We start from the raw sequence: 56353 nt of genomic DNA, 5'->3' as shown, positions 1-56353 counted from the left end.
CGTAAATTCTAACCAAATAAAAAGAAGAACAATCTCAAAAAATAATACAGTAGTTCATATTAATAAAAGAAAAAAATGCGATCTACTCCTTAATCTTAAAAACAATGGCATCTTTGCCTACACCTGCTATGTCCAGCGGCGATGATTCCGGTAGGGGCCGCGGCGGCCGCCGTACAGATCATCTTCTCCAGAAGAGTCGATAAAGTGAAGTTTATTTGTTTTACTTTCTTTTTTTTTATTATTATTTTTTCTTTTTAAATTTTTTTTATTATTGCTACGAATAAATCATGAAATTCATAATGTCTGGGATATTTTCAATTAAATAGAGACCAAAATCAAGTGTAAGACATGTAACAAAATTTACTCGGCCAAAATGAAGGGAGGGACGGGACACCTTAGTAGACTTGTCCGTAAACGTAGTGAACCATATAGTGATCCAACTTAACCCAAAATTTCTTAAATTTATCCACATTGCTTCACTTAGAGAGAGATAGGGATGAATTTGGGAGAATGTTAGCACATGCCAAACAACCTTTTCTTTTCGCCGAAAATGATCTTTTTAACAACTACATAAAGCGAGCACTACAATTTCAACACAAAAAAATCTCTAGAAAAGCTGTTCGTTTGGCTACTGTGAAATCTTTTCAAGAGTATAGATTGAGGTTACATGATGAATTAAGTAATCTTACTTGTAGAGTTTCTTTGACTGCGGATGCATGGATAGTGGTTGCGGATATCACTATTTGTGTGTGTCTTGTCATTGATTGGATAATGATTGGTTAAGACGTATTTACAATTACAATCTTTGAGTATGTACACACGGTTCATCGGAGCTTAAGTTCAAATAACTTATGGTGGATTAGTCTCTCAATAAGAATTTTTTGCATTCGATGGGACTCGAAGAGATATCCACTAGCTTATCACTTGAGCCAAATCTCAACCAATTAGTATTATGTGCACCATGGTGCACCTAGTTCAAAAATTGAACATAAACTTGCGAATCTCAACCTCTTGTTGGTAATTTAAGTACAAATTTCCTCCCTGAACTTTCCTATACACACATTTTCAACTCAATGAACTCATGCTACAACTCTACAAGTTGGGAAAAATAAAAAACGGAAAAAGCAGGAAGATTCAAGCTGACTCCTTCGAGGGAGCCCCCATTCATCTTCATGATAAACAAAATTTGTTTATCTAATGACATTTTCGTAAATATATCAATAATCCATTCCAATTAGCATGACATTTAACAACTTTTATTAATATGCAAGCCCCAGAAATGTTAACATTTTACGAGAATGCCATGCAAACTGAGATTTGTTTGTTGATTTATTTACGAAAATGCCATCTATAAATAAACTAAAGAAACAACCGCTGACATCATATTGTCCACGTGGTAGCTATATAAGAAAAATTTTCCCGCCTAAATAAAAATCTGACGTCATTATATTTTCTTTGGTTTCAAATTTTAAATTTAATTTCTCCTCTCAATTTATGTATACTCTTTAATTTATTTATTTTTCTTCTATCACCAACTATCCATTTCTTTCTCTTTCCCATTTCTTTCTCTTTCCCATATGCTTCATCGAACAAAATACTTTGATGTTTTTATTTTATTTTTTATTTTCCTTTAGATATTAAAAGTTTAAAATCACTTTTTATTTGCTTAATTAAAATCGTATATTAAAAATCTAACTTTTATGTATGTGCTTAAATTTTCGTATCCGGTTTGTTCTTCTTCAAAATTACTTTCATAATCGAAAAGTTATGTCTCAATAACTATTCTCATACGTAAAAATACATAAAATATATACTCTATATTTTAACAGCCCTTCTTGTGTGTGGCCAGCCACACCGTGTGACCACTTATAAAATAACAAAGTAACCCATATAAAAATGACCAAGTAACCCCTGTAGTACTAATTGAGTAACCCCTATAACACTAACTGAGTAACCCTATAGCACTGACGAAGTAACCCCTTTAACACTGATCAAGTAACCCCTATTACACTAATAAAGTAACCCCTGCCACACGGTGTGGCCAGCCACATATAAGACTTTGTAATATTTTAAAGAAATTCGTGCATCGCACGGGATTAATCTAGTTAGATAAACAAATCTATCGTCAAGATCAACTTGTATTTTCTCACTCCAAACCAAATACAATAAAATACTTCGTAAAATAAAAAAAAAACCCCGCAAAAACCCTGCCTTCTTCATTCTCCATTTCTCCACCTTCTTCTTCTTCCTCTTTCTCTCTCCTCCGCCCATCAATGGCGGCCAGATCCTCCACCACTCTCCGCCTCCTCTCCCGCCTTCTCCACCCTCAGCCCTCTCCTCCCTCTCTCTCTCCTCTCCACCATCACCACCACCTCCGCCGCCCTCAATTCTCCGTCGCCGCCTTCTCCACCGCCGTCCCCCGGCGCAACCCCAAGAAGGTCGACATCGGAGCTCGCGCTCGCCAACTCCAAAACCGCCGTCTTTGGACTTACGCTCTCACCTTCTCCGGCGTCGCCGGTTTCGTCATCTTAGTCCTTAACAATTTCCAGGATCAGCTTGTTTTCTATGTTACTCCTACTGAAGCGTTGGAGAAGTTTAATTTGAATCCTTCGAAGAATAAGTTTCGGTTAGGTGGTTTGGTTCTTGAAGGTAGTGTTCATCAACCGCCTTCTTCTCCTGAAATGGAGTTCGTCATCACCGATCTTATGACCGATATTGTTGTTAGGTATTCTAATTTTTTTTTGTTGATTTTGATTATTAATTATGTTGTTTTTGAATATGATTATTTGGATTTTGATTTGAGATCATGAAATTTGAATCTATAATTATTGAATTGGATCTCAATTTCTGCATATATTGGTCATTAATTTTATTAGGGTTAGAATTATTGGTTAGTGTAGATTTTTCAGTTTTGTTTCCATTTTTTGGATCAATTTTGAAGATATTGTTATTGAAAATTTAGTTTGGTCTTAATTATTGAGTTTGCTGAAATCAAGCTATGCATTAGGTATTGTTTGAATTGAACTCCTAAATTGGACAAAGAATGATACTGGATTAATAGTGGAGGTAGAATTCGTCAATTTAGGAAGTTTGGGAATTCGATCCTGATTCAGTAATTTGTGAATAAGATGATTATTAATCTTATGGTTCATATGGAATTGAAGAATTAGGATTAGATTTTAGGTAAGTATAGATTGGATTTCCATGTTTCCAGTTTGCTTAACTCATTTTTGGATGAATTTTGAAGATATTGACATTGAATTTTTAGTTTGGACTTAATTATTGAATCTGCTGAAATCAAGTTATACATTAACTATTGTTTGACATTGAACTCTTAAAATCGGACAAAGTATGATACTGGATTAATGGTAGAGGTAGGATTTGTCGATTTGGGAAGCTTGTGACTTGGCTTAGGGATTAGCCAACTTCTTATTGAATTGTGTTTCCAAAATAGAATTTCTGGATATGCCATTGTGCTAGGGATCCAGAGATCCAGCCACTCGAAAGGTTGCTTTCTTCACAGAAAGTAATTACGGCATGTTTTCTGTCGTGCCTTAAATGTGGATGTCTTTAGCATTTGGCCATAGTGTTGAAACATCTTTGTATCTTTAGCAGAGACCTGTACTTGGGACTTTAGCAACATAATGGAACATACTGTTGTGAAATTCTAAGACTAATATCAATATATCTAATCAAAAAAGCTTCTTTTAGAACCTTTTCCTTCATGAGGCTTCATCATTCTGTTGGCATATTAGGATATTCTTTCTAGTTCCACCAATACTTGGTTTTCATTATCAAGTATATGATTGCTTCTTATTATAACCATAAGTTTCCATTGTACTTAGCCAATGATGTCTGATTTGCTTAATATGTTTAATGGGTGTGCAACATTTTATGTTGATGTACAATGTTATCCTAAATTAATGTTTAGGTATCAAGGATCCTTGCCCGATTTGTTCAGAGAAGGTCACTCAGTGGTAGTAGAAGGATTTGTGAAGCCTTTTACTGATGAGATTAAGGAATCAGGTATGAGTGGAAAGACCAAGGAGATTTCAGCAAAGGCGAGGAGTGGGGAGTGTTATTTTTCTGCCACGGAGGTGTTGGCTAAGCATGATGAGAAATACATGCCTGGGGAAGTTGCTGCTGCTATTGAAAAGAACAAGAAAAAGCTCGATGAAGAGGCAGAGGCACAGAAGACTGCAGCTGCTTAAAATTTGTCTGTGAGTATGAACTTATGAAGCTAACTGGGCTTTGAATTTTCTTCCACCTAAAATTATACGATTTGGGGATTGTAACGAGTTAATTTAGAAAAGCCTGAAAGAGGAATAGGCTCTATACTTTGGTATAGTCTGGATAAGAGGTATGAATGACATACAAGAATTTTGAGGAACTAGGAAATTAGAATTTTGATTGATTCAACTATCATGCCTATATTGTATTTTCCCAATTAACATATTGATTTTTCCCTGGAATTAGGGATTGTTATATTCATGGAATGCTGGTGAATAAATGTACTTCATTCTTATTTTGCACTTCTTTTAGCTCCTTTCTTGAATGAAAATCGTGATTGTGGGTTTCTGTATCATTGTGAATCTAATGTGTATTCTTTCCCCTGTAATTCGTGGTGTTGTCTAATAGTAACTTGACTGAAGCGTGTTTATTGAGTTTTATTGACTGTGAATCTGATTTGTATACGATGTCATGACTTGTGTACTCGTAATGTAGTAATCATATATGCTGTTAATTTTCTTCATAATTTTGACACCATGTTTCTTCTAGGGAGGTTCCTTATATATGTTGTTCTATAATGTTAGTGTATACAATATATGATATCTCATCATAAGTTTATAACTTCCATAGTTTGCGTTCTTCCTTTTACTTTTAATGTAGCGATGTATCATTACTTCACTTTGAATGAATCTTTTCTGCTGGGATATGAAGTCGATCATAGCTTCCAACTCTGGGATGTTTACCTTAACCCTATTGTTTTAGTGTTGTCACCTTTATATGGATTTTGAATATCTTGCTTGAAGTATTAGTGATATTATAAGGCATGGCCTTTACCTTATTCATCTAGCTGCAAACTTTTACAGTTACGGATGATCGGCGGGTTATTATTTCTTGGTCTATGTACACTCTTGGTCAGTGTTTATTACTCTAGTTAGTTGACTGCCATCATATGGATTAATGTGAAGCTGCTTTATTTTCTTCAAAAGAACATTTTTATCAGCTGCACTTTCTCTCTTGTTTGGAAATTAGCATGAGATGTAGGCATTCTCAATAGCTGAAAGTCTTGAGGTACACATGCTGAGTCTTTAACTTGTGTCCAAGAATTCAGCCATCACTACTGAATATTCACTATTCTGATTAATGCATGGTTTATAAGTTTAACTGTTAACTGCTCAATATTGTACTTTTGAACTTCCTTTTTCTTTTCGGCTTCTTTGTAATGCTATTACAGTAAATCGTCATTAGTTGCTGTGTTGTGTTTGATTATACTGTAAGCAGGAGTTATCAAACTTGAGAGCAAAATAGATGCAGGTTGCCATTGACACTTTATTGTGGCTTTGATGTTGGGATGTATCGTCATGCCTATGATCTCTCACTGCTGTTGCTGATGGCTGTGACTTGTAAAAGGCATTTGGCTGCATGGTAGTGGCTTTATTGCATTTGCATTATGCACAGGCTTTGCAGAGGTTTTTCTTAACTTGATTTGGTGCTGAGAAATTTACATATACTGATGCAGTGTATTAACCATGTCGAAATTTGGAATTTGCTGTAATTTATTCAGTGATACTTCTGAATCTGTAGTTTCTGGAAACAATCTAATATCAAAAACTCATAACATGCTACATTAACTCTATTGAGTCACAGTGACAACTTGAATTTTCTTTTATTTTATTTTGGCATATTGTTATGTATCGCCTGTGCAGGGCTTGAATCCCTAACAGCTTTCCCTATGTAAGCATAAAAATTATATACAGCTGCACCCAATATATTAATTTGCACCAGAACACAAGCATCAGTATAGGCACACATGCATAGGGAGTTGTCATATGGGACTTGTTGGTTTTATTAGTTGCTGCATTGTGTTTGACTAGTTTGTAAGCAGGAGTTATCAAATTTGTGAGCAAAACAGATGCCGGTTGTCTTTTGTAGAAGGCTAACACTTCACTGTGGCTTTGATGCTGGGATGTATTGGTATGCCTATGGTCCCTTACTGCTGCTGCTGATGGTTGTGAATCTTGTGATTTGTGAGAGTTGTTTGGCTGCATGGTAGTGTCTTAAGTGCATAAGCATTCTGCAGTATTTGCAGGGGTTTGTAACGTCGAAATTTGGAGTTCTGCTGTAATTGATTCATTGATACTTCTAAAACAGTTTCTGAATCTTTCAATGTAAACAATCCAATATCAAATGCTTGCTGATTTTGGCTTGGTGTTTGTAACTTCGGTATTGAAAGTGTTTAATTTGAGGCTTGTGTACAATTCTTCTTGGATGATTATTTTGAAGGTAAAATGTGCTTTCTGATGCAGCTGCTAGTCTGCCGAAGTCTAGGTGGTGAAAGAGTTTTATCGTATGGAATTGTTTCTGCTGTTTCTGAACAGGAGATCATGAGTCATGCCTTATTATCAGTTGTTACATGAGCGTGTAGTTAAAGTCAAGTATTGTTGTACTGGCACCGTTCTCAAAATTCTCATGCTGATCTATGTACTGTAGAATGTATTGAGTCTTTGATGTCTCTATTCAATATGTTTATGTTTCAACTTTCAAAGCATTGATAGATTTAAGTTGTTTCAAGACGTTTCGAAGTTTTCTGCTACAAGACATGTACATTTGTGCCTGCGCATTTGAATTCATTGTCACTTATGATGACTTTGCTGCAAGAATTTTATGTTAACACACCAGATTATACTTTGATGGTCAATACTAAAAAATATTCAAATGATGGGCTGGTCGGTGGAATTTTACCCTAAATGAGGTTGGCAAGGGCAAGAGTTTAGTGTGTAGTGGGGTTAGAATGTGAATATCCATATCTAGTCTAAACCAAGACAAACCCCTAGCATCACAAATCTCATTTCCTTTTGATATTTCGTTTTACCTTGATGTCATTACAAATGAATTCAATGTTTCCCCTTCATCTCCCTCATAAACTATTTTTCCCATAAGAAAAGAATTCAATAACACATTTAATTCATGGTTTTATATGTTAATTGTATGCGTGTTGCACGGGCAAAGGCTCCTTGAAATAACATCGGCACAAAAGCACAAGAGGTTGTTTCATATGAGACTTGATGTGTAAGAGCATCAAGGAAATTGTAACACATGATATACACATTGTCTAGAAAAGATTAAAAATCAATTACAAATTCTTTTGATATGGTTTGTCTCACCTTTAAAATGGGTATAGTGATCCAAGTGTTTTATGTCATGTCAAATCTGAATAATTTACATAGATGATTTTAGATAATATTAGCATTTACATAAATGATCCTAGAAGATATCAAGATTTACATAGATGATCCTAGAAGATATCAAGTTATCCTAATTAGCAAATGACTTATTTTCAAATGACTTAATTAACAAAACTATAGGGCCCGTTCTCTTCAGATTATTTTCAGTTAAGTGTAGTCTTTAATTTCCTTCTCTTATAAAATATTCAGTTCAGCTCAGTCAGTCAATCAGAACAGACCTTAAGTGTAATACAAGTATGAAATATCAATTTTACCTTGATCAATTATCCGTAAAAATTGTTCGCGCTTTCATTAATCCATTCATAAAGAATTATACAGTAATAGACTTATAGACCAAATCTTAATCAAGTTGCATCCTACATTAACGTGTTGACAAATCACGACTTTAACGTGCTATCACCGAACTTCCTCAGTTGATTTTTATTTTAATCAAGTACAATTACTTAACTCAACATTGAAGAAACCTCGACCCTCTTTTATACCAGTACAAACACTGCCTAAAATCCATTTTCTAGCAAAATCAAACTCTGCCCCTGAATCTAGCAACACAGAAAAAGACGGTAAATTTCTCTCTCTTCTTTCTGAAAAATTCTGGGAATTTCTGGGTTTTGTTAATTGAGTTGACATTGTTGATTTTTTTGTTGCAAAGATGGCTGAAGAGTCGTCAAACGCATCGAAATATGTGAAGTTGACCAAAGCTCAAGTCTCTGCTGATGAAGATATCACCCCTGGTGAACTCAATCAAGCAATACCCAATTCACAGGTAGTGGAATTTCGATTTAATTTCACTTGTATTTTTGATTTTGTTCATTTTATTGGAATTTAGAAGCAACCCTTTTGGAATTACCACTTGATCTGCGAAACCCATTTCTTGAATTTTGATTATTTGATTACCCTAATTTCTGTTATTCTTTCAGTTTGAGTGTAACAGATTGTATAATTTGATGATTTTTGTTTTGTGAGTGTAATTTTACATGTTCTGCATTGTGTGTAGATGTGGGGTTTGACTGAATTCTGATCTTTTGCAAGTAATGTATGTGATAGTTATGAAGTTATAGTTTTTACAATGAGAACTAGAAGATCTTTGTGTCAAACGAGGTTTGATTTGCTAGATATCTAGCAGTACATTGGTATATTGGATTTTGGTGCATTTTGGAGAAATTTTCCATCTGACTTATTTGTTGTTCTAGGGTTAAAGTTGATGGTCTTGTTTACTTTCGAGTTTATTTTATGATTTAAACAATTGGGCGAAGTCGATATTACAGGAGCGGTTGGTCTGTCAGCCACATACAGGCACAGTTATTCAATTTCGAGTTTAAGCTTTATAGTTGCTTCTCTATGAGGATATGCTGTTGTTGGGCTTGGAAATTGGAGTTGAATTGAATTGAAGTTGTTTAAGCAGTTCTTAAAATTGTTTGAGGAATTTCTACTAATATTAGCTAGCCATTTCATCCCCTAGGCTTCCTACGTTTTGTACCTGGTCTTCACTCTTCAGTCCTTAGCAGGTCTTTGGATATAAGATGCTGGAAATTTTCAAGGGATAAGTTTCTACTATTAAATTTCATTTCTACGTATAAAATCTACGCACTGAGTTCATCATGTACACACTTTGATTGTACTATGCTGATATGAAATCCATGCCTTCATTGTGGTATTAGTTCCACAGTATCTCTCGAGCTTATTTAGAAAAGCTTTTCAGACCTGGCTTTGTAACCTTTGCTTCTTTTGAAATGGCCTGCCTTCTAGCTTACATAACTTTGCAATGCCAAGAATTATGATGTAGTCAAAATGAGGCTGAAATATTGACCAGCTTTCTTTTCATTATATAATTAGGATCCTTATGACAACTTTGCTTTAAGAATAAATCGCCAGAGATAGTCAAACTTGAGTAAGTAGATAATGCAAAAGTCCAAATGCTGCTAGTAATAAAAACACAAAGTTTTGCTATTTTGCTACGACGTGAAAAGTTCTCAAACTGCTTTTTGCTTTTTTTTTTTATGATGCATCAAAGATCAAGAAGAAACTTGTTATAGAAGCTATGAAGCTATTTTCAATTTATGAGGCATCGGTAAATCAATTTCTTGTGATCTAGGAATAGTTTATTCTAATTTTACAAGATCCTGTTGATGCTTCTTGACTCTACAGGCAGTCAGTTCTTGGATATGTAGAGCTGAACTCCACTTTTCTCTAACTCTTCTGCCTTTGGTTGACTTTCCAGTTGCATGTTCACAAGTGTAGCGAATGTGGACAGCCTTTACCTGAAAGCTACGAGCCTCCTGGTGATGAACCTTGGTCAAGTGGGATCTTTGGGTGTACACAAGATACTGAGAGTTGTAAGTTCTCAAATTTGCTTCTGCTTCTTGTTTTGAAGTTATTGTATGCTTATGTCAATAATTGGCATCCCAAAGTTACTGTGATGATAGTAAATTAGTAATGGTAATTGCATGTGAAGTGAGAATAATGAGCCTATCAATTTTCATTCACAAAGCTGAAGAATAATAAGAGGTTAGCACTCTGTAGAGATAATGAAGATATGATGTAAGCAGTGTCCTTTAGGCAACATGATCTTGGTCCATCTCATCATCTGTCATAACCAGTGGGCGGGCAGTAATGGAAATTGTGGATCTAAAAATTGTCAGTAAAGTTCCTTTGTAGACATTAGGGAGGAGAGACATGCAGTATGAGGTGGACTTCTTTGTAGCCCTGGCCTAATGATGTTGTCGTATGTTCGAACTTCTAATAGTATGATGGCAGACTTGCACTAAATTAATGAAGCTTTCAGTTGAATGTTTGGATATATGCAAGTTCAAAATGAGAAGCTGTAATGGAGATCAGTGTAATGAAAATCTCTCCTGCACCCAATGGCTAGGTTGGATTTCATTAAATATTATACTGGTTGAGTTATCTACACGCCTGAACTATAGGTCCCCAGCAATGCTTGTGCTGTTAGTCTGTTACGTTATCTATGCTGTAGCATACTATTTACTAACTGGTTTAAATGTGCACACAGTTGTTCTCAGTGTACTTCATATTCTTTTGCATCCCCTATTTAGGTATTTGAACTCCTCTTTTCTGCCAATTAGGTTGGACTGGGCTTTTCTGCCCATGTGTCTTGTTTGGACGTAATGTGGAAAGACTGAGAGATGATACCCCATGGACTACACCATGTGTTTGTCATGCTGTTTTTGTGGAAGGTGGTATGGCACTGGCTGCTGCCACTGCTTGGACTTATGGTATCGACCCAAGAACTACATGTCTGATTTGGGAGGGGTTATTTTTCACTTGGTGGATGTGTGGCATATACACTGGTCTTGCTAGACAATCCTTGCAGAGACAATATCATCTCAAGGTAATTTCCTACGCCTTATTTCATTCAATTTGACGCGATATTGATTATCAGCTAATTTATCCCTATTTCACTTTCCGCTTTAAGTAGTACCTATTTTTGTTTGACGTCTTGTAACTTGGACCAACAAATTTGTTATCAATTTACTTCAGGCTCGTGCTTTTCTTTCAAATCATTGGTGGGGTTGAAACTGATAAGTTTTTTTTCTTTTATTATCTAAGTTTTTTTGTATTACACTGTCAGTTTTAGGATCTGCAACTAACCCAGCCCACAAATCTTTATATAGTGGGTCTAGGCAGATCAATCCTGCTCCATAACTTATTTTAGAAAACATAACAAAAATTCTTTAAGGTTTTGTAAGATTCAGGAAATTTCAGAAATGATCAGATAATACTCCATATTATTCAAGTGAAGAATTGGGGTCTGACACTCAGCTTCTTGTTGGTCACACTAGATCTTGTGTGTAATTTCTTTTTATCTGACATAATCTATTCTGTAATACTGAAGTGCTCACTTCAGTATAGGTCTTCATTTGTGTTTTATTTCATTGTTCTTTTATTTTTGGATGGAAAGGGTCATTGTTGTTTGATATCCTCATTTGTTAATTGTTACTGTCATGAAATGCAGAACTCCCCATGTGACCCATGCCTTGTGCATTGCTGCATGCACTGGTGTGCCTTGTGCCAGGAGCATCGGGAGATGAAATCTCGCCTCACTGATGATGTCGCCATGCCCATGACTATTGTCAACCCACCGCCTGTTCAAGAGATGAGCTCTGACAGGGAAACCTCAGCCAATACTAGTTCTGAAAAGAATGATGATAAAGACGGTGTTAAAATAGAGATGCAGGCTCTATAGTTTTCCTTACAGCTCTGTACGACTGTACCCAGTACTGTAAAAAGACGGATATTATGCAGCGAAACTTCATTAAAACTTGGTTAAACCAAGGGCTTTAGGTTATCTGTTGTGGGTGAAGCCATTATATATGGAGTTCTATGCTGTTTGAAAGCCCATTTTTTTAATAGTGTATTAGGAATCCACAGGCTTTCGATTGAGAAATTTGGCACTTACTGGTGCCTTATATTTTGCAGTTGCGTAATTTGCATTCGAGCCCTTTTTATTATTTTTTATTTTTTTTATGTTCTGTTTTTTGATGGCCAATAGCAAAGCTTTGTAGATGAGTGAACATTTCCTGACTGGCTAAATTAAGAGTAAATTCTGGAAATTCCTCAAGCGAAACAGTTGACTACATCATTAAAAGTTACTACATTAAGAACTACAAAACACAGCATAATTCGTCTAATTATCTAGCTATGTATGCTTGATGTTTCAAAGAGAATTTATTCTGCATAATGCTTTTATGTATGATACATATGGCACCTAAATCAATTTTGGAAGGCGTAATAGTAATGTCATTTTGGTATATATAAAAAAAAAAAAAAAAAAAGGTCCCTCGGCTTTTTTGAGGAAAGTTGACATTATGTTGTTCAAACGTAAAGGGTCAAAGTGTCATACTCGTGTTCTACTATAGAGGATCATACAAAAGCATTTACGTCGCAACAACAATTTGCCTATGGTTTACCAACAAGAGGGGATGGTGGCTGCAGCACCAGTAGTGACTAGGGTCATGAATCGAGGAGAGAGAAAGGCAGGACAAAATCAACATGCAACCACGACCATTAGGGAGGGTGATGAGCACCCGGCTAGATGGAGTCGGTAGTGGCATCAATGAATCGGAGAGAGAGAGACATGAAGTCTAGTAGGAAAAAGAATAATGGAGAAAAGAGAGAAGACTGATAATATTTGAATGTCAAATTTAACATAGGTTAAAATTTTCATTTGAAATTTCAAAGTAAGTAAAAAATCACTCGATTAATATCATATTGTCAACTCAAAGTATATGAGACGGAGGGAGTATAATGAATGATGCGGCTCTACATATATAAAATTCATGAAATTTATGTGTTGTCTTATCAAACACATTACGGAATACAATGACATATCAATAATAATTTTTTTTAACTACGTAATTTTATTTATCTTAAGGAAATTTTGACTTTTACCACCAAAAAAAAATCAAAAAACTGTTTTTTACCACCAAAACTTCTAAAACTTTTATTTTACCACCAAAAAAAATTTTAAAAATTGTTTTTTACCACCAAACGGCAAGAAAACCGTTAAATCTAACGGCTTAAAAAAATTTCCTGTGAATTTCGTGCGCAAAATATGTTTTTCATAGGTTTAGGGGGGCACTTTGGTCCTATGGGTCCAATTTGAGGTCAAAATTGACAAAAAATGATCGAAAATGCCTCGTTTTGCGTGTTCACACAAATCGAGGTTTTTTAAACACGCAAAACGAGACATTTTCGATCATTTTTTTGTCAATTTTGAACTCAAATTGGTTCCATAGAACCATAGTGCCCCCTAAAACCCCTAAAGAGCATGTGTTTGACACGAAAATCGAAGAATTTAAAAAATTCCGTTAAGTTTTTGACGACAGGTGGTAAAAAACAACTTTTAATTTTTTATTTGGTTGCAAAATAAAAGTTTTAGAAGTTTTGGTGGTAAAAAACATTTTTTTAAATTTTTTTGGTGGTAAAAGTCAAAAATTCCTTATCTTAATGAAAGAATTGATGCTTAATTTTGCCAATTAACAGTAACCTACAAATACCAAACACAATATGCTCATCTCAACAAATTTCTCTCCTTATCCTTAAACCCCTCCATCAAAATGCCTCCAAAAACCTTGTCAATATTCCCTTCTCTTCCCTCTCTTCCTCACCAATTCCAAAACCCCTTCTCAAATTCCCACCTCCATTTCAAACCCCACCTTCCCAAATTCTCCCTCATCAAATGCAGTGCTACAGCAGCTCCAAATTCAGACCCTCAACTCCATGGAAATCCCCAAACCCCACCAACTCAACTTCCATTTTCGGGTTCCGAAACCGGAACCGAAGGCGCTGGAGCTGCCGCTCCCACCCGGGGGCAGCTCTTCTTGGAGCACCACCAAGCTCAAGCTGCTTCAAAATTGGTTCTTGCTGCCAATAAGAAGAGGAAGAAGAAAGAGAAGTTAAGTGGGTCATTTAAGGGATTGAATTCGGTTGATTGTTGTTATGGTTGTGGAGCTCCTTTGCAGATTCAGGAAGTTGATGCTCCTGGTTTTGTTGATCCGGATATCTATGCGCTGGTATGTGTAGTTCTATTAATTTTGATGAACAGGATGAAATTAGTACTTTAGTAGTTCTGTTTGTGAATTTACATGTGCAATTCAAATGGTGTTACTATTTTGTTGGGTTTTTGTGAAATTCCAGTTTTTTATTTTTTGGGTTAATTGGGAAGTTGGGGTGGGGGAATTGGACAATTGAATGAGGTGATTGTGCGTTTGGTATGTACTTCTGTTTTCGGATTTAGTTGTCACGTTGCTAGTTCAAATTACGCTATCAATGTGACTACTATTAATAGGATTCAGTTGTCATGTTGCTAGTTCAAATTACGCTATCAATGTGACTACTATTAATAGGATTTAGTTGTCATGTTGCTAGTTCAAATTACGCTATCAATGTGACTTTTAATACTGGATGGTAGGCGTATGTTCTATGACCGCCATTGCAAAAGCAGGGTTTAACTCATAGTTGCTTGCCCAAAGTTTACTGTTTGTTGATATCTGGGCTTCCTGTACCTATATATGGCAGCCATTAGGAAAGTATTGGCAAATGGATAATAGATAGTGGATAATTTTAGGTTATTTGTGATCTTAGATTTTATGATATTTGATATAATCATGTTGAATGTTATCTTGGGGTACTTGTAGACTGAAAGATGAATGAGCTAGAGCCTAGAGCACTGTATGATAATTAAAGCTTACTTAAGATACATAAAGTTCTTAGACTGTACTGTTTCTGTTTGGACTCAGAAAAAGAAGCATCGCCAGCTCAAAACTGTTATTTGTGGGAGGTGTCGTCTTCTTTCACATGGACATATGATTACTGCTGTCGGTGGGCATGGAGGTTATGCTGGAGGAAAGCAGTTTGTTACTGCTGAGGAATTACGTGATAAGCTTTCTCACTTGCGCCATGAGAAAACGTTGATTGTTAAATTGGTAAGCTAATCAGAATGCTCACTAAACTTGTTTCTGGCATGAGTTGTAGTCTTTTTTCCAACTGGCCTAGCAGCTTCTGTGTTTTCTGTATATTGTTTAACACCCTAGATCACATTTATGCTAAGAATTATGAATGGCCTTTACTTTTTCCCTAGATTAATGACAAACTCCTTCCCTGGCTTTTGAGCTCAGGTGGGTGCCCTGGATCTTCCTCTATAGAATCTTATAATAAATTTAAGTGGACATGAAGGGCCAACTCAAGGTTGGCTGTGTACTTGCTAGTATGTTATGATCAATTGTGCATTTGTGCCTTTGAACTGCTTACATTTTCTCTCAAAATATGCAGCATGATCTTTGTGTATTATACTATTATGTGATGAAAGTAATATTCTTGGTTTGAGTTTGTAACTTTGTAACCAGAGTTTATCGTTGTCTCTACAATGTGTCTATATTGTAGAGCTATGATGAGAAAGTTAAAAGCCATTAAAACCCTGTAAATGGAGTGATCAGTGAAGCATCAAATTTCTAACCATAAGAAAGATCTTTTTCGCTTCTCTTCTAAAAATTTGAAAAAAGGCAGTAATGCACCTATTCTCTCACACTGCATTTTATTTACTTTTCTGTTAATACTTTCTTTCATGATCTTGAAAGATACTCCTTGTATTTCAAAGTTATAGGCCACATTTGGTCAAAGTTTGTGAATGCTGACTGTTACTCTGTCAATATAGTATTAGGTAGACTGAAATTTAAATGTTTCTATAGATTTGCTTCATTTAAAAAGAATCATACGTTATATCGTTAAAGGTATAATTTAAGCATTTGGTGCTTACTAGTTAAGTAGGTATGAGATGCCTCAAGTGGTCAATAAAATTAATTATAATTTAAAATTTGTAGGTGGATATTGTTGACTTCAATGGCAGTTTCTTGTCTCGTGTGCGTGATCTTACAGGTGCAAATCCAATAATATTGGTTGTGACCAAGGTAATAATTTCCCTTCCTGAGATCCCAATTGAGTGCAGTAACACTTATAGTGCTAGCTTTTTATTAATTCTTATACTCACCTCCATCCAGATTGATCTCCTTCCTAAAGGGACTGACATGAATTGTGTTGGTGATTGGATAGTTGAGGCTACTACAAAGAAAAAACTCAAGTAAGTTTTACATTGCTCAAGCCCATCTTTACAGAACTGTCAAGGATTGATGTATGGGAAATGTTACTTGTAAACATGATTTTCATTTTTAGTCAAGGATTGATGTATGTGAAGAATTCTTTCTGGATGTTGACCTAGGGGAGTAATATTTAGGCACTATATTTCTCCTTTCCCTTCCAAATTTATGAAATTGGGGAAATAAAAGTTTGTTGTATAAGGTAACGTATGTGATCTAGGAAGTGATTTTGGGGTAAACACTTTTGTCACACTTCTAATTGTGTTTACTGAATACTGATGGCCAATTTGCTTCCCTCTGCACTTGTTCTGTTTTCTTTTGTTCACTCTTGAGTTGACACAGCTGATCTGCTATCTTCATATATAGTATCCAATGAGATATGCTGGTTGGAGGCTTTGAGGTGATGTTAATGCATAAGTTCAATGAGGGCAGCTTCACTTGCCAATAGCTAGTGTCTTTTGAATATGTTCCCTAGCTATTATTATAGTACTTGATGTTTCACAGGTCCAATATCATTTTTTCTTGTCGCCCATCTTTCTCTCTCTTTTAATTTTTTTCTCAATTGATGTGTGGTCTTCTTGTTAGTTGTTACTCCATTTAATTTCTAATCAATTTTGTTTATATTTCAGTGTCTTAAGTGTTCACCTAACAAGCTCAAAATCCTTGGTTGGAATATCTGGAGTTGTTGCTGAAATCCAGGAGGAGAAAAAGGTTTGTTGATTGTCTTTGATCTGCAATGTTTGATAATTGGTGAAAGCTGTGAGAGTTAGTCATGTCTTTACTCTCAGGCAGAGGCATTTTTTGTAGCATTTGCATTAATGCTCTGGAGTCTGAGTCAGAGGCTGAAGTAGTTGTGGAGTCTGTGGTAGTAGGCCGTGTAACCACTTTTTTTTTAGTCATTTGCATATTTATTCTTAGGCAGTTAGGCAGCTTTTGTACAAATATTGTAATTTCAGAGGCATTGCCTTTGTGTGGTGTCCATATCCAGATCCATTATCTTGTGCATGTGAAAAGTTTTGCAATAATCCTCAAAATTAAAATTGCTAGTTAGGACTTAGGAGTATGAAAAACTACTGGAATTAGACTTGATCAATATTCAATACTTTAGCCTAAGAAGTAAGAAGCACAGTTTTATCGGCAAATCTGAGACAATTATTTCGTTCTGTTTCTTTGCTATTTGTCAGTATTGATGGCTTCTGTTTCCTTTGCAGGGACGGGATGTATACATCATGGTTAGTAGGTTCCTTGATCACTACGTTGGAGCTAATATGCAGTGTAAACAGAATTGACCGGCTTTGTTTTACTTGCCTCTTGCTTATTTGATACAAGACATGCTAGGCATGTGTATGTAGAATGCAGTTGCACTTTAGACTTATTAAAAGCAAAAAGTTAGTAGTATCTACTGTTAAATTTCGAAACAATGTGAAATGGGCCTGGGCAACCCGAACAAGGAGGAGGAGAGTTTTGGGCCACAAACAAGGCTTTGGAGCTTCCATACTAAAACCAATTGGCAATAGTAGGAGGTACTCCTCTACCTTATAAAGTGAAACCATCTCTCCTCTTTCTCCAATGTGGGACACTCATAAGTGGGCTACAATGGGATTCAACATCTACAGCAAATAGACTTTCTCTTAAGGAAAGGATTATTTCAAGAATACTTCAATGCCCAAGAGGCCAAGATTGTTAGGGTTCAAACTCAATTGAATCCTAATAAAAATAAAAAAAAAAAAAATGAGGTGTACACTTCTTATATAATAGATAAATTTAGCTTTTTGGTCAATATAAGTCAGTATCTATCTTGCAGTTGCAAAAAGGTTTGATGTCAGCATAAATGGTGATTCCTTAAATTAACAATTGGCTGAAGCCAGTTTGTTCAGAAGCTCATCCAATAATTTGCATTAGTAGAATGCGTTTTGTATGTCAGCTTTTGGCATTTGTTTCCAATGTTATACTTCGTATGAGTTTGTCTGACTTTGAAGTCAATGATTAGCAAAGTGCTGTAATATGAGGTTGTTTTGGAAAGTTGGCATGCTAAGATGAAGCATTTAGAATGGAAGTCAAAAAACATTAAGAATGGAACTCATAATGACTTCTTGCTTTGATATAGGGATATATCTTCCACAAATGGACTGTATGGTACTCTAAAGAGGAACAAGTAGTGTTTTGCCAAAAAAAAAAATGTATTATTTTCTTGTATAGTTGTAATTTTATTTTCTATGGACCATGGCGAGGGTGGTGTAGGTCTGAAGATTTGGGTGGTTTTCATGTGTTGCATCTCAATATTATTATGTATTCTTGAGATTCTTTACTATTGTTTATAATCTTCTGTTTTTGTAGGGCTCGGCTAATGTTGGAAAATCAGCATTTATCAATGCATTACTAAGTAAGTTTGAAATCTTGGTTGCTTTTGTTTCATGTCCTTTGGCTAGTGTCCAACCTTTGAATCTATGGCTTGTTTTGCTTAACTCTTCTGTTAGCAGTAGAAAAATTGTTTCTTTTTTTATTTTTCTTTTTTTATTTTTTATTTTTTATTTTTTTTTATCATGAATTCCCAATAACTTCTTTGATTTCTTTCCACCCTCATTCTCCTGTTCTAACTATTGAAAAAAAAAAACCTTACTCATTATATTTGTCTTTGGTGCCAAAATTTTCTTCTCATGTCATTTGTTGTCTTTCAAACTTAGTGTTGATGGGAGAAAGGGACCCAGTGGCCGCAGCAGCTCAAAAATATAAGCCCATTCAATCTGCTGTTCCAGGAACTACCTTGGGTCCTATTCCCATTGATGCCTTCTTTAGTGGAGGGGTAAGGAAACACCAAGATTTTTTTTTCTTAGGATGCTATTATTCTGTGATTGTTCACTCAGCATCTTAAGTGAAATGTTACAGAAATTATACGACACTCCTGGAGTGCATCTCCACCATAGGCAAGGTGCTGTTGTTCCCACAGATGACTTACCTTTACTTGCTCCTCGAAGTCGACTGAAGGGTCGATCAATTCCTGTATGTGTGTTTGCTGTTTTTTTCCCCTCTCTTTCATGTCTCTGCATCTACACCCATATCTGCTTTACCTAAAAATCATCATATGTTTCAGAGCAATCGAGACACCATTTCGGGTGCCCATGGAATGGAGGGTTTCTCAATTTTCTGGGGTGGTCTTGTCAGAGTTGATGTTTTAAAGGTTTAATCTTCACATGTTAGTTGTTACAATTATGAAACTGTAATTGTGTACCTTGCATGGCTAAGATGCTTCTTATGCTTACAAATTTCAGGTTCTCCCATGTACACGATTGACCTTCTATGGACCAAAGGCCTTGCAGATTCACATAGTGCCTACAGCAGAAGCTGACAAATTTTACAAGGTAATTTTGTAAGCTATTCTTCTAGGACATGCTTTTCATTTTTATCATCGACTACTCAAATTCCAATGCACAATACTAAATGCTAAAATAAGCTGGTGTATTGGTACTGTGAATAGAAAAGAAGGAAATATCTTTATGGGATGGAGTTAATGAAATCTGTTTTATTACATGCAAGAATGTGGCAATGTAGGCTTCATTCATATACTTCTAATAATTTATGCATGAATATGAATGCACTGTTTTGGTTGCTGGATGTTTTGTATGCACCACTAGTCCACTACTGATATTGGTCGATGGTTTGTATTGATGTTATGGACTTGTGGTTTCAGAAAGAAATAGGACTTATGCTTACACCTCCGACCAGCAAGCAAAGAGCAGAGAGTTGGAATGGACTTGAAACAGAGCGCAGATTGCAGTTAAGATTTGATGACCCAGATAGGTAAGTCAATTGTAATCGTCATTGTTATCAATCAATCAATCAAAGCCTTAATCCCAAAAGTGGGGTCGGCTAACATGAACCAAATTTGATTATTCCGTGTAGTCATCAACATAAATCTTTCTCCTCCATCCCTTACGATCCAAAACTTCATCCTCACGTAAATCCATGCACTTCATATCCTTCCTCACTCCTTCCAACCAAGTCATCTTTGGTCTCCCTCTTCCTCGTTTAATCCCTCCATGGTCCCACTCTTCCACTCTTCGCACCGGTGCACCCTCGGGTCTCCGTCTTACATGTCCAAACCAACGCAGACGATTTTCCCTTAATTTATCTACAATGCCCGCCACACCTACTTTCTTGCGAATAACCTCATTTCTGATTCTATCTCTTAAAGTGTTTCCACACATCCACCTTAACATGCGCATTTCCGTAACCTCCATCTTTTTAATATGCTCTTTCTTAGAAGCCCAACATTCTGTACCATAGAGCAACACTGGTCTTATGGCAGTCCTGTAGAATTTTCCCTTCAACTTTAAGGGAATGCTGCGGTCGCATAGCACTCCCGTGGCCGCTCTCCATTTAAGCCACCCTGACTTAATCCTGTGGGTCACGTCTTGATCAATGTCACCATTCTTCTGGATGATCGACCCTAGGTACTTAAAACATTCACTCATGGTCAAATCCTTTCCATCCAAACTCACCACTTCATTGCTTGTCCCCCTCTGAGTGCCAAAACGACATACCAAATATTCAGTCTTACTCCGACTTAGCTTAAACCCTCTAGATTCCAACCTTTGCCTCCATTGCTCCAACTTGACATTAACCCCATCCTTAGTCTCATCCACCAAAACGATATCATCTGCGAACAGCATACACCATGGACCCTCATCTTGAATTGGTCTAGTTAATTCGTCTAGAACCGTTGCAAAAAGAAAAGGGCTTAATGCAGACCCTTGATGCAATCCGATTGTAATAGGGAAATCTTTTGTCAACCCTCCGCATGTCCTCACATTTGTTGACACATCCCGATACATATCCTTAACTAGGTCTACATACCTTCGTGGGATACCTTTCATATATGTTCTAATATCATCCTTTCTATGGCAGACCATCTTCTGATATAGCAATTTCCGGCCTGGGATGGATTACCGTCGAACCAATTAGCAAAGAGCTCAGAATGTCAGATCCAATTCCTGAACTTCCTGATAATGAACTACATTTTAATGTGCACGTTCCAAAACCTGTCGAAATTTTTGTTCGGTCTCCCTTGCCCGTGGGTAAGAGTGGAAGTGAATGGTACCAATATAGGGATCTAACAGAACAGGAAGAAGAATTCAGACCTAAGTGGTATTACTGATTACCGAAAGCTGCAATGAATAAGGACAACAAGGGAACAATACACTTGCTTTATAGATCTGTGTTAGCCATTTTATGTTTGAGTCAATTTTTTTCGCCTTATAGCGAATGTAGTAGTGTAGTACTAGCCACAGGTGAAGAGTATCAAATTTTGTAGAGGATGTATAAGCTTGTCATTACTTTCATAGAAGAAATTTGTACATAAACATCTTTGTATCTATTTTGAAAGTGTACAATATTATGGACACAAATAATTTCAAATTTCGCCGGGGAACAAACATAAGATATGAGATCAAATCTTGTTTATATCACAACTCTTTGTGCCCCTAAGTGGCCGCTAAAGAATACCGATTAAGATCCAATGAAATCTTTATGATCCTGCATGATTACTTCATAACCCTTACGAAGCCATGCTGTTGGGACGGTCGTTGACAAATCAGCATCGTCTTAATAGAGGTCATGTACGGTGATTGTCCTTCACGTTAAATCAACGTGATTTGAGGAAGGGTAGGCAAAATTAATTATTAATTAATGTCTATTATTGGTTGACATTTTAACGTTAAGTCAACCCCTTTGAGTCCTAATCATATTAAAAGTCAATAATTAATTAAACTAATAATCTTAGTCAACCTTATTAGTTGGACAAAATCAAGCTTTATTGTTGCTTACTGATATCATAACACCAACATAACGAGTATTTTTTAATGTTTAGGTTGACAATTTTACATTAAGGTGTCCAATTTAATTAGTAGATAATTAGCTAATTAGATAAATTAAGTCAAATCCGAAAACTCCCATTTTTTTGGGAGTGATAATACTTGTTTTAAATTTGTTATAGTGATGACTTGTTAGTATTTGGTAGGTAGTCAATCTCCAAGTTTGTGGTTGAACCTTGAATTTGAGCTAACAAAATTAACTAAAATAATCAGTTGACAGTTTCATGCGACTTCTTATGACTCTATTGGATTATTAAGGGTCACTTGGGCTTTTGGAGTTTTGGTTCGATAAATGTTGGGTTCAATGAATCTTTATAATCAATGAAATTTAGATTCATGGTAACGAAAATTCATCACATCAATTACTATTAATTAACGAAAGTGACCTTAAAACAAAACGCTAATGATGGGACTAAGAAATAGACGAATGCGATCTTAAATCAGCAAGACTTTACCAGTTAAGTTAGTTCACATTCATTGTACACATAGTCAAAGGTGAGAAAGGGATAACATTAAGTACATAAAACCTGATTTCAAATTACATTATGTAAGGGTGCTTAAGAACAGGGTTCCCCTTTCTCTTACCTCTACTCCCTACTATCTAGCCCACAAATACTGAACCAAAAAAATAAACGTGAGTGATTAGGTAACGAGACCATACATTCATGACGTACAATATTGAGGATTTAAGGTAGCAAACGACCGATATGATCGTTTGCAAACAATAATGCAATACATGTGAGGAATAGTGTATACAATAGATCTGATCTCTATACGTTACACCAAACAGTCTTAAATATTTAATCCTTATACATAATCCTTTTCTTAGGTAACTTATATGAATAAATAAAAATCCGTAGGCATATGAAGTTTTTTTTTTTTTTTTTTTTTATTTTTGGAATGGAGTCGTATGATGAGTATAACGTTAGTGTTTCACTTTATTAAAATACTTTTCTGATTTAATTTAGATGGTAAGCTTAAGTGATTAATGAGTAGTACTAATTGTTGATTAGTATAATGAAGTTCGCGATTCGTCGGTTTGGATATATATTATGGCCAACGCATAGAAGTTGGAAACTAAGATAGCAAAATAGCGTTGTTGTTGATACAAGTACAGTAGTATACACTAAACCAGCTGACTATCTGAGTTACGTCATTAATTCATTATCACTTTTAGAAAGCGTGGGCGGTTTATTAAGTCAAACAGAGATATATTTCGTTAATATTAATTACAAGACAACTAATTAATAAATTTATTGATTGTATCCTAAATAATACAAGTATATATAGTCTCACAATATCGCACTAATATGTACTGTCACACTAATTATCGTAGATGGCAAATCTATAATCCATTCGATTTGTAGTCTTTAGCAGCTTATTATTAGCTCCCTCTCTTAGAAACTACTCTCACCCTTCCTAGGCACTCCCTTGTAGTATTATTAATTTATAACGTGCTCGACTATCTGACCACTTAACTAACTTTTGTACATCAAAAAAAAAAAAAAAAAAAAAAAAAAAAACTTTGTTACCGTAATCTTAATTTCTTTTTTTTTTTTTGAACCTATGATCTATAAATAATGATAACGGATGTGAATTTTATATATATATATATATATATATATATATATATTTCTTAAAAGATGTATACATAATAATGATAACAATACGAAGTAAAAATGATCACCTGCTTAACACAATTAATGATCTATCATAGTATCATGCACACTGTACAATCAGTTGTACAACAAAAAATTATACGACATACTACCTTTCAATTTGTTGTAACAATTGTATGAAAATGTGGTAAATTATTTGTTTTGAACATTTGTACCTAGATTACATATATATCTTACAATAAAGACATTTTTTTATTGTCAAAAACGATGAAAAACCTTGATCTTAACATTCTATTATTTCCCCCAAAAAATGAGAATATAAAGAAAGATCATAAGATTAATGAAGGACAAGACATAATCTATAGTGTACATAATATTTTGGGTGTTCAAGAATACAATGTTGTAAAGAGTTGGGCAATGGGAGACCACATCATAGCAAGTTCCTAAAATCAAAGAAATCACAAATTTAAATCCCAAAAGACAAGGCAAATCCTAAGGTTATGATTTGCTTTTAATTTCCCCTTAATCACATTATAATCTTTCATTAACTCCCCTCTTTCGAAGGACACACATTAAAACATTAGTTTATAATATTTGCTGAACTGTCTAAAGGATACGGTTACTTCTTTATATTATACAAAATTATTTATTCATTGTTACATATTTTTTAAATCTTTGACTTTTCATGAAATGTATTTATAGGTAGACATTTCTAAAGAAATTTCGTAAGTTTATTTGTTTCAAACTAAAAGTGTATTATTATAACTGAAATTAGAGAGAGACTAGAAAGATGAGGTGTAATTTAGCAAGATTAAACACTGGGAATGTTGTTCCTCTTCTTGGATTAGGCACTTATTCTTCTTCATATGATCATGAATCAACACAAAAAGCCATTCATATGGCTCTAAAGGTATGATATTGACATCTTAAATCGCTCTGTCTTTAAATGGTGTTTGACTTTTCACGTGAGACAATCACTGTCAAAGTAGAAACAACATTTAGAGACAGATGAAGTGTATTTTGAAATTCGAGCCTTTTTTTCGCAAGTTGGGGAATGTATGTTCTTTATACTCCGTAATGGATACAGTAGTAGATTAGTAACTAGGGTGCAATATTTGTTTATGCAGATGGGTTATAGGCATTTTGACACGGCAAAAATATACGGAACCGAGCCAGCTCTAGGGAAGGCTCTAACGGAGGCAATTCGTGATGGTGTGGTTGAAAGAAAAAACATTTTTGTTACGTCCAAGCTTTGGTCTAGTGATCACGACGATCCAGTTTCCGCTCTCAATCAATCTCTACAGTAAGCATAATCTCTTTTGTATCTTGAAACAATACTAGATAAATGTGTCCTATTATTTAGGGACGCAGTACTATATTTACATGTACATTTTGTTCTTGGTTCAATTCATCTAGGATTAAGATTAGGTGAAATGAACAACTTTCTTTGGTTATGTGCCAAATTGTGAAAGCTCATGTTACTAAAGATATGTTATGGGAATGTGAAACAGAAATTTGGGAATGGAGTACGTGGATTTGTACTTGGTGCATTGGCCCGTAAGGTTCAAATCATGGGCCGAATACCCGGTTCCGAACGAAGAGGATTTCGAAGAGATGGACATGGAATCGACTTGGGCAGGCATGGAGAAATGCCTTGAGTTAGGCCTCTGCAAAGCTATTGGTGTTAGCAATTTTTCCACCAGAAAACTTCAGCACCTTATGAATTTTGCTTCTGTATGTCCTGCTGTTAATCAGGTAAGATTTTATCATATTTCACAAGCTTTGTGGACTTGGGTTTTCGACGAAAGTCTATGTTGAGACGTGTATGGGATGTTACGATTATTTTGGGACAGAAGAAGTATCGGAAAGGAAAACTAAACTAGGAACAATAACTAAGAAAGTTCACTATATGACATGTTTGTTGTATTAACTTGGGCATACATAATAATTGGTGTTTGATATGAAATGCAGGTAGAAATGCACCCAATGTGGAGGCAAAACAAGCTGAGAAAATTTTGCAGCGAGCATAAGATTCATGTGAGTGCATATATGCCCCTTGGTGGTCCTGGAAATTTCTGGGGCTCGACGTCGATTATTAAAGACCCCATCATCCAGTCCATTGCTCAAAAACACAGAGCAACTCCTGCTCAGGTATTATATTTAAGCAACAAATATTCCATTTATGACAACTCCATAGAATTTGCAACTCTGAATGACATGACACGAACGAATGTGTTGTTTTTCAGGTTGCACTGAGATGGGGAATGCAGAAGGGAGTGAGTGTAATAGTAAAGAGCTTCAATGAAGGCAGGATGAGAGAGAATATCAGAGCCCTCGATCTTAAGTTGGATGAATATGATATGATCAGCATTGAGAAGTTGGCAGAGAGAAAAATAATGAGAGGAGATCATCTTATCAACAAAACAACCAGCCCTTACAGGACAATTGAACAGCTTTGGGATTATGAGATCTAAACTCGGATATTGTACTCCTAGGAAAGTAGCTTCATCAACACTTGCATCAGTAGTTACATCTGTAAATGTATAAGCAACCGGGCAAGAAAGTTGATAGCTACATCTGGACTTCCGCAGTAGGATAAAATCAGTGTGAATAGTCGGCATAATATTAACATCTCCTGATCATATAAGTGAGAGACTTAAATTTTACAACATAAAACATCTTCTGAGTTCTGAATATAACAGTTAGAGCTTACATTCTACAAGATAAATTAGCATCTTATTGAGGAAATTCTAGAGAATACATAACATTCGTATCTTTTCACTGTTTTGATACAACTAAGAGACCCTTTAACAAGGATTATTTGGACAAAAACCCTTATTTCCTTCAAGAACTTATTATGGATAAAAATTAATACAAGAAAGTATACAACAACCGCCCCTGTCTGATGTTCAAATCATCCTTGATGATTCAATCTCAATCTGTTTCTTGGTCAGTAATGGCGTCAAGACCATAATAGCATCACCTGTGACATGTAAAAAAAAAAAAAAGGGAAAAGTGTGAGTCAAAAAGGTGAAAAGGAAGATAATAATTCATTAGTACTCCGTATAAGATAATTCATTCACTATAGATTTTATTACAGACGGTTAGTATCAGAAACTTGCATAAGGGGTGGAGGAAGATTTTTGTGGATGACTATACGGATATAGGATTAAGGCTTGGATTGATTGATTAGTATTAGAAACTAGAAAGTAATAATTAGGGTAGTAGACAGTTTACACACCCATCAGGGCCATCAGGCATATAAAGCCATCAATCTAAGCAGGTGAAGTGATTGTTACTAAAACCTCATTTTGTAGCAATCCGAAGGTCATCTAAAGACTTAGGTTTGGGTTCCTTTAGTGAAATCCACTTCATTTTCTTTCCTAACTAGAACAGGGCAGCTCAAAGTCTTAATTTTTTATTTTATTTTTATTTTTTAAAAAAAGGACAATTAATACAATATGGAAAGATGATTCACAGTCAATGGAAAGTACAGCTTATAGCATATAACATACCGAGTAAGTGGGTAACACTATAGACACGTGCATCCACTCTAGCTCTTGGCTTGTTGTTTGGGGGTAGACACAGAAGATGTACCTTGTTCAATGCACTGGTAAAAAAAACTTCTTAGTAGGGAACAAAGCATACAAAACAACATTTAGGGCTATGGTGAATGACTGAATGGTGATTATACTACAAGCATTCTTTCTTTGCCTCTGGCCTCTGCCATTCAGCATCATACATCATCTTGGAAGATGCTCATACCTGAAGAAGATAGCTGTGCAGCCAATCCAAGGTTTGGGGAAAAGTTGTTGCAGATATATTCACTACAGTAAGACCCTGTAACAAAAAATGAATAGCAAATAAGAACCCAAGAAATGGACATGAAAGAAGCTCAAGACATAATCTCTTAAGTTTAGTAAAATCTCCAGCTCATGCTTCATCTCCTTTACACCCTACCTGAACAAAGTAACTTCATCCAACGGTAAAATCTTTAGACATTAGAAGACCATTACTTGTAACCTAATTTGTCTAGTGATCTTATAAGTAGAACCATCCATCTGCTACCCTCCCCAGGAAACCATTTTCTCCATGAAGTGGGTGACCAAGCCAATCATCACAGACTACTCACAAGACTAAGTGTGGCCTTGTAAGTTTCATAAAGTCAGGTGATGAATAATTTTAGCCCTAAAGGGGAGGGAAAAGGATGGTATACAAGCATACCTGAGACTCAAATGAGCAAAGGTAGTCTTGAATAATCTTTAAATTCTTCATTAGTTTATCTTTATCCTGCAGAAAAGTAAATAAGTAATCAAAACTAGAAACCAAGGAGCAATTTGATACATGAGATCATTTGATATCATCACTTTCATGAAGGAATCAACAGCAACATCATAAACAGAACCACACTGCAAATACAATTGCACAGATATCAAAATTATAGAAATAATTATAAGTTCAAGCAAGTGTTTACACTTCTATGTATCACATAAGGACCAGAAAATTTTCAGCAGTGATAAGAACCAGTAGCAAAATGGGAAGGAGAAATTTGACAGCCTAGATACTTGCCAGTTGCAAGCATAGCTTTTACAAAAGAACAGAATCGATTAATTTACCTTCACAACACTGTTATCACTGAATGTACGAGTTGGGATCCATTCCTCGAGTAATGCCTTCAAAAATCAAGATAACTCCAGTTATAGTTACCGTGGAAAAAGTAATACTACTATGAAAAAGAAAGCAAGTACATGCCAAAGGCATCTGCAAACATACACTGGCCAAAATGCACTACTCCTAGCTTTCACATAAATACAATGTAATAGCATCAAAAAAAGTTATTAAAAAACAAACAAGAAAAGGTTCAGAATGCATCGTAATCTACGTTAGAATACCTCATGGTCAAATTCAGCCATTTTAAGAACAATAGGTACAATGATTGGTTCAGCCCCAGATCTCTCTTTCTTTGTTTGAGCGTTTTCATCAATCTTCGTTTCTTTGAGAGTCTCAACTGCAAAACCGTAAAGAAGTAAGAAAAGCTTACACTGTAATAACTAATGTATTGTTTAGAGAGATCTATCAAAAGTAGCATATTATGACCAAATGAAATAAATATTCTATACAAAGAAGCACATAACAGTTTCTTTCTCAATATAGCAAAAGAAAAATATATTTTAAAAATTTAAGTGCCAACCTTTATCATCAGAGGCTCTATCTTCTATATTAACAGAAGCAAGAAAGTTTAGAGTTTCATGCATCTGGTCAGAAGATGCTGGTTCCTCAGAACTTGTATTCTCAGCACAGAGGCTTCTACTTCCAGAACCAATTTTGCCATTATCAGCAGGTTGGTTTTGTAATTGGCAGGTGGTATTATCAGCTGCTGGATCAGATGCAACCTTTGTCTCTTCAACTTTTGGTTGTGTTTTCATGGACAATTTATTATCATCATCCATTAAGTAAATGCTAGGATCTAGATGTACTCCCTGAAATAAATATGTAAATCACAAAAGCATAACCATATCATAATTGCCATTTCTAATCATGAAAGTAACACTTGGGTCAAGAAGTTAATTTCCCTCCATAGATTTTAAGGTCCATCAGTGACAAACAATTAAAGAAAAAGGCAAAGAATACCTCAATTATAATAGGCTTTCCATCTTTCATTGCTTTCTTGAGATCTCCAGCTAAACCTGAAAAAATGAATGATAAGACTCATTTACAATCCTACATAAAGAAAGTAATTTAATAGTATACTCATGAAGGAGCCTCAAAGAATGAAGCGGTGGCATTGCGTTCATCTTTCCTATCCCAGATAAACAGTTTGAGCCTCACCAGGAGCAGACCCGCTATGTGATTCTCCCTACCCTTTAGACCCTCTCCATAGGCAGACAACCCTCAAAAGTACAGAAAATTCTTGATGATGCAGGAGAAAATATCTCAAAATTGGGAAAATAATATATATATATATATATATATATATATATATATATATATATATATATATATATATATATATATACTTATATATGTTGGTGTGGTCTATGCTTGCTTTTAAGTTATGATAAAAAATGGAAGAAAGGGAAGAATGATAGAAGGAAAAATATTTATATATAAGATGCACTCTACTTTTTTACCAAGTGCCTTCACCTTGGTGATGTTAATATTTTAAATGAAAAAAGAAATATTTCAATTCCTTCCAGCTCCTTTCACAACATCCAACAAAGAAGACAGTTTCACATTAAAAAAAATAAAATATAATAAAATATGTATGCTTGTACATTTATAAATTATTATGCACTAAAACAAGATTTAAGCTAGGATAGTTATCACCTTTACGAACAATCCTGCATTCTCTACAGAATTCTGTGATGAACTCGTCAGAAGAATCAATTTCCCTCGCCCATACAGGTGTAGATGTCAACGGAGCCCTGCATATATTTTTAAAAGTAGCATAAATATTTGTGGAAACTACCATAAATAATCTTTTATGTGAAACTACCACAAATAATCTTTTCTCCAGTTTCATTATTTCAAGTACAATTAACGTTTATAGATGCTCTTTCACAAAATTATAAATAAATAAATAAAAATATTTAATTCAAAGATTGTCGAGACAACTGTGCAAAGGTTATTTTGCATAATTTATTGTTTTTGTCATCTCGTAATTTGTATAAATGATTGCTGTCTAACACATAATTTCTCCTAAGGGTATCTTCAGAGTGTTAGTGTGTATGTTTCGGTGTTTCCCAACTCATGAGTGTGGTCAGATCAGTGCAGAAATCAGTCCATCATGCACAATAAAACCTAAGAAAAGAGTTCAAATGACAGCTGAATGCCGGGATTAACTTATAAATGTTAGATGATGAGTTAATACCAAATTCAAAGTGAGAAAAGGCAAGTATATTACTCTGTTGATGTGCGAAGCAATTCGTAGACCATATCAGTCTGCAATGGTAGAAAAGCAATAAGAATGATATCAATACAGAAAGATCATGGGAAAGTTTTTTCCCACTCCAGAATCTCTAAGAAGCACCATTAGCAAACAAAAAGAAATTCATACTAGTAGAAATATGTAACCAGGTTCACCTGTAAAACGTTTGGTAAATTTAGTCTTTGTGCAAGTTGTGTAGCAATGGTGGATTTCCCAGTACAAGCAGTTCCACAGACAAGAATGACCAGTGGCACCCGCTGATGGTGAAACCTAAAAGGAACATGAAAGGATATACAAGTCAAATAAATAGAAATTTGTCACTTTAGTGCTTTTGACTGTCATTAATTAGAAATGATAGCTAAAACGCGAGAGTGCGAGATCAATAAAACCCTAGATAGAAAGAAGATAATAAACCTCATAACAAGATGAATAATATATTCATTGCACTAACCTGGTCATCATCTTATAACGATTAATATATTCTTCACCATAGCCCCTACGTTCCATAAGCTGCAAATAGAGTCCTATAAGAAGGTTTAATGAAATCACATTTTGAATACAGTCAATCTTAATGTTTGTAAATACATTTGATACCATATATATTATTGCAATGGTCATGAAGACATCAAATAACATCAAAATTTCTATAGGCTACGAAGAGGGAGAGATCTTCATTCACTTTTTTAAAACCGGACTACTGGAGAATACTTAATCCCTCATCAAATTTGGGATCATAAGACCATTGAGTTCATGTTTAAATCCCTGATAGTTTTTATCAAACAGCAATACAGAATCTACCTATAAACTAAATATACAGAGCTAAGAGCCATAATGTTTAAGTTCTTCAATCTAAAGCCTTACATTGCTAATAAGACAAGTAAGAAGTGGATGTTCGGAGTTATGCGTAATTTCAAGCAACAAAATCAATAACTACATCATATCTCTCCAAACTTATTTGAAAGAATAAGTGCCTACGAAGAACTAACAGAGGGAATCAAAGAACAGAGACAGACCACATGCACAAGAAAACCAAATAATTGATGCGTCCCAAATTGATTGCCACCTTTGGTTTTTGTGCTGTTCTACTTTATTATCCTCTGTTGTCAACAAATGGATACTTAATCTATTCCCAGTATTTTACACATTTTTAGTTAAAATGTAACTAATTGATTGCACTCAGACTTTGCAAAAAGTCAACATAAATAGTATTAAGTCAATATTTATAAATGTGACAAAACAACTCTAGCTAACCATCAAAATCCATGAATAAAAGATTGTTAGCTAAAACTCTATTGGTTGGTTGATGTTACTTTAAACTACTTTTCAACATGCTTCAGCATTCTCGTATCCCTGAACAGACATCAGTTGGAAAGGTATTATGGGAAAATCATATCAACCGATGTCTAAAAATTAGAGCATACGATAAAATGTATACCTTAAATAGATTGGCCTCCAGGTCATTCTGAGAGCTGCACGATGACAGTATCGTTTATTAGTTCCTTGGAAAATAACACTTAAATCATTTAAAGCAAAAACCAACTGATGACGTACACATCAAGCAGGCTGTTGTCGATAAGCAGCTTTTTAAGTTCCAAAGCAATCTTGATCGCTACATGATTAGGAATCTAAGATAGTGCAACAAAATGCAACATCAAAACAAAGGTTATTAAAACAACATTCAACATCAAGAGCTCAAGCATGGTCTTTAATCACAAACAAAACTGCAAGACCGGTATTTTACGCAATATAACCGTAGTAATCCAACAGCTATTAGACAAAACAAAGATGCTTGCAAAAGGAAGTCTGCTACACGAGCACTGAAACATATTAATATTATATCATGAGAATTTTATCAATTAAGAGGAACCTACAAACCGCTTTGTAAGAAGTGAGTGATCCCTCGCAAAGCATTTTTTAACAATCCAACACATTAAAGATGGAGGGATGGTCAGTCCCTCCATCCCCCAAAACAAGTAGTGGGGGTTCGAATCCTCATCCCCCAATCCTGTGATAGGGCGGAGGGCCCTCCTTGTATCTTACCAATTAAAAATAAATAAATAAGATAAAATAAAAAATAAGGCCTATATCTAATTGGGTTTGAAGCATAAGTAACCAATGAATATTGCACAAATCATATTTCATAAGTGCATGCAATCAATTCACTTATACCCATCTACTGATGTCAATTATCTTAGTTGGTTAAAGTTCGGCGATATCCAATCCCGCCTACATCTTTTACCTTCTGGCTATACAACCCCCTCAAAAAAAATTCAAACCTCTCAATCTGTAATTGATAGAACCATCAACAAACACCCAATTATCTGGCATTGAACAATTGCATGCAATCAATTCAATCAAACCCAAATTTACAATAACAATTAATAAATACCCAATACAATACACCAAGTATAACATACAATTCAAATTAAAACAATTGCATGTACCACAAACCATCCTGAAGATCAAAAATCATACCTTGGTAACAGTCAACATTCTGCTAAGCAAAAATCTCGATAAAACATAGTAATGATCAGCATTATCACCCAACCAAACTTTAACCTAATATTCAAAAAAATTATAATCAACCCCACAATTTAAAAATCAAATTAACCAAAAATGGAATCAAAAATTGAATTAAAATCATTGATTTAAACCTTGACAAAATCGTATTTGGAAGAAGCGTTACGAGCGGCAAATCGAAAAGGGCGAGGATTGGCATCATCGGGGAAATCATTGCTATGATTATCATCTGGTTCTTGACTGCCATTGGAACTGGGCGCAGGAAATGCAACTCCTTTGTCTTTCTTCATCTTCACTTTCTCAGTTTCTCTCTCCTCTGATATTCTGCGTTAACACTTAACTGCTGAAAAGTTTTACGTGTTGTGTTTCTCCAGTTTGATGCTTCTGAATTACGGAGTAATGTATGATCGATCACACTCGGGAACACTGTAATAATAAATTGACCGCCCTAGTAATTTTTATTGGGGGTGTTAAATATCGCCGTCCAAATTTATCGCCACCGCCATCATTTCAAGTAAACTGACGATTTTGCCCTTATTAACTTTTTTTTTTCCATTTCATTCTCTAACATTAACACCGGAAAGCTACAACGACAACGAAAGTCGACAAGAAATGGATGGTGATAGAGGTGGCTCGACGGAAAAAGAATCGGGGGTCAACCGCAGCTCCACGGTAACCGGATTTGGGCTCCGGTAACCACGGTCAACCGGAGGTCAAATCCGGTTACCGTCCATGGTAACCGGATTTGGGCTCCGGTCACCACGGTCAACCAGAGGTCAAATCCGGTTACCGTCCATGGTAACCGGAGGCCAAAACCGGTTACCGAAGCCCAATTAAAAAATTGATTAGTTTTCTTCAAAAAAAATAAATAAATAAATAAATATGGTGGCTGGTAACCGGAGGTGAAAACCGGTTGCCCACCATGGTAACCGGAGGTAATAATCGGTTACCGGCTGCAGTCAACCGGATTAGGTTGCCGGTTACCGGTGCTGGCAACCGGTTTTCACCTTCGGTTACCGCTACCTATTACATATTAAAAATAAATAAATAAGCAAACCGGAAACTACTTACCTTCCTTCCACCCATTCCGTCGTCGAAGTCGCCACCGCTGCTTGAGCACCGCCGCCAATTGCTTCCCGGTAATTCTCAAATATGTGGTGGTTGTGTGGTAAGAAAGGTGAGTGGTTGGTGTTTGAGAAGAGGGAAAAAAATAAGGCTGAAAAATGGGTTTGGGTTTAATAAGGGCAAAATTGTCAATTTGCTCAAAATGATGGCGGTGGCGATAAATTTGGACGGCGGTATTTAGCATTTCACTTTATATTTATGGAATGTTTTCGTTCGGTTTACTTCATCTTTAAAAAAAAAAAAAATACTCCATTCGTTTTTCATTTTTGTAGGCTAAATTGGAGAAAGTTTTAAAATAAGGTAGTGGGGGTAGGTAGAAGAATTATAAAAAAAAAAAAAAAAAAAGAGAGAATTGGAAAAGAGAGAATATGAAATTAATAAAATATGATTTATGTTGAGTTCACTAGTGAAATGAATTACGTAGTAAACATTGTAAAAGTTTTCTAAATAAGGAAATGGAGAAAATATTTAAATGGCCGAAAATGAAAAGTGAAACAAGTATTTAAAACAGAGGGAGTATAAAATTAATTTCAATTTAGTAAAAATAATTTCAGTTTAGTATAATTAAGTTATGTTCAGTAAAATATAGTAACTATAAAGAAGAATTATAATAGAAAATTAGTCAAAATAATTTCAGTTCAACAAAAATAATGTCAGTTCAGTTTAATTAATTCAGTTCCGTAAAATAAATTAAGTTCAGCAAAAATAATTTTAGCTCAGTTATTATGATTTCAGTTTAGCAAAAAAAAAAAAAAAAAAAAAACGTGAAGTGAACCGGGCCTTAGTTGAGAAAATTTAGAATGAGAAAATGAGTTAGACTTTGTTCGGTTTACTTTATTTTTGTTGAACTTAAATTAATTTTATTGAAGTTAAATTATTTTTGCTGAAGTTAAATTATTTTTGCTAAACTAAAATTAATATACTGAAATAAAATTATTTTTGCTAAACTAAAATTTTTTTTTACTGATTTTAAGCTATATATCTTCTTTACAGTTACTAAATTTACTAAACTGGAATTATTTTATCAATTTGAACTTATTTTTAATTAGCTGAAATTATTTTAATTAAAGTGAAATTATTTTAATTAAAGTGAAATTATTTAATGTAATATTATTTATATTGGTACTTTGTTGGTTTTAAAAAAAAGTTAATTTTAATTATTTGTGGTGTTCATGTTAGAACTTTTTACTCTATTAAACATAGAGTAATATAAATATGATTTCACAAATAAAGATTTTATTATTGCATATAAGAAATTCCTACTCTCTCTAAGAGCTCACTTTTTTTTAAAGCCTTGTTCTATAAGGGGGGACATTTACGAAAGTCTCTCACACCTGAAAGTCGAAGGACCAGCTGACTATTCCAGTCTTTAATTTTGTCTAAGGTTTCACAATACTTCGCATTATTCTACTCTTCTTGAGTTGTGGCTTCTATTTTGGATTTTCATTATGAGTAATGTACCTCAATAATTGATATCAATTTCACTTTGGGTATCTCAGATCAACCCAAACAAAGCTAACACTTATGACAAACCATTAACATGGACAATATGTTTTACCAACCTCAATAATTATTCGCACTTTGATTTGTAGTTTGTACTCGTATTTGATATCTTTTTCATTAATTATACTAGCCAAAAGTTCCTACTTCCTAGATTTAAGTATCCATGTTACTATATCTCTTAGCTATGTTAAACAAAAGTATCCATGTTACTAAGTTTAGGATAAAGCTTTTGATCAATGATAAACCGTTACATAACTAAAATTTCCTTAATTGTGATTTTTATATTGGGAATTATAATAAATGAGCTCATTTGACATAAGCTAGCGGAAGTGTTAAAATAAAATAGATAATTATTTTAAAATCTAAGTACGAGAATAACGGTCTACAAATTTAATGTTTTCCTAAGTGCCAAAGATGACAATACGTCTTACTCAACTAAATTTAAGAATAACTTTGTTAAGAAAATTACTCAGCAACCAACCTGAGGTTATAGAGTTCATCCTCTAACAAAAAATATATAAAAGAGAAGATACATTTAATATTAATATATTTTCTTTCCTATAAAATTCATCATGGTATATCAAAATTTTTTTTCACATGACATTATTCATCAAGCTCAAATTTTCTTTCTTCTCAAAGTATATACTCCATACCCGAGTAAATATTTCCGATCATAACGGTTACGCTACGTGGTTATGCAACCCTCCCACAAAACCAGAATAGGAAACTTAGGGTTCGTTTGGCATCGATGTGGTTTTCTGTTTTTTGGTTTTTTGTTTTTTAAAAGTACATTATATATGTCACATAATGAATCAAAAATTATTTAGACTTATTAAAATCATGATAATTTTGAAAACTGACAACAGAAAAGTGAAAACACCTTTTTCTTGTTTCCTGTTTTTGGTTTTTAGTTTTCAAAAAAACAGAAAACTGAAAACCAAAAATGATGCCAAACAAGCCCTTACATATTGTAATTATTTTATGTTTTTCTTCCTATCCTTCCTAAAATCTATCTACAAAAAATAAAAATAAAAATAAAAAATAAGAAAAAGAGACAAAACCCTAACTTGCACCAACGGGAAAAAAATTGAGAAAAACAATTAAAAATCTCTTCTCCTCTCCACTCAACACCTCTCCTCCACCACCATCGCCATTACCATGTCCGTCGACGGCGCATTTGATCGGAGAAAAGACCAATCGCCGGCGATCACCGCCGTCAACGGCAACATCAACGGCAATGGAGTCACGCTTTCTTCGGCGCCAACTTTCTGTCTTTCGTTGAACCCTAACAAAGAGCACAAACCCGACAATTACGATGACCTACCATTGGAGTACGATCCTATGCTTTTTACCTGTCTTGAACGTTACTTGCCTCCTTCGTTGTTGAGCTCTTCTCGTGATTCTAAGCTTCATTTTATGCGGGATATTTTGTTCAAGTATTCGCCTGAAGGAGAAAGAATTAGGGTGAGATTTGTGATGATTGTTGGTTGGATTTTGGGTTTTTGTTTTTGATTTTGGGAATTTTGTTGATTTGATGTGTTGTTTTTCGATTTTGTTTGGTTTTATGTTTTTAATAAGGCTCAGAAGCATCGGGAATACAGGCAGAAGATTATTTCGAATTATCAGGTAAATTTGTTGTTAAGTTCTTGGTGTTTGAGGAATTCTTTGATGATGTGAAATTGTTGATTGTAGTATTGTTGTTAAAGCTTGTGTGTTTGATTAATGGAATTGTTTGGAAATGATGAGGTGTGAGTTTTGAATTTTGGTTGATGGAATGTGGAATTGGTTTCGAATTGGATGTCGATATATCTAGGGTTTAGTTATGGTTAAGCATAGAAAATTGGGGGTCAAGGTTAATGTGAAGACGAGTGATTCGTTAGGGGATTAGGCCGTTGTTCTTGCTATATGTGATTTGAACAAGGCAGGATTATAGGTTTGTCTCCATTTATGTAGAAATATTAGATGTATGTCCATATTAGGATGTCCTGCTAAAAGTTGTCACCTTTAAAATAGTGATGGTTTGCAATGTTATTCTTCTGAATGCTGCCATATAGAATGATACATCAATTTTATTGGGCTTATTAGCGGAATTGTTGTCTTCTTAATTGTGAGGGGATTAAAAAATATGGCAAATTGACAACTTTCTATTGATAGTGGGATGATTACGTACAATAGTTTTGCAAAACCTTTGAGATTTTTTTGAATTGGAGGAGAAAATGTATCATTGCTATCCATACGTAGGTTGCTAGGTGCTTTTGAATTTTTATATACAGGGTATGTAGGATTTCAGATTCTGGTTCCTCTGTAACTTCTATGAAGTCACCCTGTCATCTTTTCCTTTTGATGGTTTTGTAAATTCTTTGGCGAGGGAGAAGGGTGAACCATCTTTTTTGTAATAAGAATAGGATTATCAATACAATTTGACATTTCATTGATAAATGGCACTGCTAGCATTCTTTCTTGTCTAGATTGCTTTGTCTACATGATTTGATGTAATAGATTTTTAGGATACCTCTTTTGGTACCTACCTGTGGTTTTGGTGGTGTTGATGTTTGAGTATAGTACTAAAAGGATCCTAGAAGAATACAATTATGAAATCTGATTTTGTGAAGTTAGGTTACTTGACCTGTGAGCAACTGAGCATGAGAAGGTCTATGTTTATTTAACAGTCAGTTGCAGTACTTTGTACCTTAGATTTCAGAGGTAGTTTGAGGTGTATTTATACTGATTAACAATTAAATACGGAGGATTTCTGTGAAGAAAATGGGTTCTGCTGATGCGTTAATGCACTTTTTAATTAGATTTTTCTATAACTATTATCCTGTTCTTTTTTCTGTTCCTATTTTCACTACCTTTGTGATTCATTTTGTTGTGTTTAAGACTGTTTTTCCAGCATCCTATTTCGAACTTTTGACGTCCTCTGATCTAGTATTAAGCTTTGATTGGCTCATTTAATTTTTTCTGAATTATTTTTTCTGGGTTTTCTAAACATTTTTTGTCTTTCTAATCTTATTATATTTGAACTTATCCTAATCTATTTTTTTTTGGGAAATAAAATTAAATAAGGTAAAAATAAGATCCAACAATCAGACCTGATTCTTCTCTTGGGAATACCTGATTCTTACCTATTTCTTTAAAAAAAAAAAAAAAAAAAAAAAAATCCTGTAACTTAAGTTTGCTTTCTGTCTGCAGCCACTTCACAAAGAGCTGTATAGCATGCATGCTACGAACTTCTTTGTCCCCTCGTTTCTTAAAGCAATTCATGATAATACAGAAGAAAGTTTTCGAAGTATAATGTCTGAGCCTGCACCTGGGATTTTTACCTTTGATATTCTACAGCCTCAGTTCTGTGATTTGTTACTGAAGGAGGTATATCGGCAGAATTAATGTTTGTTTGTCATGTTAGTTTCAATTTGTTTGGTTTTTTTTGTCTTACTTGATAGAAATCTCTTGCCTAGGTAGAAAATATTGAAAAGTGGGTTTGTGACTCAAAATGCAAAATCATGCGGCCAAATACAATGAATAATTATGGTGCTGTTCTTGACGACTTTGGCATGGAAACTATGCTTCATAAACTAATGGAGGATTTTGTACGTCCCATCTCTAAAGGTAATGCATATTTTTCTTAGTGTTTTAAGAATATTCAGATTCCTAGGATAGAAGCATGTTTATGAAGATACTAATGTGTGGCTAAATCTGTATGCAGTTTTCTTCCCCGAAGTTGGTAATACATAATTTTCTAAGTGTTTCAAGAATGTTCAATTGCCTAAGACAGAAGCATGTTTTTGAAGATACTAATGTGTGACTAAATCTGCATGCAGTTTTCTACCCTGAAGTTGGTGGATCCAGTTTAATTTCTCATCATGGATTTGTTGTCCAATATGGAATTCATAAGGATATTGACTTAGGTAAGTGTTCAGCCGCTCACTTGAAAGTTCTAACATGTACTTTTTCTCTAGGATTCATATGGCGCTTGATAATCTATTAATTACTTTTGCTTGCGGGCTTGATGTTTCTATTCATAGCCTTCATATAATCTTGTCTGAATGGAGTCCTGTTCAAGTCCTTTTAATATATTTCTTTTTTTGAAGACTCTTTTCTAAAGTAGGTTTCTGAGCTTATTTTTGCTGATGAATGCTAGTAAAATAAAAATTTAGCTGGTTGCAACTGGGAAATTTTGCTGTTGAATCAATTTTGGTGACTTTATCTTTTTTTGGTTGCATCATAGTAATTTTTTGATTCACAGGTTTTCATGTGGATGATGCTGAAGTCACTTTGAATGTATGCTTAGGCCAGGAGTTTTCTGGTGGAGAATTGTTCTTTCGAGGTGTTAGATGTGAGAAACATGTTAATACAGAAACACAGGCTGAGGTACTTGCCATTTGAGCTTTTCTTTTAATGAAAGAAGATCAATTTTTTCTTCTATATTCAATTCTATGTAAGCTTTTTCTTTGAAACTATAATATAATATGTACTTATAGACATGAAGTTAATGTAAATCATGCATTAGAGGTTCTGGTTACCATTCTTGATGACAACAAATGCACTTAGGCTGCAGCAGCATAAATACAACATATTTTAAGAGGTCATCAGGTCAACAAGATAATTTATTTTTTTCTGAGGTTATGTTGTGGAAAAATGTGAATTTTTAGAATATCACCTTCACATATATATTTGTTTATAAGAGTTTATTTACAAAGTAGTGCTGCTCACTGGATATATTAGACGCTTTGGAAGTTGATCTTATTGGTTGGCAAAGGCATGAGCAATGTTGACTTTTGATATTTTAGACAATAGAATAAGTATGTTTAATTCTTGTAAAGAATTCTATTATTAGACATAATTGTTTCCAAACTTTGTCTGGAGCTCAATCCTAGTTGGGCACTGAACTGGAGATGGAAATTTAAGCAGCGATAGCAATATGTGCTGGATTTTGGCATGAAAATGCAAAGCCAAACATGAGACCCTAAGGGGAGTTAGTGAGAGATAAATTGAATCTATAATTATTGCCTTCTTATAATCCGTCAGTCATTTAGTCATAATTTATCTTAATCTTCTAAGCTGTAACTGAAACTCTGATCTGAGAATAACAAAGGTTTATATTCCATCCTCTCTTGTAACCCATTTAGCACCCTCCCCCCCAAATTTTTTAATTTTTATGTTGGTTTCAAACCAATCTCGACTATTATGTCATCAAAATCTCAGATTCGGAGATTCCTGTATTTTATTTTGTCATTACTCAGGCAGCTAATTATAATCAATTAATCACACTTTATTCACTTGGCATAGTTGGCAAGTCCCCTTTGAAGTTGTTGCATTTCTTATTTTTCTTTCCCTTGGCATGTCCCCTTTGAAGCTGTTGCATTTTTTATTTTTCTTTCCCTACAGAGCTGCTGCACTTCATCTATTTCACTTGCATATTTTACTGCAGTTATCTCTTGGGCTTTAAACATTTGACTGTCAATAAGTTTTTTTTTTTCAAATAATTCTTAATATCCACTTTGTAGCGACAGATTCTGTCCTTTGCTCACACTATATTTTTGTTTCCAGTTACTTAATAGAGCTACATAACTTGCATTATGTTTCTTTTAACGATTTAGCCTGTAAAGCTACATGGAGTCTTGAGAAGGATGTTTACACCAATTTATAGGACAGAGGAGCATGTGGATGAAAATGTGGGAAGCAAATAAGTGTTTTTGGGATCAATTATGAAGTAGTTATTTCAATGCTTCGGCTCTTGCATTTATGGTCTTCTCACTACTTTAATATTTCTTCTGCATTTGTACTTTTTGAAAGTATTGCTCTCCTGTGGACATCTTATAAATGTTTTTGGGTCATAATAATTGTATTGTAGATTTTCCTTCTGATTTCCATGTGGTGCCATGGGTGGCACTTTCTTACTCAAATCATTTCTGTTTGGTTCAGGAATCATTGGATTACTCCCATGTTCCTGGACGTGCTATTCTTCATCGTGGTCGCCATCGCCATGGGGCTCGAGCCACTACCCAAGGGAGGAGGGTCAACTTGATTTTATGGTGCAGAAGGTATATCAGTTGCTTAGACATTGTGTGTAAATTGCTGGTTTTAAATTGTAAATTTCACATTTCCAAAAGGAAACTATTTTGACCTTTTGGAAAGAAGAATGGTGTTAATAATAGTTACCTTCTTAAAATGAGAACATTGTTGCTGCAATCCTATGATAAAAATAATCATGTCTTCCAAATTAGTCATCCTAGTCGGATTTTGAGGTGTGTCTTTCCTGGTTCCATCATAAATTTGCTAAAATTTGAGGTTAACCACTCATTTCGCCTTTTTATTTTAATTTTTAATGTAACATGTATTATCCATAGCGTATCACAATTTATTGCGTTTGTTTGGCTCTCACAATTCCTGTCATCTGTGGTTGTCTGAAGAGCGTAGTTGATGATTATATAATTAAGCAGCACTATCCGTTTTGACCAAGGTGGACTACTATGTGGTGCATGGTCAGCGCTAGAAATGCACAATTTCTACTATTATTTACCCCTCTGATTTGTTGACGCAGTGCTGTCTTCCGGGAACTGAAGAAATATCAGACGGATTTCTCTAGCTGGTGTGGGGAGTGTCAACGGGAGAAGAAAGTTAGGCAGCAGCTGTCAATTTCTGCAATGAAAGAGGTAGATTAACTGCCATGCATCTACATCTTTTAAAGTTCCTTTTGCCTTTCTCCTTTAAAGCTGTTGTGGTTTCTAGTCTCCTTAAAAGTTCCTCTGTTATAGTACAAGGCTTGCACATCTTTTGGAATTTTTACTTTCAACCACTAATTAGTAATTACTCAAAAATAGAAGTATGTATACAAAATTATGGATAGTATTAGGGTTCATCTAAAAGTTTTTTCATAATGATATTTTGCTTTTTATATCAATAACTAACATAAAGCTGTAATTATTAGCTAAAGCTTACTGTAAGAAAGTGTGTTATACTCTGTATTAAATAGAGGGATTATATGAGAGCTGAATGCTAAATTATCATGTATCGCACCGTGTTGTTACAGGAATTGTTGAAGAAGGAAGGGGAATCAACATCCTAAGCCACTTGTATCTATGGTCACCTTGTAAAAACCGGGGTCATCCTAATAGAGAAAATTATTAATATTGTCAATATTTAGCAGTAAGGAGTAAAGGTCTTGCCGTATGATTTTGTTGTAAATTTGGGTCTTCATATTCTTGTATGTCTCGTGTATGTTGTAGCCATACTCTTCGGATTGGCTAACTCACCGAGTACTCAGCCTCCCATGTGTCTTTTGCACATGCTTTCATAATGTGAGAGGAGCATTGTATCCTTTTTGCATCAGATGCTTCCTCATATTTTTCTACGGAGTAGTAGTTTCGAAAATAGTCATTGGTTTGTGAACTTTGTATGGGAGGAGCAGTTTCTTTTTCTTATTTATTTTCCGCATTTGATATTTCAGATGCATCAATGTTTGGTCAGATTCTAGAAATTATTTCCTCTATTGGATTTAGCTTACATTCGGGTTTATCACAAAATAGGGTTCAGCGTAAATTACTGAAGCTGGGTGCTTGTTGCGAGCTAACCTGACAGCTAGTGGAAGGATAAGTTTAAGTAGTCTAGACAAGCTGTTGAGGTATAACTCTATTGCAGGAGAAATCTAGTGATTCAAGCTGGCTCAAATTCAGTAGTACTAGTTTACAATAGCAGTCAGAATTTTGGATATTAGGTATCCGCTATGACGGGATGATAAGCCCGTAATTTAATTTGAAGCATTAGCTTAACTGAGTGATGTTAACCAGAAATGACCATGGTTCCATTTAAGAACGCAATGTAAATTAGACTATTGCGGAGGGATTAGTTAGACTGAAAGCGGCAACAATAACTAGAAATAGTATCATGCCTTTATACTTGTACAACTTTTAAAGTTTTACAAACTAATAAACTATTGGCCCTTCCAAGCTATTGTTGCTCAAGTCAATATAACCTATCTGGGAAGAAGCTATGCTTGAAAATTCGTTGTCATCGAGTATAATTACGGAAAGATGGTGGAGACTTGAAAGGGACTTGTGGATTTCACCCTTCAAGTCACAATTGGACATGCTCAAGACTTGAAGGTGAGGGGGCGATGATGATAACGCTTGGCACCATTTACCCCCCATGGCTGAATTATGGATACCATCAAGATAGAGTTCTTTGATATAAGTCAGGTTTCGAATGATTGTTGCCAAATTTGGCTTCTTCATGTATAACGGTGAACCTGATATATGAAGGACAACTAAATTGACAAGTTGTGATATTCCAATAGGTACCTGTCCGCTGAAGCCTACCCCGGACAAATTGAGGTAAGTGAGGCTTGTCAGTGTGCCAATTTTTGATGGAATTCACCTTGCAACCCATTATTGTTAGCCAAATTCAAGCTCTGAAGGAACTGAAGATGAAACAAACTACTTGAGTTGTCGATGCCACCAATGATAGATTTGCCACTCAAATCAAGCCCAATGACTCGACCATTGGAGTTGTCACATGTGACACCGCTCCAGTGGCAGCAATCAGTGCTTTGATTCCACCCCTCAAGCTGGTCTAAAGCGAAAGGATAGAATGTAAGATTGTTCTTTAACTCGAGCAGTAAAGACTTTTGATCGTGGAGACATTGGCAAGAAACAAAAGGTGTACAACAGCAAGTGCACAGCCAAACAATCAAGATTAAGAGAAAAGGCCAAGAAGAAGAAATGAGTGGAATTGTTTTCATTTTGGAGATAAGAGTGAAGCAGTACACGTGGGGTACTAGGAGTAGGAGAGTTGTTTGTGAATGAATGAAAACGTTGTTGATATTCAACTATTTATACAACTTAAGGTATATGCTCAAACATGAAGTATAGTGGCTAAGCTAGTACTTACAAAGGACAACTACCTTTCCATAAATAATAATGCAACGTAACAAAGACGGTTGAATTTGGTTGCATGGAGTTATGCACATACACGGTAGATATTGCTATCATTTCGGTAAGAAATTGTCAAACTGAAGAATATCAATATCACGAGGTCGGTCATTATAAGTTTAAAGTGGAAAATATGCACTTATTTTTTCTGGAAAATTTACTAACTTTTTGACTTGGAACTTTGGAAGTCATTAGTTTTAAATTGATGTTTCATCTATATATCCATTATAATGCTAGTGCAGTAGTGCTACACTTATTTATAGTTATGATTTCATGCTATGATTTTATTTATTTGAAAAAAAGGAATATGTTACGACTTTTATAAATCATACCGCGTCTGCTATTTACTAGTATTACTACGAGTATAATTCATTATTTCATCATACGCACGTAAAACTCTTGTTTACCACATTGCATTTTTCTTCTTCTTCTTCTTCTTTTTTTTTTTTTTTTTTTTTTTTTTTTTTTTTTTTTTTGTTTTGTTTTTTGGGTGCAATCCACATTGCCTTTCTGTAATTAGAATGGGACATGTTCTTGAAAATTGACTGGCTTTTATAATTTAAAGTTGGACATTGCTTCTTCAATATCTCGTCTAAGCTAAGGCCTAAGGGCATATGTAACTAGCAAAACTAGTCCTCAAAGTCTCGAATAGTTGTATATGTCCTTAATTTTCAAGCTATTGTTATATGACAATGAAAAATGTCATAACTAATCTTTGTTAGTTTACCAGTCAAGTCTCATATAGTCGTATGTGTTCTTTATTTTCCAGCTATAGTTATGTGATGACGAAGAAAAATTTGTCATTATGTTTAGCAGTCAAGTCATTAAAATATTCCTAGCTAAGTAACATCCTTGTAGTGTATGACTGTATGTGTATAAAATAAAATAATAAAAACCTACTCAATACTGGATTGGTGTGGTGCTCTTAACAATTTCATTGGCCATGGACTATCTATTTTCTATATACTCAATACTGGACTAGTGTGGTAAATTTTAATTTAATACAAGTATTATATTTTTATTCACTTATAAATATTGTTGAACACTAACCTTTTAATTTAGTTTTTATTACACTTACAAATTTTTAATAAATCGGGATATTGCTCGGGACAATAACTAGTTAATAGCTAAAGCTTATTGTAAATAAGAGTATGTTATACTCCGTATCGAATAGAGGGATTATATATATGAGAGCTGGATACTAAACTATCATGTATCACACCATATTCTTACAGGAATTGTTGAAGAAGGAAGGGGAATCAACATCCTAAGTCGCTTGGTATGAATATGGCCACCTTGTAAAAAGTGGGGTCATCCTAATTTTTTTTTTTTTTGGTGAAGGAGAGGGGCAAGCCCCATTACAAAACAAAGAAAAGAAAGCTGAAAAAACGAAACTGGAACAAGAAAAAAGAAAACAGCAAGCAAAGAAAATAACTAACTAGTGTGTCAACAAGACACTTATTCAGCCACGAGTGAGACACTATCAACCCCACTGAGCTCGACCTTCCGGCACCAACCTAGGCAACGCCAAACCTCCCAAATCCTCCAATAAAACTACACGAAGGTCCTTCGGGACCGCCTCAATCATGACAAGATTTTGAGATGTCGTCACACCAAAATTAGCAAGCCAATCCGCCGCCCTATTAGCTTCTATAAAACAATGTGAAATCTTGACATCCCAACCCCTGCCAGAAATTAGTGCCTTGCACTTTCGGATTAGATGAATGTATGGAGAGTGAGGTGGAACTTCATCCACCAGCATATTGGTGACCACTTCTGAGTCCAGGGAAATATGAACTTTACGATGTCCACCCTCCCACGCTACAATGAGACCTCTCATGACAGCCATTAGCTCAGCTTTGGTGCATGTGCAGATACCACAGTTCATTGCAAAACATTCAGGGGGCGTTTGGTTCACAAAGTGGTATGGGGTTGGAATCAGGAATGGGGTTAAGGTGGTATCGGATTGGAACTTGATACTTAATACCATGTGTTTGGTGTAATTCTGGAATGGAATATCTCACTATTCTCTCCTTTTATTTGATACCTAAGGGAATGGAATGAGCCAAACCCACCTCCCCCCCAAGGTTTCTAAACCCCATACCTCATGGGTTTGAGGTATGGGTTTGAAATTCATATTTCTGTCAACCAAACATATGGTATGGGTTTTAGTCATTCTAAACTCATACCTCATACCTATATTTCGTGAACCAAACGCCCCCTGAGAGTTCCCCATTACAGCCACGAATTAAACCACCAGCACCTACTCGTCCCGGGTTACCCTTCGAAGCCCCATCAGTGTTTAGTTTAACCCATCCAATGTCTGGCTGAGTCCATCTAATTAAGATCTCTTCTCTTCTCCGCTTTCCTTTCTGAAGTCCTAGCCCCACACTTCTCTCCATAGCTTGCTTAATTAAACCAATTCGAGCAAATATGAAGCCAACCTGATCCACTGGAATATTTGGATTCTCATTAAAGCACCTTTCATTGCGCCATTTCCATAGCCACCAACAAGCCACCGAGAACACCCTAGGCCATTCCTCACCTCTCACATCATCCCCACCCGACACATCATCCAGAATCCAGTCTAAGACAGAGTTACTCTGTACATTAATACTATCGAGCACCCCCATTCTCCTCCAAACTGCCTTAGCTGCAGGGCATTCCTTGAGGATATGCATCACAGACTCCTCATTAGCCCCACACACCCCACATCTTGGGTCTGTAGTTAGGTTTCGAATAAACCTGTTTTTATTCGTCATAAGCCGATCTTGGGCTGCCAACCAAAGGAAGAAATTGATTCGTTGAGGAACTGGGAGGCGCCAAATTATCTTCCAACCTCTAACACTTTCAATATCACCTGCATTCTCATCACGAATGATAGAAATAGCCGACTTAATCGTGAATTTTCCAGTCGAAGACCCATTCCAATACACCTCATCTATCGCTTCCTCATCTTCAATCACGCAATTGGAAGCTATTTTCCCTAGGACTTGCTCAGACAAATACTCCGCAAATAACTCAATTTTCCAACCCACATTTACATCCCACATTTCTCGCACTGTCATATCTTGGATGTGGAGAGGAGGTTCCCTGCTAGCATATTCAATAAGGGGTTTATCTGTAGCCCATCGATGATGCCAGAAAAACGTGCGGTTTCCATTACCCACTGCCATGTTAATACCCTTTTTCACAATGTCGATACTACTCATAATACCCTTCCAAGTTCGCGAAGCATTAGCTTTATCACAAAACATATCTAAATCGCACCGGCTATTACAGTACTTAGCCCTTAAAATTCTAGACCACAGAGCATGTGGTTCAGCTAGGAGTCTCTATCCAAGCTTTGCAAGAAAGGCTTTGTTGGCATCACGCATAGCATTGAAGCCTAATCCTCCTTCATCTCTCGGCCTTGTAATGTTAATCTAAGAGATCATATGAACTTTGCGCTTATCATCTCTCTCTCCCCATAAGAACTTTCTGTTCTTCCTATCAATTTCATCGCACGTCGATCGAGGAAGTTTAGCAGATTGCATGGTATAACTCGGCAAGGTGCTCAAAGTAGATTGAACAAGAGTCGCTCTACCCGCAATTGAGAGGGATTTGACCTTCCACCCCGCCAGCTTGCCATTAACTTTATCTACCAAATATTGGTATTCCCTTTTCGATGATCTCCCATTACTCATCGGCACCCCTAAGTAGGATCCAAAATCCTCAGTTTGTTCCATTCCAAGGCACTCACACACTTTATCTCTCACATCAAAATTTGTATTGTTAGAGAAAAAGACCTTCGACTTCGCCATGCTCACTTTACTACCTGATGCATCACAAAACCTTTGAAGGCAATCATTCATTAATCTTGCTTGATCCTCCAAAGCCTCACTAAACAAGACTAAATCGTCAGCAAACACAAGGTTCGACACGGCTGGGCCGTTCCTACTAGCACGAACAGGTTTCCATCCACCAAGTTTCACTTCTCTGTCAATTAGATGGGCTAGCCTTTCCATACAAATAACATAAATGTACGGAGATAGTGGATCACCTTGTCTAATGCCACTAGTTGGAGAAAAGACATCCATGGGCTCCCCATTCCACAAGATACGAAGTTTAGCCGACATAATGCATTGCATAGTCATCACCTCGACCATGGATTGTGGTAAACGAAGTTCCATAAGAGACTCTCTAATAAAATCCCATCGAAGCTTGTCATAAGCTTTTTCAAAATCAATCTTGACCACCATAACTCCACTACGGCCTTGCTTATATCTCATCGTATGAAGCATCTCTTGCATAATGACAACATTATCTATAATTTGTCTCCGGGGAACAAACGAACACTGAGTCGGGGAAATTAGCGAAGGTAAAACCGGTTTTAGCCGATTAACTATTACCTTGGTCACTAATTTATATGTGATATTACACAAACCAATAGGACGGAATTGATTTGCCTTCTCCGGGGTCTCCACCTTAGGAATAAGAACCAAGAATGCATCGTTCAAACCATCCGGAAAATCTCTACCTTCCAACACATCCTTCACCATACTGACAATACAGATCCCAAAATTTCTGATAGAAAATTGGTTGAAAGCCATCCGTCCCCGGGTCATCCTAATTAATAAGGGATGTTTCTACTATGATCTTCTTTATTATGACCATGATTATACTTAATTATAATAAATTGGTTGATTTTTGATTTTTTTTTTTAAAAAAATGTTGGTAAAACCTTATTTTTAATTTTTTTTTCCATTTTTAATTAATTTTCTTATTTCCAAAAATTAATTAATGATTTTCCAACTTTTTTTTTATTTTTGAAATTATTTAATTAAAATCTATTATTAATAAAATCCAAATTAAGATTAAATTAAAAAATTTGTTCTTCATAGTTTCATCAAGTTTGTTCATCAATTGATGAAATTATCCATAAATTTAGATCTATGTCCCTTAAATTCAGTTACGCGTCAATTTTTAGGGTTTCAAGGACTCAAAAAAAATATCTGAAAAATTTACATGGTGCCCTCCTGAGGTTGGAAAAAGGCTTTTAATTTGATAACAGTGATGGGTCTTGAAAAAAAAACCCGAAATCAAATGTGGTACTGGAATAAATAGCCGAAAATTTTGCACGGTGATCCTAGGGTCAAATGGAGGTCTATGAATAGTCATTCAGGGTTTAAAAGGTCATAAGTTGATGTTGGGACACCAATAAAGAAATGTCAAATCTTGTTGAAGAAAGTTTACATATCTAATTAAACTTTAACAGGGATACTATCACTCGCTTGATGTAGCAAAAGTGACCCGCAACCAATTACTCGACTTGATACTGATCACTCGAACTTTTTTAGGAGACCTAAATATTCACCCGACTTGAATATTCCCAAAATTTAGCGTAATGTTTAATTTGGTGGATTTTAAAGCATTTATACCACACCGACAATGATCCGAATTTAATCTAACCTAATTGAAATGTAAAATGTTAATCACATGAATTGACCCAACCTGAACTAACCGCCCTCAATCCCAACCCAAACAACGCGATTGACACTTCTAAAGTGCATAAGAAAATAAACAGAAAAACACAGACCCCAATTTTATTATTGATATGCTCAATTTGGACAATCCTAATATAAAAATCCATGCAATTCTCCAAGATATTAAACATCAACTCAATGTTCAACAAAAAAAACACCCAAAACCATTTCTTTCTATCTAAATTTCATCCAACTAACTAAATTTGAAACAGTATTTGAATATTTATGTGATCCCAACTTTAATCCTTCTGGGTTAGACATACTGAACCTTGGTCATGAAGGAATGATGATTTCTATTAAAAGTTAAAAAACCCAACTCTTTGGTACGTCTGTTTATTCACCTCTGTTGAAGAGATTTGTTTGTTATACCCCTGTTTCTGAAAAGCTAATTATAATAAATCATATGCTTCAAATTTGCTTGATGGTAGTCTAAATCAAGGTTTCACATTTTAGCATAATAATATAATGGTGACAACATTCTCTCTGTCATGTATGATAAGGCCTTTCAAATTTGTTCATCAATTTTTTTTTTTAAGACAAATTGGTGATGACATTTACCAATTAATCCATAGCCCCATGCTTTACAACATAGAAAAAGGAACAACATCATACCATCAAAGCAAAACCAAAAAAAAAAAAAAAAGTAGCATTATGCATGCGAAGGTACTATGAAACGACTTGGCTGAGCTAATTTATTCCTATTAATTTGTGAAGTAAAAAAGTTTATATTTATTCAAAAAATGAGTAAAAATCCAAAACATTCAGCCTAAAACAAAATAAAACCATCAAACAACAAAAAATTCACCAGTTTAATAAGGCGATGAATATAACTACCATTAGAGGTACGAATTCCAGAACAACCACAACATATCTTCGTAAACAATTTAAAATTAGCAAAAAAGGAAGAATATATAAGTATATATATATATATATATATATATATATATATATATATATATATATATATATATATATATATGTTAGAAACTAGGGAAGTGTTGGTGGGCTTATATGGTGATTTGGAGTAGTAGTATAGAAGGAGTGCAAAGTATACAAGAGGTTGATTTTTTTTATTGATTTGGTATACATTGCCATCTATTTATACCCTTGCTTAGAACTCTCTAGATCTAACTAGTGTAACTGTGTAACACTAATCTAAGAATATTCTATGATAATGTCTCCTACATTTTTCTTAAGTACTTACTTCCAAGATTTTTCTAAATTGTCTTATGTTTCATGGTATTTCTCTACAAAATATTTTCAAACAACATAATGCAAGATTTTTCTAAATTACTACAAGCATATTTAAAATAGCTACATTATCCTATTATCTTTAGATTAATTTCACTTCAATTTAGTTTCTAATATCCTCCTGCTTATAAAATATTCAGTTAGTTCAGTCAATCAAAACAAGCCCTTACATACTAAATCTGTAATTCTATAATTTTTAATACTAAAACAACAACCGCTGGCATTATCCCTTTTTTCAAATTGTACATGTGTCAACTTCTCTTTCAATTTTTTCCCGCCTTAACTATTTTTTCTCTTCCAATCTTCTTTACTTTTTTAATTTTTGATTATTTTTTTATTTTGAAAAGTTAATATTAACTACAAAATACTTTTATACAATACATTATCTTAAGTTATATTCTCTCCAAATAAAAATTGTTACCTATGGATAATCTTAAAGAGAGCAAATATTAACCATGTATTTATGTGATTACTCCTTCTAATTACAAAGGGCCTGTTCACATTTACCTAATTTCAGTTCAGTTTAGTTCAGTTCAGCTCCAATTAGTTCAGCTCCAATCAGTTCAGTTCAACTCTTAATTTTTCTCTCTCATAAAATATTCATTTCAGTTCAGTTCAGTTCAGTTCGGTACAGCTCCAATCAGTTCAGTTCAGTTCAGTAAATGTGAATAGGCTCAAAGTCCACTAAATTTTGTTGCACCAAAAAAAAAAAAACAAAATCCACTAAATTTTGTTGTAGAAATAAATTTTCTTTTGATTATATTATTTTAACTTTTGTAGTTTTGTTTATGCGAATACAAAGAAGTTACATGTTTTGAGTGATAACATGACTTGAAAATGTAAACAATTATAACTTATTTTTATAACGGGAGCTAATCTAGTGTGTGGAATAATGGTCAGCCAAACCTCCATGACAAAAGAGTCGGCTGTAAAAGATCGACCATGAAATATGGGGTGTTCAGGCATTTTAACATCACCTATAGCTGAGTCACTCTTCATATTATATAGGACGTATTTTCTTCCTCAATAGCAACTGTTGCATTTCACAAAACAAATATCTGCACGTTAAAGCTGATCACCATATTTAACCAAGGATTGTCCATTACCTAAAACTTGATATCCCACTTACCATTCTTATAGTCTGTAAGTTGATTAACAGAATATACCCCTTCCAAGAAACAGATTGCATTGTTCAAGCTATAAGTAGCCAGTCGAAGGTGCCCTTCACTTAGCTCGATACGACTACCATTATATGCTATTTCCTTTGGGATGGGAATTGACCTACAGGTTCATTTAATGGATCGTATGCAATGAGGCATGAGCCACCATTCCAATGGAATATCCCTTGGTAGACTACAATTGTACAAAAATCGAACGTATCAGTATCATATTCATTCAGTGTCGTATGTACCCCTCGATGGTCCCAACGAACAACACGGACCTGGTGGGCAAGGTACACTATATATGTCCCAACATCTTGTTTGTGAAGATAAAAAACGAGTGTAGAAAAACTCGTCTTTTTTGTGCCTTTTACGCTCGATCTCCAACACAATGAACTCAACCTTATGAGTAAAATTGGGGTCCAAGGAATAGCACCTTTTTTTTTTTTTTTTTTTTTTTTTTTTTTTTTTTTCAAGAAAGGATGCATAGATGGGGGCTGCCCAGTTAATCTTCATGATTAACAATTTTGTCAATCTTTTCTGCCATGTCAGAATCTTGGAATAGAGAAAGTCCAGTCAGCAGGCGAGTCACGATACACGTTGGCATACTTTTGTAAACGGCGCTGTTGTTACTTAATGGGGTTGTTACTAGCTTGACAGTGGAAGATGAAAGTTATGCTGCATTTAATGTTGGTAGTTGGTGGTTTATGGTTTATAGAACATTCATTTCCAAGTGACGTAATATTAGTCCATTTCGTGGAATTTGACCCTTAAATTGAATCTAAAACACAAAAATATAGAAATATTGCTATCATTTCTATTTATTTGAATTTGATTAATAAATACTTCGTATAAAATATTAAACATGAATATTGTGTGTTCATTAAATTCGAATATCTTACGTAAATGTTTTATGCTTTTTTATTACTGTAAAAATTAAATTTACTATTTAAAATATATACTTGTACTTTTTTTGTTTTTAATATTTGTAACATACACATTTTTACCGTACATAAGAAAAATGCACCTCAAATGATTTAAAATATGGTTAACTGATTGATAATAGTATGTGGGTCATGAGTTTTAAATAAGAAAAAATTTACGACTTAACAAAAAAAAAAGGTTCAAATATGGTGTGTTGCAACTTGCAAGTATTATGAATTCAACTTAAGAAAGTGTTACAAGTTTCTAAAACCAGAGGCCGTATTAAATTCATTAAAATTTAGGACATTTTGTGAAAAACTACTTTATAAAGAACTTTTTTTGCGAGAAACTATCTAATTAAAAAAATGTTGTAAGAAACTACCTTATAAAAGAATAAATGTTGTAAAAGACTACCCTTGGTCGAAAAATCATCATTGACTTTTATTTTCCGGCGTTGATCATGTCACGTGCCAATTAAGAAAAAAAGGAGGAAAAAGTGAATTAAAAGTCACGTGATGTGGTCAACGTCGGAATTTGAAAGTCAACGGTGACTTTCCGATCAATGGTAGTCTCTTACAACATTACCCTTTTATAAGGTAGTTTCTTACAACATTTTTTTATTAAGCAGTTTGTCGCAAAAAAAGTATTTTATAAGGTAGTTTTTTACAAAATGTCCTAAAATTTACTCATGAAGACCATGAGAGGATATTGATATAATATTAAATGTAGCTTTTGGCCCAAAAAAAGAAAAAAAAGAAAAAAAAGAAGGAAAAAAAAAAAAAAACTCACCTCCAAATCTTTTTAAAACACTAACGTAAGTGTGACCCTCAAAGAAACACGATTGGTAAATTTTAACACTTAGAAATACAAAGGAGGAGTTAATGATACTCCCTCCGTCCCTAAATTACAATCCTCTTTGGAAATTTACACGGGAATTAAGAAGGGAAGAATAAGACAAATAACAATAATTAGATAATGCAATGGGAAGTACAAAGATAGATTAGTTATTACTCATGACATGTCATCAATCCTTGCAAAAAAAAAGGACCAATCACATGCTCCTAATTAAAAAATTTTAACCAATCATATTCATTGTAATTTGGAACAAGGATTATGAGTGAGATTAGGTAGGGATGAGTGAGAAAACATCAAATATAAAATAGAAAAAAAGAGTTGATTTACTAAAAAAACTTACCAAAAATAGAAAAGAGGAATGTAATTTTGGAATATCAAAAATAGAAATGAGGAATGTAATTTAGGGACAGAGGGAGTATTTAATTACATTATAACTCCATAACTAGATTAGTTAATGGTGAAAGTCATACATGGTGTTTGTTAGTATAATCCTTTTATAAAAACACATACTCCCTTCGGTTTTATAATTAACTAGAAATGAGTTTGTGTGGAGTTTCGGAAAGTTGATTAAAATAAGATGTTAGTGTGGTAGATAAAGTTATTATTTTATTGAGAAGTAAAGTGGCAATTATTCAATAATGTGTGGACCATTAGAATAGTGAGAAATGATAAATTAAAAATGAGTTGGAATATTATTAGTGGGTAAAGATATATTATTACTCCGTACATTATAAGAGGTTTCTTAAAATTATATAAACTTCTAAATGTATCTTAATTTATCTAAACTTATCTAAATTTATTTGAACTAATTTGAATTTATTTAAACTATTAATCTGAATTTGTATAAACTTATCTAAAATTATATAATAATTATCAGAACTTTTTTTTTTAATGGAGTAATTATCAGAACTTATAGTCATGAAATAAGATAAAATAAGGTAAATTGAACAAACCCTTATCTGAACATACTTTAACTTATTAGAGCGATCTTATTATAGATTATTATTTTAGTTGTAAATTCAAACATTTCTAAAATGTGAAAATCTTGCATTATTAATCACGATTTAGATGCTAATATATAATAAACAATCTAAATACCTCTAATAATTAAGTTGCCGATGAATTAACGATGATAAATCGCTGTAAAGACGATGGTAAATGCAAAACGGTAAGAAAAAAGTCATTTTACAATGATGTTATAATCACCCGATCAAGGTGATAAATAGTCATTTTTTGTAACACCTAGTTGACCCAAAATAATACTATCTCTCATCTTATTCTTCCACTACTTTTGTTTTTCTCAATTTTTAATTCTGTCAATATCTCCTTTAATACTAGCTCTATATTTTATTACTTTGGTTGTGCTAGGTGAATAGCTTAAAGCTGAAGTTGATTATATTAGCTAATTTGAACTAGCTTATTGTATTAACTTATTTGACTAACTTGTTTTAGTAGTTGATTGTATAATAGTGTTTGGTAAATAACTGATAACTTGAAGTTATTTGAGTTTGTGAAATGACTAATAAGCTAATTGAGCTCAGATTTGACAACGTTTTGTGTGTTAAAATGTCAACATGTAAATTGTTTCTTAATAAGCAAAACGAGGCATCTACGTTTTTTTCTTGCCAAATCTGAGCTCAATTTGGACCCTTGATGGCCAAAATAGCCCCCGAATTCTTTGACGGAATACCAATTCGATAAAAATAATATTAATAAATGGAGAGTGGGCCCTACTAACGGAATTTTTTAACGGCAGGATAACGGCAAGATTACTGTATGGAAACAAAAAGTATATTGGGGTTACCGTGTAGAAAGTCATATATGTTGAGACACAGCGTAGAAAAGTGAAAAAAATAGGGTTACTGTGTAGAAAAACCCTTGTTTTTTTGTTTAAAAATCTACTTTGGTATTATCACGTTGTTCTTATTTTAATTTTGAAATTTGAATTTATACGCTTCATTCCTATGGCGGAAAAATGGTAATTTCAAACTAAAAAAGTATAAATAACTAATACGAGTATATCAACAAAATCAACTCTTTGAAATTCCAACAATAAATG

General features: G+C 34.6%; 7 protein-coding genes across 9 annotated transcripts; 5 read left to right on the top strand and 2 right to left on the bottom strand.

The window, feature by feature from the left end:
• The first annotated feature begins 2209 nt into the window (after positions 1-2209).
• On the top strand, positions 2210-4532 carry LOC145608874 (cytochrome c-type biogenesis protein CcmE homolog, mitochondrial-like). Its single transcript, XM_081664465.1, has 2 exons — positions 2210-2725; positions 3932-4532. Exons 1-2 carry the CDS (start codon positions 2274-2276, stop codon positions 4209-4211), a joined length of 732 nt encoding a protein of 243 aa, XP_081520591.1. The 5' UTR covers positions 2210-2273; the 3' UTR covers positions 4212-4532.
• A 3343-nt stretch (positions 4533-7875) lies between these two features.
• LOC145608676 (cell number regulator 6-like) lies at positions 7876-11941 on the top strand. Its single transcript, XM_081664282.1, has 5 exons — positions 7876-8032; positions 8122-8235; positions 9691-9805; positions 10556-10821; positions 11446-11941. Exons 2-5 carry the CDS (start codon positions 8122-8124, stop codon positions 11674-11676), a joined length of 726 nt encoding a protein of 241 aa, XP_081520408.1. The 5' UTR covers positions 7876-8032; the 3' UTR covers positions 11677-11941.
• A 1558-nt stretch (positions 11942-13499) lies between these two features.
• On the top strand, positions 13500-21499 carry LOC145608266 (putative nitric oxide synthase). Its single transcript, XM_081663876.1, has 13 exons — positions 13500-14005; positions 14732-14917; positions 15812-15898; positions 15989-16068; positions 16714-16795; positions 17296-17316; positions 18422-18467; positions 18769-18887; positions 18971-19084; positions 19176-19262; positions 19354-19443; positions 19773-19882; positions 20990-21499. Exons 1-13 carry the CDS (start codon positions 13550-13552, stop codon positions 21237-21239), a joined length of 1728 nt encoding a protein of 575 aa, XP_081520002.1. The 5' UTR covers positions 13500-13549; the 3' UTR covers positions 21240-21499.
• A 2864-nt stretch (positions 21500-24363) lies between these two features.
• LOC145606576 (NADPH-dependent aldo-keto reductase, chloroplastic-like) lies at positions 24364-26047 on the top strand. The gene is made up of 5 exons (XM_081662368.1): positions 24364-24483; positions 24701-24876; positions 25085-25328; positions 25545-25724; positions 25820-26047. The coding sequence occupies exons 1-5, from the start codon at positions 24364-24366 to the stop codon at positions 26045-26047; spliced, it is 948 nt and encodes a 315-aa protein (XP_081518494.1).
• Positions 26048-26193: 146 nt separating this feature from the next.
• LOC145608538 (uncharacterized) lies at positions 26194-33370 on the bottom strand. Its single transcript, XM_081664153.1, has 16 exons — positions 33156-33370; positions 32977-33060; positions 32053-32126; positions 31937-31970; positions 30953-31011; positions 30657-30771; positions 30478-30515; positions 29901-29998; positions 29205-29260; positions 28765-29053; positions 28466-28581; positions 28190-28246; positions 27798-27863; positions 27339-27413; positions 27089-27183; positions 26194-26556 (listed from the first exon to the last, which is right to left on the bottom strand). The coding sequence occupies exons 1-15, from the start codon at positions 33309-33311 to the stop codon at positions 27127-27129; spliced, it is 1374 nt and encodes a 457-aa protein (XP_081520279.1). The 5' UTR covers positions 33312-33370; the 3' UTR covers positions 26194-26556; positions 27089-27126.
• A 3378-nt stretch (positions 33371-36748) lies between these two features.
• Positions 36749-42978, top strand: LOC145608094 (2-oxoglutarate and iron-dependent oxygenase domain-containing protein CP2-like). Of its 3 annotated transcripts, none has more exons than XM_081663695.1 (10): positions 36749-37113; positions 37234-37275; positions 38842-39018; positions 39108-39258; positions 39356-39373; positions 39471-39557; positions 39896-40020; positions 41575-41693; positions 42194-42305; positions 42683-42978. In XM_081663695.1, exons 1-10 carry the CDS (start codon positions 36808-36810, stop codon positions 42716-42718), a joined length of 1173 nt encoding a protein of 390 aa, XP_081519821.1. In that variant the 5' UTR covers positions 36749-36807; the 3' UTR covers positions 42719-42978. The 3 variants fall into 3 exon arrangements, with proteins under 3 accessions (XP_081519821.1, XP_081519820.1, XP_081519822.1); XM_081663694.1 differs by having other exon boundaries at positions 37228-37275; XM_081663696.1 differs by lacking the exon at positions 39356-39373 and having other exon boundaries at positions 37228-37275.
• Positions 42979-43574: 596 nt separating this feature from the next.
• On the bottom strand, positions 43575-44389 carry LOC145607388 (receptor-like protein 49). Its single transcript, XM_081663057.1, has 2 exons — positions 44026-44389; positions 43575-43897 (listed from the first exon to the last, which is right to left on the bottom strand). Exons 1-2 carry the CDS (start codon positions 44387-44389, stop codon positions 43575-43577), a joined length of 687 nt encoding a protein of 228 aa, XP_081519183.1.
• Between the last annotated feature and the right edge of the window lie 11964 nt (positions 44390-56353).

The sequence above is a fragment of the Chenopodium album genome, chromosome 23 (assembly GCF_948465745.1).
Source record: "Chenopodium album chromosome 23, dcCheAlbu1.1, whole genome shotgun sequence".
In the NCBI taxonomy this organism is placed as follows: Eukaryota; Viridiplantae; Streptophyta; class Magnoliopsida; order Caryophyllales; family Amaranthaceae; genus Chenopodium; species Chenopodium album.
Note: the sequence above shows the minus strand (reverse complement) of the source record. Positions and strands in the feature narration are given on the sequence as shown.

What these genes read in the sequence shown, in the direction of transcription:
- LOC145608266 (XM_081663876.1), top strand. Translation starts at nt 13,550, where the DNA reads ATGCCTCCAAAAACCTTGTCAATATTCCCTTCTCTTCCCTCTCTTCCT. An exon ending in ATCCGGATATCTATGCGCTG is followed by an intron (nt 14,006 to 14,731) that starts GTATGTGTAGTT and finishes GTTTGGACTCAG; the next exon opens with AAAAAGAAGCATCGCCAGCT. An exon ending in TGAAGGGTCGATCAATTCCT is followed by an intron (nt 19,085 to 19,175) that starts GTATGTGTGTTT and finishes CATATGTTTCAG; the next exon opens with AGCAATCGAGACACCATTTC.
- LOC145608538 (XM_081664153.1), bottom strand. Translation starts at nt 33,311, where the DNA reads ATGAAGAAAGACAAAGGAGTTGCATTTCCTGCGCCCAGTTCCAATGGC. An exon ending in GAATGTTGACTGTTACCAAG is followed by an intron (nt 32,127 to 32,976) that starts GTATGATTTTTG and finishes GCACTATCTTAG; the next exon opens with ATTCCTAATCATGTAGCGAT. An exon ending in GAAAGCCTATTATAATTGAG is followed by an intron (nt 29,054 to 29,204) that starts GTATTCTTTGCC and finishes TATTTATTTCAG; the next exon opens with GGAGTACATCTAGATCCTAG.
- LOC145606576 (XM_081662368.1), top strand. Translation starts at nt 24,364, where the DNA reads ATGAGGTGTAATTTAGCAAGATTAAACACTGGGAATGTTGTTCCTCTT. An exon ending in GCTCTCAATCAATCTCTACA is followed by an intron (nt 24,877 to 25,084) that starts GTAAGCATAATC and finishes AATGTGAAACAG; the next exon opens with AAATTTGGGAATGGAGTACG. An exon ending in TATGTCCTGCTGTTAATCAG is followed by an intron (nt 25,329 to 25,544) that starts GTAAGATTTTAT and finishes TATGAAATGCAG; the next exon opens with GTAGAAATGCACCCAATGTG.
- LOC145608676 (XM_081664282.1), top strand. Translation starts at nt 8,122, where the DNA reads ATGGCTGAAGAGTCGTCAAACGCATCGAAATATGTGAAGTTGACCAAA. An exon ending in AAGCAATACCCAATTCACAG is followed by an intron (nt 8,236 to 9,690) that starts GTAGTGGAATTT and finishes TTGACTTTCCAG; the next exon opens with TTGCATGTTCACAAGTGTAG. An exon ending in TACACAAGATACTGAGAGTT is followed by an intron (nt 9,806 to 10,555) that starts GTAAGTTCTCAA and finishes TCTGCCAATTAG; the next exon opens with GTTGGACTGGGCTTTTCTGC.
- LOC145607388 (XM_081663057.1), bottom strand. Translation starts at nt 44,389, where the DNA reads ATGAAAACAATTCCACTCATTTCTTCTTCTTGGCCTTTTCTCTTAATC. An exon ending in TAACAATAATGGGTTGCAAG is followed by an intron (nt 43,898 to 44,025) that starts GTGAATTCCATC and finishes TTCATATATCAG; the next exon opens with GTTCACCGTTATACATGAAG.
- LOC145608094 (XM_081663694.1), top strand. Translation starts at nt 36,808, where the DNA reads ATGTCCGTCGACGGCGCATTTGATCGGAGAAAAGACCAATCGCCGGCG. An exon ending in TCATAAGGATATTGACTTAG is followed by an intron (nt 39,558 to 39,895) that starts GTAAGTGTTCAG and finishes TTTGATTCACAG; the next exon opens with GTTTTCATGTGGATGATGCT. An exon ending in ATACAGAAACACAGGCTGAG is followed by an intron (nt 40,021 to 41,574) that starts GTACTTGCCATT and finishes TGTTTGGTTCAG; the next exon opens with GAATCATTGGATTACTCCCA.
- LOC145608874 (XM_081664465.1), top strand. Translation starts at nt 2,274, where the DNA reads ATGGCGGCCAGATCCTCCACCACTCTCCGCCTCCTCTCCCGCCTTCTC. An exon ending in ATGACCGATATTGTTGTTAG is followed by an intron (nt 2,726 to 3,931) that starts GTATTCTAATTT and finishes ATTAATGTTTAG; the next exon opens with GTATCAAGGATCCTTGCCCG.